Source organism: Drosophila gunungcola, unplaced genomic scaffold (assembly GCF_025200985.1).
Source record: "Drosophila gunungcola strain Sukarami unplaced genomic scaffold, Dgunungcola_SK_2 000081F, whole genome shotgun sequence".
NCBI classification, from domain to species: Eukaryota; Metazoa; Arthropoda; class Insecta; order Diptera; family Drosophilidae; genus Drosophila; species Drosophila gunungcola.
Genome location: NW_026453243.1, coordinates 8589 through 78328, shown reverse-complemented (window position 1 = coordinate 78328; position 69740 = coordinate 8589). Strand labels below are relative to the sequence as shown.

Genomic DNA, 69740 nt, shown 5'->3' with positions numbered 1-69740 from the left:
CAGAACAACTCAATGAGGCACATGCAAGTCAAAACATCGGACCCCGAGTCTGGACCTGGATCCCAGATCCCAGATCCCAAATGCCAGTCTGGGTTTGGACCCGAGCCCGCTGGCCATATGGTCGCCCGCTCTCATCAATTCCGACTCGGGGCCTTGGCCCGGCCTGTTTTTCTTTTATTTTTGAGCCAGGGATCTGAGTTCGGTCCACGTTGGCCGGGGCTCATTATAGATGCAGCGCCGATTTGTTTTGTTGTCCCCCCATTTGACTTTGAATTGATAGCATCAGGCAGCATCCAACATCCAACATTCAACTCCGGCCATCGGCCATCGGCGGCTGCTGCCCAGTTTTCCCCTTTCCTGCTGGATTTTCCTTTTCCCTATTTTTTTGTTTTTGGCCTGCCTTTAAGATATATATAAATGTATTTGAACAATTGAGTGTGCTGCGCATGCGCTTGCCCAGTGCAAATATTTTAGATTCGCATAAACTTTGCATAGTTTTTGCCCCAGCTCCCCGCGCCCATTTCTCTGCCCTTTGGTACGCCTGCACAGTGGGCATTTCTGACTTTGAAATATTTTTTATAAAATATTTCTTGTTTTTAGCTATTTACCAGATTTGGCATATGTAAGCTATTAATATTTATTGAATTTACTTTAATCAACCCTACTTTCATTTTAATACAAGCTTGTTTTTTTGATTTAAAAGTATTATAATTTTAGTTCGTATTTTTGAATCGATAATTTAAATAGGTCTACTTTTAAATTTGATTAAAATTGCGAAATATTTAAATAGTAAACAGCCAAATGAAAGTAGCATATATACGATAAGTTAAAAAATTTAAATCTCCATATAGCCTTACTAAATATACCATATTGCAAGCGAATTTTTTTGGACCATCTATTGTTTATTTCTTTCCATTGTCTCAGTCGTGTTAAAAATATTTTCTCATCAACGCTTTCTTTTTATAATAGTTTTCAGCATTATTTAATTGGACAATAAACTTTGATAACACGCCATCTAATGTCGAGCGAAGTAAATCAAGTATCTACGGGATCACAAATTCGCGCCCACTGTTTTTATGCCTACGTGTGCCTTGTGAGCTGTCCACGCACTCTTTGCAGTCACTGTGGCTGCAGTGGTTGCTTCTCCCATTCCCGATCCCAATCCCATTCCCGTGTCCGTGTCCGTTTTCGTTGTCTTCACTGTGGAGCGGTGCCTTGGGCTGTTTAGCTGCGCATTTTTATTTAACATATCATTTAAAATTCATGTAAAACACATGTAGCTGGGCTGCGGGCTGCTTTGCATACGGTGGGCATAAAGTACGAGCCGGCGGACAAAATGGACAAACGGACATATACAGGGGCAAAAAAAAATACTCATATGAAGTGCAATGAGATGTTATATATTTTTATATGATGTTTTCATAATCTTACAAATCTATATTTAAAAAAAGACGGACAGCTGCAAAAGGTAACTATTTCTATTATTATTAATTTAGCAATTGATATTAAATCTCTTCCGAATTTCTTCTTGGCGCATTTCAAATATAATAACAAACTATATTAATACCAAATTATGTACATAACAATTTTTGCATACTTACCTAGCGACTAACTGTGACGCATGTTTAATTATAATGAACAACTACCATTAACCATACACCAAATAAATTTCATTAGATGATCATGATATATATCTCAAAAGTCTTCAAACCCCTTCTTTGAGGTGTTTTTCTTACTTAAATGTACATTTAATTTAAATATGAAAAACACCTCAAACTTTGTTATATTTCCCTGGATATTTTTTCTCACTGTACGGACGGACAGACCGGAGGACAGTGCAACGGACACATCACACCCAAGCGCCAGGAGGGATTGGGATTAAAAACAGGGAAGGGTGGAGGGGATCCAGGCAGACCTCTGGCCAGCGAATTCATAAGCAAAAGCAAAGGCCTCTATCTGAAGTCGCATATCTGGATAGGCGAGGATATGGATATTGCCATGGGTTTCCTCCCAGGCCGCGATGAAGATGTCGCTTGTTGCATGCTGCATTTAATTTGTAAACAAAGTCTTTAGTTTATGACTTGAAGTTTTATTTTAGCATATCTAGGCTCCTCCCGCTAGCATTTTGTTGGAAATTTGTAAACAATTCGGAATTCCAGAACGCATCATTGCCAGCGCAAATTTGCATATGCGCTGGCACAGGGGAAGCACACTGAGATGTGGGTTCTGAAATCGAAAATCTGGGATCTGGTCTACCGGAGTGCGGACAGAAGCCATTGTTAAAGGCCTGGAGTTTGACCTTACCACCACCCCCATCCCCCCAACTTTAGTTAACCGTGGCAGCCGTAACAAATCAGCAATGACGTGGCCCGACACTAAATGCAATTTATAACACTTTTTTCCCCTGCTTTAGCCCCCGCGAATCTTTCTGCGAAGATTGTCAAACAACTTGACTTGAAGGCAACTTAACGAGCAGCCCCCCGATGAACGATGAACGATGAACGAAGAACGATGAACGACAACTTCATCATGAGGTCGACGTGGTCTCCTTAGCTTCCCAGCCCCTCATCTCGTCGGATTCTGGTGCTGTCATCAGCATCAACACACCATGGACTCGCGGTCTCATGGACGAACTACGAAGGACGTACCCCAAAAAAGCCATCAAAAGCGTTCAGCCAAGCGAACTTAAAAGAGATGGGAGGCTTTTACCCGAATAATTCTCCATGACCACGGGAATGCTCTATATTTAAATATCTCAAAACAAAAGCTATCAAACATCCAGTCCGTTAATCCAATAATAATAATATTGAAAATGGCTCAAAAGCTTGACTCCTTGCCAACAATACATTTACGACTTCTACAACTTCTACGACTATATTTTAGTTTAGTTTAATTTTATTTATATATAAATATCGTACTTCTTAAATTAATAATGAATTTTACTTTTAAGATTTTGGAATTTCTTTAAAAATTCAAATAGACACATAATTTTGTCTCCTTGTAAAATTTAATTAAATTAATCGAATTTAGATTTGATGCGGATTCAAACGACCACGCTCTTGAGAAAGAGGAATCTTCAAGTTTAAGGCTTAAGGTTTTACTTTTTCAAGACATTCATAAAAACTACACAAATAAATAATTCCAACCAGCATGGTAGAAACCCTGCGATTTAAAGACTTATTGCTTAACAAAATTAAGGTAATAAAACTACGGTAATTAATAATTAGGATAATAATTAGAAATATATTTCGCATTTCTTATTAGGACCACGTATCTCTCAATGCACTCCAACGATATCATCTGACTATAGCTTGATTAAAGGGTATATAGTTATGTTCCCCATCACAGAACCTCCCACGACAGCGAACTGCACTTGTCTGGGGCTTGGTTTTTATGAACGCTTGGGCTTTAAAATAAAACTACCGCGACTTTCTCCACTCCTTCCCATCACATCACATCACATCACCACCCACACCACACCCCTCAGAACTCTCTCCCAAGCACATGAATAATGCAAATGGCCAAGAATGCGAGAAGAGTTCAGATATCCACCCGAAAAAGGAAGATATAGCCTTCGCACACACATATGCAGTGAGAGAAATGTCACTATTGAATGTGCTGGACTAAAATAACTTTTTTTCTGAAAAAATCAATATTTGGTCATAAAATTAATTTTTGAAAATCGACTTGTCATGTATTAATAGTATAAGCATAGGGTGACAGCTGCACAAAACAGTCACTCTTATGGCCCTGCAAGAAATCATATACAGAACAATTTTTCAGAGATCATAGGGTTAAAAAATTGGAAATAAAATTTTTTTTTAAATATTTATTTCTTGTGATAACAATTTATTAATATACATTTATCTCAGTGTGGTCGCAGCTGGGCTTAATGTGCCATAACTCACCAACACCCATACACTGCTATAGTGACACTAACAGGGGCACACACACACACACTTATTTACACACACACAGGAACACCAACACATCGCATCTCATCTAATATGACCGCCCGTCACTCATTAAGCCGTCGCTGTCGTCCGCTCTTTATTGTTGTTTATATTCCTATATAGAAAATTTTCGTAGCCGACGGGTTTCAGGGCCCAGGAAATTGCGATTTTTCATTTCAGTGTTTTGCTTTTTTATTTTTCGGGAAAAATAGAAAATATGGGAATGTAGGCGATGTGAGCGCATCAAATTTTGTCAAATTTTTCGTTGCTGTTCTTGCATTATTTAGCAAAATAATTAACACGAACCATCCATCCATCCATCAGTCAGTCAGTCTGCTGATCCTTGCTTCGTCCTTTGTCCGATTCAGAGATGTCATATCTGGCTTTTTTATAGCTGTTGCACTATTTTAATTGTTTTCCAATTCTGTAATATTATTCTCTCATTTTTGTTATGTTTGCTGAAATTTACTTACAATACAATAATATTTTACCAGATTTTATTACAATTGTAAAGACTTTCAATTGACTTAAGTTATTTTTATAAAAAATATTTTAAGTCTATGTTAATGGTATAATTCATTTATGAATTAAAAATACATTTTTGTGTTTCCAAAAATTGGCCTGTTAATATTGAAAATATATTAATATAATATTAATTTACTGTTTATTTATTTCTCTATCCCCAATTACGGCAGCACTGTGTTTCGGCCCTGCCATCCTGGTCCTGTGCCCTGAGGCTTTTATTTATGGTCCTTCCTAAGCAGCCGCATTATATGCAACATTTTGTCGCCTTGTGATTATTTTCGGCTTTCCCCGGAAAAGAAAGGCGCATCAGACTGGGGGCGTGGCAACTGCACCTCATTTCGCTTGATTGCTTTGGGCTTGAGGCTTTTGCCAAGTTGATTTTTTATTTGTGCCTGTCGCTATTGAAGTCATCATCATCTTAAGGCTTTTCTTGTCTCCAGACGAGATGAGTTGAGTTCATCGGAGATGAGATGGGCAAAGACGAGTTGCGATGTAACATGTGCACGTAATATTTTAGTGTCCTTTTACTCAAGGCATCGCCCACAACCGCACTATCCCCCCTTCTTTTTGTTCCTTTGATATTTGCTTAATTTTTAATGGGTCTGCCTACAAGTAGGCAACCATATTTTTGTTTTACTACCTCAGCCACTTGGCTTAATTGAAAGGCGGGGTATTTTTAAGATCTCGGCACAGGGATAAACCATTTATTTTAGTGCACCAAGACAAGTCTTAATAATTAAAACGCCTACTTTTAGGCTGCATTCGTCAATTAGCTAAAAAAGAAAGTGTACCTACTTATGGGCTGCTTACTAAATCGAAACCGGTTTTTGCGCGGTTTGTTTCAATACAAGTACAATGTTAGCAGCTTTCAATATACATTCAAGTTTCTATAAAAAAATATGTTTTTAAAGAATAATCATAGATTTCAATTAAATCCTTTTTATATTTAAATCTGTTTACTTATTTGATTTAGCAGTTGTTAAACTCAGCTTGTTTTAATATTATTTACTTAACATCAAAATATATTATTGAGCATAACTTAGGAATCAATAGACTTTTCGAAAATTATCTCTTTAAAAAGAATAAGTAGTTTTAGCTTATCAAAAGCCACATCAAATTTCTGACTTAAAAATATAAATTGAATATTCAGTTAAATAAACTAAAAGGTTCGTTTCCTATTGAGTATGCACTACAGTATGTCTTCAAAATGGGTTTGCTCTACATCCATATCCAATTTTCTCATCAAATCACAAAAATTAATCATTCAAAAATTCACAAATTGATTACCATCCAAAATTATATAATTAAAACAAAATTATTCTAATAGCTGATGGCACAAAAAAACTCTTTCGTATATGGAGGTTACTTCAATGGTATTCCCCGTTGAAAACGAATGACTAACAGAGACTAACCCGCCTTCATAAATCATAACAATAAATACTTATCGAATTTTCAACTGTGTGAACATAAGTAGCGGAAAAAGGTGGAATATTTAAATAATACAATTTTTTTTGATTTGAATGAGAGAGATGGGTAAATAAGGCAGAAGAATGTTTTTTTTATGATATAAAACTGGAAGAAGTGAAATAATATAACATTTTAAAAAATATTTATTAAATAGAAATGGCTTTATGCTGAGTTGAGAGACTGGCTTATAAGATCTTTGTTGTTTTATGAAAAAACAATCAGCAAAAAATCCCCGCAAAAATCAATAGGCTTATTTGGTATTTACATAACGTATTAAGAGTGAATTTATAAAAGAACCACAGACAGAATTAGCCTCTAGAGGCGTTTTGCTTCGGTATTCCATAGCTGGCAAACATTACCCCATTGGTCTCACCCAATTGCGCAGATTCCGCCGGTGCGATCGTAAAATCATTTGACAAATTGAATGACATTTTGCGGCACAATCGCCGATGACAGCTGAAATGCCACTAATTATGCCAATCAGAGGGGATCTGGCATCGATCTCGAGATGCTCAAGTGTCGGGTAAACTTGATTTTGTAATTGCGAGCGAATTACGCGATCGCAAAAGTGGTTTTCAGCCCCATGATGATGCTCAAACTAGTTTTTTTGGGTCCAGTTTGCAACCCCACCGTAGTTTATGGAAGATGTCACGACGATGATGGCTTTATTATGCGGGCAAATCAAATGGATCTTCTGCAAGAAAGAAGTTTCTTTGTTCGAGCCACACAACAATTGTGGGCTAATTTCGCTTTCAATACACTTTTAATTAACGTGTCGTTTTGGTCGTAAAGCTCTGCTACCAACACCTCCACACTGTCCGATCTCAGCAGACGACTTCCTTCGATTGCCCTTCACTTTCACGGATTATGGCCGTAAAACAATGATTAAATTTAATTCCATTTCGTCTTGGACTCTGACACGTTTCGCACTTGGCTAGACGAGAAGGTCAGGGTCTGCGATCCGAATTTAGCCAACCTCTTTTTCTGCCGAGTAATCAAACAAGTACCCGAAACCTTCGAATCGATTGATCGTCGTCGTTTTTGACGAATTAACGCAGTAGATGGAAAAGTCCCCGCGATATTTGGTCAATCAATTAAGTGGCATCCCAAAAAAAAAAAAAACAAAAAACAAAAAAAACATCAGCACAACTGTGACTGATTTTGCACAAAAGGCGGTCAACCAATTCGGAGCGCCGTTCTACGCGCTTCTCAGTCTATTTACCTGGCGTATTTAGCCGTGAAACAGTTTGCTTTACGGCAAGTCTCTGGGAATTTACGGAACAAATAAGCCCAAGCCAATGCGTTTTACATTCATGCTGATCTAGCATTGAGATCTGAACACATATTTGCTGTGCCGCAGCTGATGCTAGAATTTGGCAAACAGTCGCCTATCTTGAGTTCAATGGTGGAATTATGAATGCTAATAGACAGGCGCTGTTATTACTTGTGATATGTATAACCATATATGTACAATAGTGCTACCATTCAAAACCAATCATAAAAAAAAAACTATAATTTAGCAAATGTTTTCCTAACATAACACTCCTTTGCTTCTTAATATTAAAATGGACTTTAATTATTAACATACCTAAACTAAAACTGCATGTGAAAGATTTTCACTGCGTAAACTGATTGCAAAACTTCTTTAAAAATCTTTAATAATACACCGACAAGCAAAAGAATAAACATTTTTCACACTGAAGTGCTGACAAACTCACCATAAAATAAGCTAACTATTTAATTAACATCATTTGTGTCAGAAAAAAAAAACGGTTTATCAGATTAATGGGGCTTTAACTTTTAAATTGGCAATGCCACCTTATGACTTACTGACCAGCTTCCAGATTAGGATTCATAACCTAACCTTAAGATCTCCATCGGTCGGGAATTGCTCAAGAGCAGCATCTGCAACATGCAAACATCGTTTTGTGGGGCTTCGCAAAATGTTAAACAGAAATGCAATTTGGCAAACGTTATTTAAGAGCTCACCGTGCTTGTCTTATTTAAGCGTCGTTTTTCTCATAACGATCGCCGGCGACTCGAACTCAAGACGTGGCCAAAATACCTGGCTAACAAGTGTGTCCAACATGCATGCATATTTACCCCCAAAGGGGGTTTTGAGGTGTAAAAGGGGTCTGTTGTTGTTGTTGTTTTTGTTGTTGTTGTTGTTGTGGCTGTGGGGCAAAACAATATGCCGCATTTGTCACCGGCGGTTCCGCAATTGTTTTATGGCCGCTGCCGAGGGCCGAGACCCCCGGCAAACATTTGCCATCCTCAAACATGCGAGCTGCACAAATATTTGAAAAGCACCGGGGGCTACCAGAGAAAAATCAACTATATCAGAGTGGAAACCTAAAGATTAAGGTTTTTGTACTGACCAAAAATGATGAGCCAAAGCGGGTCAAAATTTAAATATATTGTTAAAGAATCCTAGAAAGAAGTATACTCTTAAATATGCCTCACAAACATATATCTCTAGTTATCAAATCCCTTTCTTAAGACTTATTAATAATGACAAACACAAACAAAAAATTTTCCGAAAGGTGTAATATCTTTCAAAAAAATTTCAAATTAAATAAGGAATACAAAAAAAAAGTTCACAAAATGGCAAAACCAGAACTAAACTCAGGCAGTTTAATAACCAACCGATTGCCGATGACACATATTTACCAGATGTTTTTGTTCAAATAAAACACTCTTGAATCATTCAAAAAAAAAACACATTAAAATAATAATTGTTAAGTCAAAGTCCCTATTAATAATTTTATAATTCAAACTTTATATGTGAGAAAGAGTGTCGGAAGATGTTTTTTCTCTCAGTACATGTCCAAGAGCTGGCAAAAATAATTGAGGGCTAAGCTCCCATCTAAGATCCACACCTCTGTTAAGTCACCAACAAGTTTGACTCTTAAATGCATAATCAATATCAATAAATGTATATACAACTTGTTCAAACTTGATCTATTGTTTGGCAATCAAAGAGAAAGAACGAAAACAAATATATATATATATATATAAATATATATATAAACATACATTTAAGATTTAACCATAATTATAAATCTTTTGTGGCTCAACCTGATTTTTGGACAGACTCTGACATTTGTTTTACATAAAGGCCATAAATATATTTAAGGCTTATATTTTATTGTGTTCTTGTCTTTTAATTACACCACTCAAAGCATAAATATTCATAATTAAATCTAAGCGAGGTCAAAACAAAAACTGTAGTCCAGACATGGCAAGACATGAAGTCTGAATATTTTCAGGCCTAAAGTTAATGTTCCAAAACGAGTTTGGATGCCCGAAACCGAATCGTCAAAGAATCTCCGCCAATCCGAGTGATTCACACTAGACATGGCTGAAAAAAAAGCTGGCCGCATCTGAAACTTTGCATGCTCTAAAGATATAATTCCAGATTTTATACAGTCAATAGCTTGACGTCACCGGGAGTCTGTAAAAATAGGACTGATCAAAACATAAAGACACATAATTAACTGAATAAATTTGTAAGAATAAAAAGAGAAATGGATAATATGGTAATATGGAAAAAAAATACTGGGACATTTCTGATCTTTTGTTATTAATTTAAGCTTTCAAATAAATAATAATGAAAGAATTTTATGGGCAATCATATTTTTATCACAAAACCAATCAAAATTTCTTATCTGCATAAATCGGTAAAAATTTTTCAAGTTTTGTAGGTATAATCTAGACAAAACATTAATAAAATCAAATAAATAAGTTTGTAAATTTATCAGAAAACACATAGAATACATATATATAGTTATGTTTGTCATATATATTTTTGTATATTTTTTCTTCAATCTTGTATATATAGATGCACATATAAACATACATAAACCTTTATTAAACCATTTTAAAAGCTATTCACTTATTAACATAGGAATGCAAATTTGTGGTGTGAAGTAATTAAATTTACATTTCCTTGACACTGAAATGGTGCAAACAGATTACAATTATATAAAATAACCTTAAGATATCCATAAATATAATTTAAAATATTTGTTAATTTACTTTTTGATAATTTTTTATGAATTTTTTTTATTGTCATTAAAAGCGCCACCTTAGAACTCCATCAATTATTGAATACATTTTTATTTAGTCATTTATCATACAATTAAGATATAAGCTCCATTGACGACGAACCATCTATTTTCATATATTTGACAAAACAAATCAATAAACAAAAATCCGATTTGGCATAAACAAGTTTCGATAATTTTCCCCAGTTCAACGTTCGTTAATTATGCTAGATTTTTGGCTGAGAACATATGAACCAGCTTCATTATATACCCCTTTTTTCGGTTAATATAATATATAATCAAAATTATACCATACTCTTACACCATTTTTAATAATACGATTTTGCACCAACTCCCCTTCAACGTTCATAATGAAAATCAGTAAAATTTATTAAGTTAAGCTAATTTCACCAAATGGTAACCATAAAATCAGCCGAGCGTATAAATTAATCCATAAAGTGTAAGCTGAAACTTTATATAAAGGTTATTTTCATAATGCATTCAGCATGGTTGCCAAAATTGGCGAAACTAATCCGAAACTGGATATTTCTCAGTCTGCACACTGAATCACTTAAAATTAAAATAAACGATGCCTTTTTGGCTTTATTAATTAACTATTGCGGGGTATACAACGAGTCTATTCTTGTGTCATAAAAAAACCAAAACGAATTAATCTGATCAGCAACATCGATGCGAGTTTAAGCACCTATCGATTGATTTCCCCAAGCCCAATTAGCAGACTCATTGGCAGATCTAAGACTCTTGGCCAAAAGACGGGGAACTGGTTACCGAACCAAGCGGATTATGACACCCGGCTGAACTTGTCAGGCGCTAATCAGTATCTCCACTTAGCAAACTATCGGAAGGATGAAGTCGGACACGGAACAAAAAGGAATACTTAATCCCATAAAGACTTTAAAATTAAAGAAGCTGATAATAATAATTAATAATAAATTTTAAATCGCTTCCTCATTAAGAAAAGTGTCTGTTTTTATTTAATACATCGCTTTCACATTAATTTCATATATCCATTATAAATACAACATTAAACGGACAGACTTTGGATTTTATAGAACATTTGTGGTTGCTATTATAGGGTGGTCAGTTTCACCCAAATCCAATAAAATCTATCAAAATAAAACAACTGTGTGACAAATTTTCTCTCCGTGTATTAGCCAGACGATAGTTTAATTGACGGAAAGGCCAAGGCGTTCGGACCCGGAGAGGTTCTAATCAAGTTGATAAGATCGCCGGCTTTGTTATGTTACCTATTCAAATTTGCAACCCAAAAAAGAACAAATAAAAGAAAATACTGGCAGATGGTGGACTAAAAATTTTGGAGGAGCCAAATCAAGCGAAGATCAAAACAAAACTCCAATTAGCATAGGCCCATAATCTTTTGTGGGTATAAAAACTTGAAACGCCCCTCATCAGATCAACAGATACGGTCCAAACATGGTGAGTTTCGGTTCTAGGGGGAATCACCGCGGATATTTTCGCCGCTACCCAACACACTTTCTTATCCCAATCTTTTTTATTTTATTTGACTCTTGCAGAAGCTCTACGTCATCGCTTTGGCCCTTGTCGGCATGGTCGCCGCAGATGTCAGTCACCTGAAGTTGGGGCTGTCAGTTGACGGAGGCTATGGATTCTACGCCTCTTCCTCCTCGTCCTCCTCATCTTCAGCAGTCGTGCCCGGCGGTGACTCTAGCTCCTACCAGCCTTCTGAATACACTCCCGCTTATCAAACACAGGCCTCCACTGGGGCTGTTGCAGCTGAAGTGATTCCAGGTGGCGATTCGAGCTCTTACCAACCCGCTGAATACACTCCCGAGCACTTGAAGTCTGCTGAGGTTGTTCCTGGTGGCGATTCGAGCTCTTACCAACCCGCTGAATACACTCCCGAGCACTTGAAGTCTGCTGAGGTTGTTCCTGGTGGCGATTCGAGCTCTTACCAACCCGCTGAATACACTCCCGAGCACTTGAAGTCTGCTGAGGTTGTTCCTGGTGGCGATTCAAGCTCTTACCAACCCGCTGAATACACTCCCGAGCACTTGAAGTCTGCTGAGGTTGTTCCTGGTGGCGATTCGAGCTCTTACCAACCCGCTGAATACACTCCCGAGCACTTGAAGTCTGCTGAGGTTGTTCCTGGTGGCGATTCGAGCTCTTACCAACCCGCTGAATATACTCCCGCTTATCTGAAGCAAGCTTCTTCTGGAGCTGTTGCTGATGAGGTTGTTCCTGGTGGCGATTCGAGCTCTTACCAACCCGCTGAATACACTCCCGAGCACTTGAAGTCTGCTGAGGTTGTTCCTCGTGGCGATTCGAGCTCTTACCAACCCGCTGAATACACTCCCGAGCACTTGAAGTCTGCTGAGGTTGTTCCTGGTGGCGATTCGAGCTCTTACCAACCCGCTGAATACACTCCCGAGCACTTGAAGTCTGCTGAGGTTGTTCCTGGTGGCGATTCGAGGTCTTACCAACCCGCTGAATATACTCCCGCTTATCTGAAGCAGGCTTCTTCTGGAGCTCTTGCTGATGAGGTTGTTCCTGGTAGCGATTCGAGCTCTTACCAACCCGCTGAATACACTCCCGAGCACTTGAAGTCCACTGAGGTTGTTCCTGGTGGCGATTCGAGCTCTTACCAAACCGCTGAATATACTCCCGCTTATCTTAAGCATGCTTCTTCTGGAGCTGATGCTACCGAAGTTGTTCCTGGTGGCGATTCAAGCTCTTACCACCTTAAGACTTCTGTGCCAGCGGCTTTTGGAGCTGATACGTATGCACCAGTTCCTGCTGCTATTGGCGCTGATTCTTACACTCCAGAGAAGTTTATTCCTCAGGCCGATCGTGAGGCTCACTACAGGTATATTCAGCAACAACAAACTGTGGTGCCCGGGGGAGATTCCAGCTCTTATCAGCCCGCTGTTGTTCCTGGAGGAGATTCCAGCTCCTATCAGCAGTCCAGTTACGTTCATAGCCAGGCCAAGGCCGTCGTTCCTGGTTCGGATGTCAGTAGCTACCAGCCCGCCCACCTGATCCCTGCCTATGTCCAGGGACAGCCCCCCGTCGCAATTGGATCCAACACTATCACACCTGCCCATCTGTACGAGGAGCCCGCTTCGAATGGAATCGAAGAGTTCAATCCCGAGACCCATGTTCCCGCGGCCATCGGTGGCGACACAATCACTCCCGCCCATTTACAGGCAACCTACTCGAACGCTGGCCAGGAGACCCAGTACGACTCCAATGGCGGTTATGTTTACTAATTTAAGTTATTAAAAATAATAAAAATAAATAATTTTATAAAATGTTACGTATATTTATTTAAATTTTCAGTGACTGAAAACAGTCAGAAATTGGGCTTATCGATTGAGAAATCTAATAGGTAATAGATATGCAATTCATAAAGTTTTTATCATTGTAGTTTTTGATTTTGATCTGAACTAAGCAAAGCGGGAGAGATAAACGTTGTTTGTGTATTCTTATTTTAAAGTTTCGGAAACGACAACGATAACACATATGTCTTTTTCTTATAACTGTTTTGAAATACCTGTTTTGGGGATCAGCAATTTACGTTCACTGTTGCCTAATTATAGTTCTCGGAATACTCATGTTTTATTTAAGATTCTCCAACTTCATTTAATGAACCCTGACTTGCATCAACTTGTCGTCATGCTTGGTGTTCCAACCTTAATTTATTTCTACGCTGAGAGATGAACCAGCTTCTGAAATCAAGGCACAAAATAATTTAAACTATTCATTATATATTACACCCTTAACTTAGAATTAGTAGTAAGCACACTTTCTCTTAATTCAAATTCAAATCTTGATTAGTTATTAACATTTTTCAATTTTTGAATGAAGGGTGCTTAGAGAATCGTTGATTTTAGTTACATACTATCCATATTAAGCTTATTTGTATTTAAGCAAATATTAATTTTATATATGCAGTTAGTATTGTTTGTCATTCAAATATAAAAACATTTAATGAATAATTTATAATCAAACCCAAATAGGATTACCAATTAGTTTTACTGTTTTTAAAAATTTTAAACTTATTTTTAAATTTATTTTTGTTTTTCCAATTATAATCTAATTTTAACGTAATTAACTAATACATAATCATTAGAGATTAATCGTCCAATTAATCAATTTTTGTTGCTGTGCATTGGCGTTATTGCTCGCTGCATTTCAAGTTCACGGGCACTGGGCAGCCACAAGATGTGAATGCGAGTAAAAGTTGTTACTTATTATGTAAAGCCAGCTCGGGAACTCGTAACTCTGCGGCGGCTGTTCTCAAGGCCGTCTTCTGCCGGCTTCTCTGATGGGCTTTTTGTGTTGATGGCTTTTTAGAAAGTGCGAGTGGTGATCTGTGGATCTGTTTCCGAACCCGACATTCTGGGGGCCATCAATCTAGCAGAGTGTCTCGGACGAGGTCAGATCTGGAAATGGCTCTCCTTCTGGAGTCGGCCCATATTTGCGGTTAACCACCGAAAAGTGGCTAAAACGAGAAAAGCTTGCGTGGCGCTTTTAATGTGTTTAATTGAATGTTAATTAGTGGAGACCCATTTGGATGCTCGAATGGCGGGCGAGTCTTCAGTTTCTGGGCTCCCGATCCCAGACCAAGCGCCCGGAACCCCCCGCTAATAAGCCTGATGAGAGACACCTCGAAAGATGTGTCCCAAAGTAGTTCACCCACCAAAAACCCGTTGCGTCGATGCAAAAAATAAAATATTGTAAATGAGCCAAACCCGTTTGCATGTGCGATTTCGTTCGTTTTATGTTAAATTTAATTTTTATGTGATTTTCCGTTTGGTAGTTTTGCCTTATATTTTTATGCCCCCGCCCTGATTAGTGCTGCCAAATTACCCAATTTATTGCTAAACGCTATATAACAATGCAGGTGTAAGGGCTATTAAATTATAATTTATTATTGTTTGCCAATTGCCTAGTTAAAATAATTGTTTCATATATATATAGTGTGATAAGCTGTAAATAGCAGTTAAATAATTGACTTTGCAAATAATATCTGAAATTTTTTTGTTTGTTTCATATTTCAGAGTCAGCTACCTCTACACTTAACCATCATTAAAAAGGTTTTAAAATTCATTTAATTGATTTTTATATATTTATCTAATTTGAAATGTTACTTATATTTTTTCAAATCTGACTAAATGATTAGTAACGTAAAGTTGCAATAGGATTTAGAAGAAACAAATTAATTTTTGTTATAACTGTTGGGCAATAGTAGCATAAAGCTTTCTCAATTTTATTTTGAAAAGTATTAAACAATTTTTAAATAATTTCCTATTTTATTTCTAATTTATTTCTTTTTGACAATAAGTTTTGAGAAAATCTAGCCGTGAAATTGGCTCTGACGTTCAGGCACCTCTGGCTGTGTGTGCTGAATTTATGGATGACGACTTCTGCCGCCGCTTCTTGTTGGGCTGCTGGCCGTTGGTCTTCTTCTTCTTCGGCGGTTGCCGCTGCAGTTCAAGCCCGCTCCGCTTCAAACCGGGGCTTTTCTTCGGACCGGCCGGCCGCTATAAATTGAAAGCCCGCTCTAGGGACCGGCATCAGTCGCTGCCTCTCGCTCATCCAGCACAGTCGCTTCCAAAGTCGAAAACCCACAGACCCTCAAAATGGTCAGTAAAGGATTACCAGCTGTACCAACTAATTTCAAAATAAGCAAAAATATATTTTTTTATTATTTTTTATGGTGATTTTGTAATGTGTTAACGTGAAGTGTTTTTGGTTATCCTACTTGCAGAAATTCCTCATTGTGTTCGCCCTGTTTGCCTGCGCGGCCGCCGATGTGAGCCACCTGAGCAACGAGTACTTGCCGCCCGTCCAGCAGTCGTACGCCGCCCCCTCGGTGAGCTACTCCGCCCCTGCTGTCCAGCAGACCTACTCCGCCCCTGCCATCCAGCAGAGCTATGTCGCCCCCAGCAACGAGTACCTGCCCCCCGTGCAGACCTACTCCGCTCCTGTCGTCCAGAGGACCTACTCCGCCCCGGCCGTCCAGAGGACCTACTCTGCCCCCTCCGTGAGCTACTCCGCCCCTGCTCCCTCGGTCAGCTACTCTGCCCCCTCGGTTAGCTACTCTGCCCCCTCGGTGAGCTACTCCGCCCCTGCTGTCCAGCAGTCGTACGCCGCTCCCGCCGTCAGCTACTCCGCTCCTGCTGTCCAGCAGACCTATGCCGCCCCATCGGTGAGCTACTCCGCCCCCTCGGTGAGCTACTCCGCTCCTGCCGTCCAGCAGTCGTACTCTGCCCCCTCGGTGAGCTACTCTGCTCCCGCTGTCCAGAGCTACTCTGCTCCCTCCGTGGATGTGGGCACCCAGTACGCCTCCAACGGTGGCTATGTCTACAGGAAGTAAGGAGCTCAGGAAGGAGGTCTGCAACTGAACCCGTCGAAACAGTGTAAATAAATACATACTCTGCCCCAAATTCACCATCTTATCTTTTTTTTTCTATTGTATTGTAAACTTTGTTAACAACCGAAAGTAAAAATAATCCAATAATACGAAATAAAAATGTATTTTTACTGTGGTTTGGCATCCAGGGAGGAGCTTTTAAAACTGAACAAATACTAACAATAATTTTATTACATTAAAATTGACTTAGAATAAAATACATAATAAAATGAGGAAAGTTGCCTTAAGATCCCAATTTTAGGAAGCCCAATTATTTTGATAAATAAATTTTTAATAGCATGTTGTTTTTTAATTTAATCCTAATTTTGTTTAACAAAATCAAAATTTTTAAATAAAATAGGTTTTATAGCAAACACTAATCGCACCCAAAAAAAATCATTTAATAAGATTATTCCTAGAAATTAATATTAGCTTATTTTAGAAAGGTCTGTCCATAATTACTTGATTTTTAATTTTTTTTATACAAATATAAATATACGAATAGGAAATATGTAGTTTTGGTTCAAAACTATGCATAAGAATAAAGGAATGATCAACATAATATCTCCATCTGTTTGATAACCACACAATTTCATATACAGACTTCTAAGAACTAAGAATAGAAAAAGAATATTAAGCAAATTTACACAATTAACAAAATTCAGCTGGTGAAAACAAGATTTTACTGTACTAACTTATATAATCAAGTTAACAGCGCTTAACAAATACCAATTTTTTAATTACAAAACCTGAAATTATATTAATTTTTATTGCCGATTCCAAAACTTTGAAGACGAATCCAAAAGACACAAAAAAAAAGAAAATGCAAATTAATTAATGTTAATGGTTCAGTAATCGGACGTCAGAAGTAAGTGGTTTGAATAATTTATATAGACAACTGGTTTATTTGACATTTACAAAACCTTTGTCCTCAAACCTGGAACCTAGGAAAAGGAAACTCTTGGATAAATGCAAATATCGGAATTAAACTAAAATATATATTTTTCAAAAATATGCATAAACATTATGATCGAACTAAAGAACTTTTTAACAAGTTCAGAGTTTTCACAACACCGACCAAAGTATCTACGTTTTTAGGCTATTTAAAACCAGAACATAAAATTTATAATTAATTTATGAGTGTTCATAGTTTTCAGTCTTGCATTCAGATTATTCATAATGTTTTAATTTAGCGAGTACAAGTTGTAGACACACACTAACAAAACTGAAATATAATATTATTGAGCTGATAAATTTTAACATAAAGCTTTGACTAATCCATAGAGCTTTTTTTAAACAGCTTAGAGCTTCGATTGTAAGATGTGACTTTTTTCAAGCTTTTCTGCTAATTTAAAGGGTTTCTAAAAAGCTTTTTGATTAAACTGAGCTTATAATTTAGAAGTCCCTCCCTAAAGCTTTTCCTTCAATATGAACTTGTCAACACTGGAAAGCTTAAATCTGTTGTTGGGTCTTATCAACATTGATTTTGCTTCGTAGTTGTTAAAAATGTTATTATCTTTGATTATTCCTTTCTTTCTTTCTTTCTTTCTTTATTTCATTGAGCCACTGCTCATCGTCTCTTTTCTTTACCATATGCTAAATTTGGCATTCGATTTCGGCGTTGGTTTATTTATGTAAAATCCGACCGACAAATTAATTTTTATAGTTCAATTTTGGCACTTCCCCTCGCACCTTTGGTCAGCAGACCATTCGCGACTATTTATGGAACCTTTGTGATGATGATGCAAAGCAATTTCCGTTCGTCGAATGGGAAAGTGAAATGAGCCGTGCCGCGATTTATGTAATATGCTGTCTTATAAGTGCCGACTTCGAGGCCCGTGGCCACATAGTTTCCGTCGTCGTGGAAGCTCCCAGAGTAACGAAATCCGGACCACGAGACGATGCAGCAGCCATGGGCCGTTCTGGTCCTGCTTTTACCCTTAATTAGCTGTGATGTGAGACACCTGGATAAGGACTACATTCCGCCCAGTGCTCAACAGGATGCACCCACTGGATCTGATGACGCGACGGAGGTCCAGAAGGATCCGTCTGGGTTCTATCCCTCCACCGGATTACCAGTGCCGCCGGGGTACGCCATTCCCACGGGCGGCAACGTTCCACCACCGCCCGTCCAGCCGCCAAACTTCCCCCTGCCCATCTACCCGCCCTTCTTCGGCTTCGGCGGAGGTCCTGGCGAGGGGCAGGGTCCTGGAATCGGTCCGGTGCCCTCGGCCTATCCCAATGGAGGGCCCTTCCCGGGGGGAGCTCCGAATGCCGCTTTCCAGCTTCATCCCAATGCTGGAGGTCCTTTTGGTGCTCAGGGAGGGGGATTTCCTCAGGGACCCGGTTTTTCACCACAGGGAGCAGGATTCCCACCACAGGGAGCAGGTTTCCCACCACAGGGAGCAGGTTTCTCATCACAGGGAGTAGGTTTTCCACCACAGGGAGCAGGGTTTCCACCACAAGGAGCAGGCTTTCTACCACAAGGAGCAGGATTCCCACAACAGGGAGCAGGATTTCCTTCACAGGGACCAGGATTCCCACCACAGGGAGCTGGTTTCCCACCACAAGGAGCTCCATTTTCAACACAGACAGGACCATTTCCACCACAAGGACCTCCCTATTCCCCACAAGGAGGTCCCGGAAATGGCTTTCCACCACCAGGAGCTAACTTCCCACCACAAGGAGGACCCTTCCCAGAATTCCTCACTAATCAGGGATTGCCACTGACCAATCCCCAAGGACCTTTCCAAGGACCCAACCCGGGCGGATTTAATGTACCCATGGGATTCGGAGGACCTGTGCCCGGACAGAATCCATATCAGCAATTTGGACCCGGTTTCGGAGGACCTGCACCACCCGGCTACTCCGATGAGCCGGAAAAGGAGCAAAAACCTGAAGAAGTGGTGAAGCCTCCTACATTGGCTGATGATCCCAAGAGCACAGCGGATACCGTCTATGCAACAAATGGCGGATATGTCTACCAGCGGGCCAAGTAACCCAAAGGTTTTATGGCCCCTATTTCGGGACTATATTGAATAGTTAGAGCACCAACACATTCATTATAAATTATCATCAATTTTTTGTTTCATATTTTTCCATCTGTCTTTTTATTTATATATTTTTTTTGCGGCCATAAACGTGGCCGATCGGACAGACAAAACGTTTGTCTTTATGCTAATCAAATCAAATCGCCAAACTGACTGATAACCATAAACGAGACAATCTATAGCCCTGATTGATACACAAATATATATTTGTATATGTTTTATGCATACACCAGGGCTAGATATCTGTTTCATAAATTATGAAAAAGTCGGGACAAAGCGATTAAAGCCTGAAAAAAAAACATGACGAGTGGGTTTATCGTGGATTATAATTAAAGTATGCACACATTGTTTACGACCTATAGGTTGTATCCCTAAAAGTTTACTGAACTTTGGAAATTTGATGTGTTTTACGGATGAATTGTTTAACATTTGGCCACAATCACTATATAATCTAGATCAAAGAATATAATTGTGAACACCATATTATTTTGATTAAACAAAAAAGTATGTAATATAAGTTGTCTTCTCTTTTTTTTTTAATTGAACACAGATAAATACTATTACGAATCTATAACTTACAAATATATATTAACTTACAAATTGAAGGCTATATTTCAAAAGAATAATATTCAAGCCGTGTTATAATACACAATTATTGTAAACATAAAAATAAACAAGGCCGAAATCAGTTCTTGCTAAAAATTCAAATAATAAACTGATGCATATTACAACTTCAAAAGCTATTAATCACAAGTTTTTCAACTAAAGCAAAAATTATTAATTATGACTACAAAACACGTGTTGTGCGTTAATTATTAATTGGCGTTAAAGAAGAGCGAAAAAAAAAGCAAACTGACCTCCTAAAGGGTAAACATAATAGGCTTTAATTATATCTGTTATGACCGCAAAATTGACTTAGGCCAAACTTGTTTCTGACGTCAAAGAGTTTCCCTTAAAGAACATTTATGATAATAGATTTCTTGTTCATGCATAACATGGGAATTTTTCCATCGATTAAGTTCAGATCTATTCAAGTCCCATTTCAAAAGACATACAAAATTATAGCAAAAAAAAAAACGCCAGACTTTAGCTAGCCCGAATTGATTTCTATTCATCTTTATTTCATGTCTCCACTGAATTATTTATGGCTGTGTTGTTGCTTAAGATTCAATAAACACATTTAAATACTTTTATGCCAGTTTTTTATGGCTTTTGAAGAGTCTGCAAAAAGAAGAAAATTATCTTGGGTCTTTTGTTCGGGATGAAGGTGGGAGATCTTCGGTCATCTTTTATGACACGGTTCATCTTACATCAGATAGAGGATTTTTGGACATACGGTCGCCCACTTTTTTTTTTTAACGCTCTTTTATTAATTTTATTTACCAGCGCATATGTCTATTTTTTCTATTTTTTCTATAATTTTGATTATAGCCTTTGCATTATTACACATTTACATTATTACATCATTATCAATAACAACATACTTAAAATATAAAATTAATGGCAGCTGATTGCTTTTATAACACTTTATTTATCCAATATTCAGAAAGCTTAAAAATTTAAAAATTTCCCAAAAAATATTTATCCGTTTTTTACTTTTTTTATCGCCGTTTCATTAAAAGAAATTTATGGACATGGGATTTAGTAAACTGACTGTGCAAGAACTTTTTCTACAAATCACTTTATTAATTAGATTTAATGGGAGATACGAATAAAAGCATTACATATAAATCAAAACAATAATTTCTTTCGCGTATCCAACGATTTTAGTATAGATTATTTGCGTTTTTCAAGGGGATTATTCAGCTAGATCTCTGATCTCATACCTAATAGAGCATTTTGCAGCTTTTAACCAGTTGCCATTCACTGGTTTTATGCAAATCGCGAGCTGGGCTTTCTGTTCCCCCCGTTTGGTTTATCCAATTCGATTCGCCAGCTTGTTGCAATTTTGAATATTCATCGCGAACGAGCGTGAGCTATGGCTCCAAATTTAGAGGCTGTTCGCACAGCAATTAGTCATAATTAAGGCACACTGTGCCCGCGGTTGTCAAAGGCCCTCAACTTGACATTTTCTTTTGTGAGCCTGCTAAATAATGTTTTCAGTTTGTCACTACTTTGCTGGGCTATTTTATTTGGGGGCGCCAGATGTGGCCTCCGATGATCCGCATTATCTGGCTTTTCTATCTGTATACTCTTTGTGTGTCGCCTCATAATCTCTGCCACACGCCTACGAAATGCATGAATGGTATACAACATCTATATGAATATCGAGATAGTGGCCCCTGATTGATAACTTATGGCCCATTGAAAACTTTCGAAGGTTGGACACATGCCTGCCACCGAGTGAGATCCCAGTAGTTTGGAAATCGGCCGATTAAGATCTTGTCTTAAATGTTGGGAGCTGGGTGGCTAAGACAATGGATGAAATTGACAAAAAGTCTCAAGTGGTTTTTTGGGAATGTTTCGGTTTCACTTAGCAAACCTCTTTCATAGAAATATGTCATAATTTATTTGAATTTCTTTATTTTCTGTAAACTAGAATGATTTCAGTACATACATGCCATCCGTATTTCTTTAATAGCAATATTTTATGCAAAAAAAAAAATGTTTTTTAAATTAAATTTTTTAAACCGTTAAGATGCTAAAATTAAAATTTATTTATTTGTTTTTCATTTAAACTATTGTAAGTCAGTATGACTTATAAAGATGTGGCAATTTCTTCTATATTTATTTTGGTTATATCTGTATATAGTTAATAATAATAAATTAAAGTAGGAAAAATGTAACTTTCAACACTTAAAAAAACCCGAAGGCAATGCATGTTATATCACAAAACAAAAGTCAATGCACTCGACTCTTTAAGTTGAAGTATCCAAGGTGTAAATTGGCCAGATGGACATAATCCATGCCAACCAGCAATAAATAAATATTTAAACACTTTTTGCACACCCATTGATTTGTCAAACTTTGTGTTTGTCTTAGCTACATTGAAAAAAACTATGCAAAATAAAATAAAAATGTTTTATGAAATGACAAAACAACTAACTGGTTTAAAAACGAGTAAAAGAATAAAGAAAGAAAAAAAAAGAATTTTAAGTTGGATTTTTTTAAATTAAGGTTAACATACAAGTACTAAACTAGAACATTTATATCAGTATCTTTTCGATATTTTAATTAAATTTTTTTTTTAAATAACAATAGTTAGTTATGGGCTAGGGTTATTGCAGCTTTTATGGGACTTTCAATTTGAAATCTTATATGATCCCATGTGGAGCTTTGAAGGCTTACAGATCATAAGAAATAGAGTCCTCAGGAAAATTAAAAATGCACATTAAAATTTAATGTGTAACCTCAGGGGCCTCAGCTGTATTGGGCTGTTTGTTATCAAACGAAATGTGTTTTTTTTTACTCTGCCACGAGTTGTGGTTTTGGCCATCTAATAATCCGCACCGAAAATGAGATGTGTTTTGCATGATTTCATTGTTGGCCATCTGCATTAGCATTCCCATTGCCAGTCAACATGTAAAAATCTCGACATCTGGTGGATCGCACCAATTAAGGGGAAAGAGAGCTGGCCAACTATAAATGCAGATGGGGTCTCCAAGATGGTCATCAGTTAATCGGTTACGTTCGCTCGGTGCACCTCTAGCTCCCCGTGTTTTGTGATTCCCGAGTGAAGATGGTAAGTGGCCATCGCAATCAAGTCTCCCAGTATCTATTTTTTTCAAGTGATTACCACCCAGTGATACTGTCATGTTTGTCTCTTCTACGTGCAGAAATCCTTTGCCTTTGTCGTTCTGGCTGCATTCAGCTTGGTCGTGGTGGTCAGTGGACGTCCGGGTGGCCAGTACCTGCCACCTCTGCCCGTGAAGCAGGTGTCCGCCGCGCCCAGTTTCCAGCAGGTGGTGCAGCCACAGATCCAGCAGGCCCTCCAGTCGCAGTTCCACATTCAGCCCCAGATTCAGGCTCAGGTGGAGTCCATCCAGGCCTCCATTCCACTGGCCAGCTTCACCATCCAATCTGGCGGTCAGCAGCACTATCAGAGTGCTCCGGCTCCAGTTTCGATCCCTGCCCCTGCTCCAGTTAGCATTCCTGCCCCGGCGCCCGTGGAGATCTCGCAGCCAGCTCCGCAGGTGATCTATGAGCCACCCAAGCCCATTGTGGCCACCCAGACGGCGGTGAGCAACGCCTATTTGCCACCCACTCCTGTCCAGCAATTTGTGCCCGCTCCGGAACCAGTGGTTAAGACTATTGCACCACAAGCACAGCAGGAGACGATCACCACTACTTACGCGGCACCCGCTCCAGTTCCAGTTGCAATTCCAGTTGCTGCCGTTCATGAACAGCACCAGGTGGTGCATCAGACTTACTCCGCTCCAGCTCCTGCTCCTGCTCCTGCTCCGGTTCCAGTTCAGGAACCAGTCTACGCCCCTGCTCCAGTGGCTCAGCAGACTTATTCAGCCTCAGTTCCGGTTGTCCAGGAACAGACTTATTCGGCTCCAGCTCCTGCTCCCGTCGTTCAACAGACTTATGCAGCTCCAGCTCCCGCTGCAGTGGTTCAGCAGACTTACTCCGCTCCAGCTCCCGCTCCAAAGGTTCAGGAACCACAATTCTACAGTGCTCCAGCTCCCGCTCCAGTTGCTCAGCAAACCTACTCTTACCCAGCTCCAGTGGTGCAGCAAGCTCCTGTTATTCAGCAAGCTCCAGTAGTTCAGGAAGTCATTCAGCAAACTCCTGTTGTTCAGCAGACTTACTCCGCTCCCGCTCCAGTGGTGCAGGAAGTTATTCAGCAAGCTCCAGTCATTCAGCAAGCCCCAGTGATTCAGCAAGATCCAGTGATTCAGCAAGCTCCAGTGATTCAGCAAGCTCCAGTGATTCAGCAAGCTCCGGTCATTCATCAGACCTATAGTGCTCCGGCTCCTGTGATTCAGCAAGCTCCAGTGGTTCAGGAAGTGATTCAGAAAGCACCTGCAGTACAGGAAGTTATCCAGCAAGCTTCAGTGGTGCAGGAACAAACTCAGGTGGTTCAACAGACTTACACTGCACCAGCTCCTGCTCCAGTTGCTCAGCAGACATACTCTTACCCGGCTCCAGTGACCCAGCAAGCTCCTGTCATTCAGCAGGCTCCTGTTTATCAGCAAGCTCCTGTGGTGCAACAGTCTTACTCAGCTCCAGCTCCAGCTCCAGTGGTTCAGGAACAATTATACAGTGCTCCTGCTCCAGTGGCTCAGCAGACCTACTCCGCCCCCGCACCGGTTGTCCAGGAACAGACTTACTCCGCTCCAGCTCCAGCTCCGGCACCAGTGATTCAGCAGACCTACTCCGCTCCGGCTCCAGTTTCGATCCCTGAGCCTGTCCAGCAATATAGTGGTTACTCCTACCAGTCTCCTCAGCCAGTGCCAGCTCCAGTTCCCGTTCAGGTGTCGCTCCCTGCTCCTGCTCCTGCTCCTGCTCCTGCTCCCATTTCCATCCCTGCTCCAGTGCAGCTGCAGCAATCCTTTGTTCCAGCACCACCTGCCCCCATCCAAGTCCAGCAGCCATCCCAACCGATTGTACAGTATGCTCCTCAGGCGGTGAAACAGCAAGTGACCTACACCCAGCCCGCTCCTGCCCTTGCTTCAGTTCCAGTTCCAGCTCCCGCTCCAGTGCCCGTGGAGATCGGAACCAGTTACGCCGTCAACGGGGGATACCTGTACAAGTAGGATGCCCGTGAACGGACCCCGGCGGAGGTCCGAACTCGCATCGAGTTGTGGATCCAACGTCAATCGCCGATCGGTTCATCTGAACTTAGTTCTTACGTAGCCAATTTCTAGCACCTTTTTAAACGTTTTACAATTTTTTTAAGCCAATAAACTGTTTTTGTTATAAAAAAAAAAAATATGCCCTCATTTAAATGTTTTATTGACAGGGAAACTATAAATCATGCAAATGACAGCATAATAAATATCTCTGTGAAATAAGGCCAAAGCAACAACAACGAGGTTAAATTCAATTTTGGTGTTATTTCTTTTTATGTGGTAATATTTCCTACATTAAAATTGGGCCCTTTTTTATAAGGAAATAACAGCCCAAAAGAAGCAAGAAAGACTTTTTTGTCTACTGTCTCTTCGCATTTTTGTAAGGTATAAATACTTATGGATAAAATACTATAACTTATGGAAGAAAATCCTTTTAAAGATTTTAAGTATGTTTGTTTAAACCATTTAAATCATTGAAAACTGATATCTAACTGCTTTATAAAAAACAAAAGCATGTGATGAATAAATCACACATATTAAGAACAATTCTTGAAATTCCAGTACTTATCATGAAACTCCATCTTCTATGTGTGACTTGAAATATAGCAATTTCACAAAACGGTAAGTCAATCAATTATAAATCACCTTTAAGCGGCTTTTGTGTTATAATAAATTATAAGTAAGGTAGATACATAATCATCTAATAGCTAAATTAAATTCTTAAGCTGCTAATATTTATTGATGTTTCTGGGAAGAATAAATAAAAAGTGATTACTGGGTTCAGTAGACTTTAGAGAGTTTTATAAATAAATAAATTACTTTGAAATGGGAAAGGCCCAGCAGATATTGAGTTTAATGATACCTTTACAAAAAGTCCTGAACTGTAAGTCTTTTGTTATCAAAAGTTCAAAAGTTCAAAAGTTCAAAAGTTTGTGAGCAGTAATAATATATAAATAAATTGTATATAATGTACTTTTCTTAAGAGATTTCAAGGATGTCTGAAGCTTCGGGATATTCCCACTCAAGTTTTCCGACCTGTAAGCTATTGTTTTTATTATGATGATTAATGGAGTAACTGATCTTCTTCGAGGGCTTTTGTATGGGACTGCCTTTGCCTTCGCCTTCGCCTTAACCACGTTAACCTCGTTGATGGATGGCTGAGTAAGTGACGGAACCGACTTATGAATGGAGTTCAATAACGAGTTTCGTATGGGCCCCCGTGTTTGCCATTTCTCATGTATAGCATTTCTTCCCCCAGTCTTTTATCAACAACATCTCCGATTCGCGAATAGAATTGGACTTCAAAATTAGAATCGGATGGGGGATTTAGATTCAGAATTAAAATGAAGGGGGGAAGGGGAATGGCGAAAAGTCGGAATATTATTGGCGACTAATGAGCTCCGCGGACGAAATGCTTCATTATTATGGCTCTTTTATTTTCAACGCTGGTTTTTTCTATAGACGATATAGTTTGTGTGGTTTTGTTCTGGTTTTGTAGCGCCTTTTGACATTCGTGTATCAAGTTGGGCCAGACATTTTCGGCATTTCGACTATAAATAAATGGTTTGCCGGTGGACAAGGTACTAGTGTTCTCACAACTTCGGTCCCAGCAACATGGTAAGCCACTAGCTTCCTCCACGGATCCTGTTCAAAGGATAGATATCCCAAAACAAGAAATATCATATACATTTAAAATGTTCTTTGTACTTGTAGAAATTCTTCGCTATCCTCTCGCTTGCCCTTTTGGCCGTGGCCTCGGCCGATGTCAGCCATCTGACCAACACCTACCTGCCCCCCCACTCGGCGGCTGCCTCCACCAGCTACGAGTCGTATGAGGCTCCCGCTGCCGCTGTGGCCTCCACCTATGAGGCTCCCGCTGCCGCTGTGGCCTCCACCTACGAGAGCGAGTCCTATGCCGCCCCCGCTGCCTCCTTCACCAGCGAGTCCTATGCCGCTCCGGCTGCTGATGTCGATACCGCCTCCTATGCCGCCGAGTCCACCGCCGCCGAGGAGACCTACGAGCAGCCCGCTGCCAGCTACGTCGCTCCCGTGGTGACCAAGACCTACTCGGCTCCCGCTGTCTCCAGCTACTCCTCCGCCCCGGCTGCTGTGTCCAGCTACTCCGCCGCCCCGTCTGCCTCCACCTACAGCTACTCTGCCCCAGCTGTGTCCACCTACACCGCTCCCGCCGTGGTGAAGACCTACACCGCTCCCGCCGTGGTGACCAAGGCCTATACCGCCCCCGCTGTTGTGAAGACCTACTCCGCCCCTGCCGTGTCCAGCTACACCCAGGCCTACACCGCCCCCGCTGTGGTCAAGAGTTACTCCGCTCCCGCTGTGTCCAGCTACACCGCCCCCGCTGTGGTCAAGAGCTACTCCGCCCCTGCCGTGTCCAGCTACACCCAGTCCTACACCGCTCCCGCCGTGGTTAAGACCTACTCCGCCCCAGCTGTGTCCACCTACACCACTCCCGTGGTGACCAAGGCTTACTCCGCACCCGTGGTCACTAAGACCTACACTGCTCCCGCCGTGGTGAAGACCTACTCCGCCCCAGCTGTGTCCACCTACTCCGCCCCAGCTGTGTCCACCTACTCCGCCCCAGCTGTGTCCACCTACACCGCCAAGACCTACTCCGCCCCAGCTGTGTCCAGCTACTCAGCTCCCGCTGTGGTCAGCAGCCACTCCGGATCTGCATACGGATCCGGATTCGGATCCGGATCGGGATACGGATCCTCCGGCACCGTGTACGGCTCCAACGGCGGATACGTCTATTAAAGACTGCGAGCATCCCAAAAACGAAGCTAATCATATACGACAAAACCTTTTTTTTTCTTACAATAATAAATCGAAGTAATGTGCTAAAACAAATCAAATATCGTTTTATTTGAAATTAAAGAGACTAGTAAAAAAGTTTAGTTTACCTAAAGTGTTTAACATCTTAATAAATCTGTGATTTATTTAACAATATTTCTGAAAGGAAGATATTTTAAGGAAGTCTTGCTTGAGATCATTCAAAGTTGAGTGTAAAACCTGGAATTGGATGACCAATTATTAGACCAAGTTAATCAGAGATTATAGTCTTGGCTCTTAAACCTGTTCCAGTGCATGTTTCATTTAGTTTCCCCAATCCTACATAGTTGGCTGTCAAAGAAGTTAAATATTTTTTCTGGTTTGGCCAGTTCTAAGACACTCAGTCATAAATTTATGGGATTACCCGAGAGGCTTAATCACCTTTGCATACATCCGGGAATAAAAAATAAATTATATGATTCTTCAAAACAATTAAATATTTCTTACATTCCTACAGTTAACCAGATTTATATGGTTAGACGTGTATGTATATTTTACAGCATTGACCAATCGTCCTAACCTATAAAGAAACAGATTTAATTTAAATTTATATTAACAATTTCAGTTATTTGGAAGTATATTTTATTTAACTTGATTGATAAGTAACTTTAAAAAGTCTAAAAAAAAATAAAGTACTAATTGATTTTTAGAAATGCAAAGTTACCAAAATCGTAATTTTAAAAATTGTCGTTCATTATTTTGCACTCTATTTATTCTAAGTTAATTAAACTAACATTTTAAAACATGTTTTTAAATAATAGATAGTTGTTATACAGACGATGTCGGGTGAACTTTCGGTTTTTAAGTTAATAGCACTGCTTTCAATTATTGCACAGTTAAAATTTGGCTTTTATTGAACGCTAAACAAAAGCAAGTTTCTTTTCACCTTGCCACCTTAAAATCCTATAAAATGTCATCAAATCGCAACAACATAGCCAAATAAATTAGTCAAATGTCTTAATACAAATCCTATATATAATGCAATCAATTTATAACTCTTTTTGCCCCAGTGATCAAACCATGAAAATGTGCTAGCAAAATGTTATACAAACCTGAGAAACCATTGCGATAAAGACTTAAACGGAAGAAATCAAGAACTCATAAATATCGAATATCGAGCAAAATTATAAATAAATAAGACTAGTCAACATTTATTTGCCATTAAGAGAGCAGAGCTTATTAATTATACGGATCCAATGGAGATCGTGCAACTGGCAACGTGAATTTATGTTTTGTACCCTATACGGATATATATACAGATGCCCATATGGCGATATGTCCGAATTTGCATTTTGTGTTTGCCGTTTCCCTTGTGAATGCATTATATACAACCGATGTACACATATACAAGTGTGCATACATTTATAAATTGTATCGCTTGGTGCGAAATCGAAATCGGGTTAATGTCCAAAAAACGTGTTATGCCCAAAGCGGGTAAGGGAAAAAATAAACAATCGAATCTTGGGTGAAGAGCGCTCAAGAATGAGGCCATTATTCGGGAAAGAGAGAGCTCTTCCTGAAGGCTCAGCTCAAGAATTGGAATCGCAGCTCAGGATATAAAAGAATGCCGCAGGCGGACTCAGAATCTCATTAAGTCATCGCCGACGGAAGGAATCGGTTTTCATTTCATATTCGAATTCGGAATCGGTTCCATCACATTACATTAAGTCATGACGACCAAGGGTTTTATAATCTTCGCAATGACACTAATTGCATTAACTGGCGCCCAACCACTGACCCATGACCATGCGGTAACGGAAATGGAAATGGAAATGGATGCGATGGTGACCACTAAACGTACCAATTTGGTCATTCAGGGAATGGACGACGAGTCCATGAGGTATCATTTCGTCACCGAGCATCGACCCACTTCGCTGGGACAGAACTACTACCTGAAGCCCGGCCAAATAGTCGGGGCCGTCAATCTGGAATCGGACATCCTGGAGGTGCGACACGACCAGGATGAGGGGAAACCAGTGGCCAGCAAGCATAACATCCTGTTTGTGGCCTACGCCAAAGACCTGGAACACAAAACCAAGCGCTAATACACTGAAAGAAAAAAATAGTTGTTAATCAAAGTATTTCGTACTCAAATTAAATATTTTACGCCTTGATTTGCATCTATTGTAGTTTTTAGTTAATTTAAATATGGACATATTCTTTTTTTTTATAATTAGTTCGATTTAAAAAAAAAATACATTTTTTGAATATATTATGTCTGAAAAACACAAAACTTGCGATTGCATACATATGTATATCGAATCATTGTCACAGAAAAAATAAAACAATTGTTTGCACACATATTTTATATTAAAAGAAAACTTATACAACTCATTACTTAGAAAAAATGCAAAACGAAAAGATTATGCAAATATATTTAAATTTGATTCATGGTCGAATTTTGTTAAAAGTCACTGACAAACTGATCTGCGTGAAGATTACTTTACCCAATCGATTCTCAGTCAGAAATGAACTTTGAAAACAATTCCAATTTACTATTCATTTTATTCAAGTAGGCACCTCGAAAGCAAAAAATTAATTACTCTTTTATTCCTTTGATTTACTCTTAAAGAAACGGGTATGATAGCATTTAAAAAAAGCTAATTCAGATCTATAGAGAAATGATTTTAAAATTCAAATTTTTATCATAAATAAAGATTATAGAAAATAGTAATAACATCATTTATATTTTGGTCAATCGATTAACAATACACATAGCTTAAAAATGCATCTTCTCTGGCCAAAAGTTAAAGTATTCGTATACTATTTTATATTTGTTTACCTGAATCGTATTAAAATGGATTTTAGACAAAAGCAAACAGGTAGTAATTTATGTGCTTATGATAACAACTCTGCTTCTTAAACAGTTATGGCTATAAATTGTTCAACAAGAAATTCCCCTCCAATGACTCTGACAATTTTAAGCAAATTGCATTGACCATATAGACCTACAAGGGTATTTTTAACAGCTTATCCCCCTGTTTTTATTTTTTGCTTTAAACAATTTTTTGTTTGTTGTTAATTCCTCTTCTCTTTTAGCATTTTGTTTTTTTTTTCTGTTGTTTTTTTTTTTTTTTTTTTTAATTATATAAACGCACGCAAAAGACATAAACACTTGGGTACAAGCGAAAAGGTGTCTGACCATTAAGCCCGATATGTGTGGATTAAAATTAATGTGTGTGGTGAGTAATCGTTGCTTTAAAACGCGGGCTGTCAGTGCATGGGGGCTCTCGATTCGAATCCAATCCAACCCAAATCCAATATGCTAGTGTCTTTTTTTTTTTCAACTTGGATTGGATTAGCTTGGATTACCCGGCTCACGAACCCGCGATCTTCTCACCCGCGGCACAGCGCATCATTAATTACACCCGGCGACTTCCGAAATGGACAGGGCTAAAAATAAACAGTCAAATAAATAGAGTCTACGACATCCTCCAATCGCGCCATTCTTCATTGGCACTGTCCAACAAGGTTTCGAAATTTAAAAATAATTGCATTTTGTATTTTTAGAAAACAAAAAGTAAAAAATACAAAAAATAACTTGTTATTCCTAGATTTTAATGGTTTAAAAAATTGTATTTGGTAAATTTTGTAATAACAAGATAGCTGTCTAGGAATAAATAGGTATTTTTAGATTCTACAAATTTGTTTCAACATGTTTAAGTATTTTTTTTTTCTAAATATACTAGGAACTTAAATAAACTAAACAAAATGTAAGCATTTTTTATGTGTACCAGGTATCTGGCTATCGAGAAACTGAACTTTTTGCATTTTTCTTTTGAAAAGAGGTAATTGAGCGTGGGAAAAACTTTAATTTGTGCACTAACAAAGGATGGAAAATAAAAGTAAGTCGTTTTAAGTACTACTTCCGAAGTATTGTGATGTAGCCCAGTGTGCGTTGAACCAACATCAGCCACCGAAACTATGATCATCAACACCAGTAGAAGAAGAATAAAATAAACTTTTGCCGCCCCATTCCATTGCGTTCTAATAGTATCGCTTTATTTTTTTGCGCTTTTTTCTAGTTTTTTGTGTTTTTTTTTTTTTATTTTTTTGTGTGCGTCTTTCGGGGGATTGGAAGATTTGTACCCACCTGCACACCCATTGTTCGGGGTCTCCTATAAAAGTGTCGGCTCACGGCTGCTGCGGCATTAGTTCCACTTCCCACAACGCTGGAACAGCAGCTGGTAAAAGATTAAGAGAATCCAAGAGGAACCATTAAGATGGTAAGTTTACTTCCCGGGATTAAGTTTGCGACTCACATGGTTTCATTCCACGCAGCGCTCCTTTGCTATTGTGATTTTGGCCTTGGCCTCGGCGGGTTGCGCCAGCCCATTGAGCAATTCCTATCTGCCGCCCAAGGTGGGTGCCCAGAGTGGGTATAGTGCTGCTGCCTCCAGTTCCTCGGAATCTTATGCTGCTCCAGCGGCGACCTTTGTCCGAAAGGCAGCTCCTTCCAGGCAGTATCTGGCTCCAGCTGCATCCCAATCTCATGGTAGTTATAGCTCGGGAGGATCTTCGTACTCCGCTCCAGCTGCATCCCATGGATCGTACTCCGCTCTAGCTGCATCCCATGGCTCGTACTCATCCGCCGTGCCCTCCAGGAAGTATATAGCTCCTGCTGCCGTGTCCCATAGCAGTTACTCCGCTGCTCCCGCCGTTTCCCACAAGAGCCATGCTGCTCCGGCTGCAGTGTCCCATGGATCCTACTCCTCGGCTGGCGGCTCTCATGGCTCTTATTCCGCTCCAGCTGCTTCGTATAGCTCGTATTCCGCACCAGCTGCCTCCCACACTAGCTACTCGGCACCAGTTGCTGCTCCATCCAAGCAATATCTGGCTCCGGCTGCATCCCAAACCAGCTATAGCTCCGCCCCTGCCGTTTCCCATGGATCATCATCTTACTCCGCTCCAGCCGTTTCCCATGGATCATCCTACTCCGCTCCTGCCGTTTCCCATGGATCATCTTACTCCGCTCCAGCTGTTTCCCATGGATCTTCCTACTCCCATGGATCATCATATTCCGCTCCAGCTGCTTCAACTTCCCACGTTTCCTACTCGGCGCCTGTGGCTTCCAGGAAGAGCTATGCCGCTCCAGCTGTCTCCCATGCGAGTTACTCGGGATCGGGATCGGGATTGGGATATGGATCTGGATCTGGAGCCAGTCATGTGTCTCTTCAAGGATCTGGGCTCCGATCAGGACACGGATCTAGCTTCGGATCTGGGCATAAATCTGGTTCCCACGCTTCCAATGGAGGCTATGAATACCGCCTGAAGCATTAAAAGGATCTCTACAAAAGCGAACATATGATATATTGTAAAACTTTTTTTTTATCAAGCGAAATAAACTTTAAAATGCAATAACCACAAAACTTTGTTAAAAAAAATTAATATTTTTATAGCAGCAAATATGGCAGAGGCTATTACAGTTTTAGTTAGCATCTAAAGGAAGTTTCTGAGTTTCACGGAATTTAAGTTACACTTAATAAGCTTAAATGTGGCTAAGTTGATCAGTACCACGTTTAAACGTTTTTATTAATTTATATATATTTGTTTTATTTTGTTCTTGATTCTTCTTTTATCCTTAAGCTAACCATTATGTCAAAGACGTATAAAACTGTATTAATTATTAGGATGAGATTTTCAAAATTAATGTCCACAAGCAAGAAAGGTTTTTAAGAAATCAATTTTTTTTAAATACTTAACTTTTGACATATGGGAATGTTTTTAAGAAAAACAGTCAACATTTTAAGGTAAGCAAACTTTTGTTTTATACATAGCGACTAAGGCGTTATTGCATTTAAGACTTTCCGAAAAATCTTCAAAAATGTACTTAAAGGATCAGTCCGCTCCTTTAGAAGTCTAAAAAAGGAAGTGCCAAAAATTCCCAGTTAAAATATAAACACGACAATGTATGTTAATTAGTGTAAAGCGTTTGAAAAATTTTAGTATTCATAAATTGCACAAAATAATAGCTTAGCAGAGGCAAAAAAAAAAAAAGTTATAGGAATATACATGTCCGCTTGCTCCATTGTTGCTGGCCAGGATGCCTCCCGAAATGTTGGCCTAGTAGACATAGCCGCCATTGCTGCCGTACTTGGTGTCGATGCCATTTAGGCCGGAATAGCCCGAATATCCGGAGTAGCCGGTGTACCCAGTGTTCGCCGGCAAATAGGTGCGCGATGGAGTGGCATAAGTGGTGTACTGCGGCACCGCATAGCTCCTGTAGCTGGACGAGACCACCGGCGAGGCGTAGCTGGAGCCGACTCCGCCGGAGTAATATCCGGATCCGCTCGAGTACGACGGGTACGAGGAGTAGCCGGAGGAGTAGCCGCCGGAGTAGCCACCGCTCAAGGGGGGCAGATAGCTGCGCGACAAGTGCGACACATCGCCGGCACAGAAAGCCACGGAGGCGGCCAAGATTGCGAATACGGTTAAGGAGTTCTGAGGATTTGAAATTGGAAAATTTATTAAGAAAATTTAACATTGTTTTTGTTTCTAATTAAATTTAAGACATATCAATATTTTTTTTTAATTTAAACCTTTTAAACCAAAGTTCTACATTGATGATGGTGGTTTGAATCAGAATCTTGAGTTCTATATTATTGCAACTATCTTATACAGCTTTATTAGCTTAAACAGTTTTTAGATTTGGCTATTACTAATTTAATTGCAATTATTTTAGTTTGTTATGATAGTTAATTTTTATAAAATCGACAGATGTACCTAATTGTATACAGTCTTGTCTTCTTTTCATATTTAAGTAGATAAATGTTGTTAAATTTGTATAGGAATGCCAAAAGAGTTACAAAATTTAAATTATTATTATTTAAATTTTTGAAAATATCGTTCGTTTATATTATTAGACTTTTAGATTTTAATTAAATGAAATTAAAAAAAAATTCATTGAATTAATTTGCCAACTCGTCAGCACTTAAATTTTTTGGTCAGCAACTATTTTTTACCTTATACTTTTAAATTGCTAACAAGTATTTTAAACTACAATTTTAGTTTTAATTTATACTTTTTTAAGATGGTTTTTCGGTTTTTTCTTTTTATGTGTAGTTTTTACTTACCATTTTAAGAATTCTTGGGATAAGTTCTGGTTGGTCCTGGATAAGGATTGGGGTTCTTAGAGCTGTATGCACCGAGTGGAAGCCGACGATCAACTGTTGCTGATCCGTTGGCCGGGTCTAGTTTTTATACGCTTCTAAGCGCGAATCGCAGTGTGCACCCCAGATACTTTACAACTGATTTTAACGCCTTGGCGCGCTGTGGACACTTGGACATGTGGACATGTCGGCAGACAGGGCCCATTACTCAACGGGCAATGGGCAACCGGACAGAAGACTCCGACTCGGAGTCCCAGCTGCTCTGGGAAGTTCGTCATGTTCGGTTGTCATCGCCATCGCAGCTCGTTCGATATCCCACGACTCATCCGGCAGAGAAGCCCCGAAATTATCTGGCCGTGGAAAAACCACGTTCGCCGAGCTGTGCCTTATACAGTGTATACACTGGGAGAAATGCCATTTTAATTTTATTTAAATCCGACCAAATACCTAATAGCCAATGTCGAATTTCAACCAGTACTTTAGCTTGCTACGTTTGTCCTAAGCGTTATTGTTTTTCTTTCAACAGCCTATTGTTCGCATAATTTAATAAACCTTAAAAATTATACATATATATATATATATTAAATTTGTTTTTGATTTTTTGACTTGATTTCATTATTATCAATTAATTAATAACATTAAATAGTTATAATTGGTTAATTTTGCGTGACCCTTCTTTTTCAAATAACATATTGGAATTATTTATTTTTACATATTTTTTTATTTATTAAATGTTGTTATGGTTTTTGTAGGTTTTTTTTTTTTGTTTGTACTAGAACTTAAATTTATTTATTTTCTTATTGCTTCCGATTTATTAAAACAAGAAAATGTTTGAAGCCTTGTGGCCAATTTTGTGCACATTTTGTATAGGCCCAAAGAAAATTCGTTTTAGAAATCGCTCATTCACACTATCGCTCTTCTCTGAGTGTATTCCCAGGTTTGGGTTTGGGTTTGGCTTTGCGTTAGTTAGTTTTATTTTTACGAGTGCGGCACGCCCCCTACGGCGTGTGAAGTCGCACTCGCTCTTTTCCTTAATTATACAATTTGTGAGTGCTCTTCTGGTTTCGGTTTCTAAGCCAAGCAGCTAAGGCTATAAGCTGAGCCAAGCAATTCGGATTCGGGTTCGGGTTTTGGTTTTGGTTTTGGTTTTGTCTCTACATTTTTTTATGACATTTCGCGGTCGACGGCTAAAGCGCTTTGGTCTTGTTTATATGTCGTCGCTCATAAATCTTGCGGCATAACCGTTATTAATTGTTGCAATGGGTCATCGTCATCCAAACGGGCAGATGATATGTATTTCTATATCTGTTTCTGTTTCTGTTTCTGTCGCGGATCCCGCGGTTTCCCACTGCAGTAATTTTTGTCCGAGGTTTGGCAATTTCTAAACATCGCGCTGACATCATGACCAGCCAATTAATCACTCTGTATTTGGTGCAATCCTTTTGCGATATTCCAGCGTGTAGTGATTTGATATTTGATGGTCGACTTTTTCAAATTTAAATGGACAGTACGCGGACAATAAGGCGTTGCCACCCGGGTGCAGTATTGGGTTAACACTCTTAAAAATTAGTTCACTTAGTTACCGTACTTACAAATATATTAAAAAATATATATATTAAATAAATCGACCAAAAATTAAGACTTACACAAAAAATTTCTGCAATAAATAAAAAACTTCAAAGCCCCATTTTAAAAAACTGAGATTTGGAGGATATTAAAGAACGAACATTTACAAGTACACTACTTTAATATCGGATTTCTGTTAGATATATTATGGACTGAGAGTAGTTTTTCGAAAAAAAAAAAAATTAAAATTAACATACAATTAATTCCAACTTTTAAATAGATTAAAAGAGATTTCAATGCAAATTCACACTTCACAAGCTGTTCCACTTCGAGATCGGAATTCTTTAGGAAATGTATTGGACTGAAAAGTACAGGCTTTTGATCACTTTTCTGCAAAATCAGCATTCGAAATTAGAACAATATAATTTTAGTTGTTTAATTTCTTATTATTATTTAGACATTTTGAAGTATAAATCATCTTAAATAAAGCAGTACCAATCACCGATAAACATATGAGTACAATAATAAATACATAGAGTGATAACAAGACCGTCCAACACTAAGCAATTGCAATTTGGTGAAAAACTTTTACGGATGGGGGGGTTTCCCTTTATTTACGGCACAGCTCGTGCATTCGCATCATTGCCTGCGTAACTTCCCCCGCCGAATTGTGCGGCGGTATTGTCGTCGTCAAAGTCTTCCACCAGGATGTCTGGCACCTGCCCACTGCCCTGCCGTCCTCCGTCCAGCGGCTGTAGGCTGCTCTCCTGTTGTGCGGAGCAGGATGGATAGTTGGATGGATAGTTGGATGGATTGTTGGATGGATGGTTATCATTGGGATCGTGTAGCTTTTTCCATGCATTCACTCACTCTGGGGCTCTCGAGAAGCAATTCCTGAGCCATTGGATCGCTGGACGACTGCCGTCCTGGCCGGAGCAGCCGCTGGAGCGCATTCGGCACGAACGATGACGATACGCTGGTGGTGGTGAACGTGTCGTTGCTGCCCCGGCTGGAGCCTGTTCCCGTTCCCGTTCCCGATTCCGATCCCGGGGCGAATTGAACTCCGGCCTCGGCACGTTCTTGCTCCAAGAAGTGTTTGGTGCCGCCGAGCGTCGCCAGCGGATTCTGGAAATGCAGGTTAATGTTGAGATCCGTGTGGCCGCGCTGCCGGTACTGATAGTACATGTACCCCAGTCCGGCGACCAAACATCCAGCGGCCAACACGAGCAGCGCCATCAGCCAGTGGCTGCCGGTGGACTGCTGGAGCCGTTGCTCCAGCTCCAGGCTGTTGCCGTGGTCGGTGCCCACGATCACCTCGCTGCCGGATCCATGGGGACACCTTTCGCCCTCGGCCACCATGCTATTGCCGCACATGCACTCGTAGCCGTAGTCCGCCTGCAGGCACAGCCCATGGCAGTGGGCATGCTGGCAGGGATGCGAGTCCTTCGGCGGCTGGCGGGATCTGCCGGCCACCACAATGTCCTGGGCGTTCAGCACGTTCAGATTGATCTTCTTGCATGCCCTCGATCCGTACATGGCGCACTGCACCGCTTCGATGGAGCCCAGGTTGACGATATACGCATCGTTCTCGTACACACTCAAGCCCGACGGATGCATAAGAGCATTGGACTTTTGCAGCATTATCTCCGGTCTGCGTTGCATGGCCGACTTGAACCGATAGCTAATCCTCTCCAGGGTGCGCTTGTGCAGGTCCACAAAGTACAGCAGCTGCTGGTGGGGATCGGTTGTGAGCACGGTCATGTAGCTCTCACTCCTCTGCAGCAGCATATCCCGGCGACTGCCATCCAGCCGGGCCATGTGAATCTCCGAGCTGGTGTGGCCAAAGCCCTCCGTACGTATGGCTATGTAGAAGATCCTGGCCTGGTAACCATCCACAGCCAGGTGCTTCAGGTGCTTGGGGCTCCTCACGTGCACGATCCGGCCGCACATGCGCGCCTCGAAGCTGCAGGCCTGGATCTCCTGCCCGCCAGCACTCAGCACATACACATTGCCGGTGATCCAATCCAGGGAGACCTTTGTCGGTGTGGCCAGGCCCAAGGCCCGCACGATGTACCTCTTCTGCAGATCGTACTGATAGAGGACACCCTCTTCGTCGGAGGCAAAGTAGGCCATTTGCCGCTCCATATCCACATCGAAGCCGGCGATACGGGAATCGTTCGCCGACCAGGCAACGGACAACATTACGGGCTGTTCGCTCAGGTTGCGTACTTCATTGAAGCTGCTGAAGAGCAGTGTGGCGCCGGACCGGAGGCTCTTGCAACTGACCCTGTCCTGGCGCAGCATAAAGTCCGCATGGCACTGGCACTGATAGCCACCCAGCGTGTTCTCGCACAGCTGGGCACATGGCTGCTGCTCCTGGCACTCGTCGATGTCCGAACAACTGGACTGGTCCGCGTCCAGGCGGTAGCCATCGAAGCAGGAGCACACGCCACCGGCCGGTGTGGCCCGGCACTTGTGCTGGCACACCTTGCGACCACTCGTCGCTCGGCAGGCCGTCGTGCACTGGGGGCCCTCGTCGCGTCCGTTGGCACAGTCCGGAAAGTTGTTGCACACCCGCGACATGTCCACACACTCGCCGTCGTGGCAATCGTAGAGATCGGGCCGGCAGGACCGCCTCGAAGTGCCCCACGGCTGGGTGTGGCTCTGGTTGTGATTGGCCTTCTCCTGCTCGCAGCTCAGCTCGTCGCTGCCATCGGAGCAGTCCCTTTCGCCGTCGCAGCGGAACTCCCGCCGGATGCACTGCCCCCCGGAGCGGCACTTGAACTCATAGATGCTGCAAATCTCGCCACAGTCGGTCTCATCCTCGCCACGGGGACACTCGGCCGTGCCGTTGCATCTGACGGCCGATGGCAAGCAGATCTTCAGATTGCTCGAGCACTGGTACTGCTCCTCGCCGCAGGATATATTCGCCGTTGTGGATCCCGATCCCGTTCCCGATCCCGGTCCGCAGTTCAACTCGTCCGACTTGTCGCCACAGTCGTTGTGGCCGTCACAGACGAGACTCCGGTCCAGACACTGGCCCAACAGGCAGCGGTGCATGTCCGGCGGACAGCTCCGATGGCCACACTTGTCGTGCTCGTCGGACCCATCGCTGCAGTCGATCCGGCCGTCGCACTCCCAGCTGGCCGCGATGCAGGATCCGCTGCTGCACTGGAACATCCCCGGCTCGCATCCCGATGGCGCCTCGCACATGGCCTCGTCGGAGTTGTCGCCGCAGTCGTTGGTCCCATCGCACACCAGGCCCGAGTCCACGCACTTTCCATTGTCGCAGGCGTGCTGATGGACATGGCACTTCTTCGTCTTGTCTGGATGGAGTAAATTAAAGGGATAGCGGGTATGAAAAAGGAATTTCGGTTGGTTTGTGATCTCACCAAGTAATATTAATATTTATATAAAAAAAAAGTACTTTGAAAAGTATGTCAAAGTATCCAAAACTATATTTAAAATCTAAAACTCAGTTGGATTTATTTTTAAAAAGATGTAAATAGTAAAAGCTCCTGATACTTATGAATTAAAAGCAAAGTAAAAATTAAAACTTGGTGGTATCAGATAAATTCTATTTAAATAAATTTTTTAGTTGGCTCCTCTTAAATATATGTAATGATTTGAAAGCGAGCTTGTCGAGAATCCAATACCAATTCCCGATATTGAATTGAGGTTTGGAAAGTATCTATACCGTACTATTTCTCCGCTTGGAACAGTCGGAGTGGGGAGGCATTTACTCCGCATTCGCTTACCAAACAATTCGCAGTGCTGCTCATCCGAGTGGTCGTGGCAGTCCATGTGCTCGTCGCACCGTCGCTCCTTGGCCACGCATTGATCCCCGCTGTGGCAGGGGAACTGCCGGGGCGAGCACATGACCTTCGGCTTGCGGCGGTGCTCCTCGTCGCAGTCCATCTCGTCCGAGTTGTCGACGCAGTCGCGCCGTCCGTTGCATCGGTGGGCCATCGTCAGGCACTCGCCGCTGCGACACCGGAACTCGCAGTCCAGGGCCTCCAGGCAGGTGCGATTGCCCGCATCCCGGTACACAAAGCCGGGCGGACACAGGCAGACGGCATGGAAGGGACCCTCGCCCACGCAGATGTGCGAGCAGCCGCCATTCAGGTGCTGGCAGGGATGCGATTCCCGGCTGACCGGCGCACTGGCCGCCAGTGGAATGCGAGCTGGTGCGGCAATGGGCACAAAGGGCAGAATGGCACCCGGATCACCCTTGGCCTCAATGTCGATCCGCTTGCGTGGGCCCATGTTGCTCTTGTGCGTCCAGTAGACGCCCGGTGAGCCCAACTCGCTCCAGAACAGATCCTGCTGCACCAGAGCCAGGCTATACGGTCGCCTCAGTTTACCCCGGAAGGTTTGGCCCTGCGGCTGCTTATAATCCGAGTAGCTAATCCTGCCCAGGTCGCTGTCCGACCAGAAGAGCGTATGGGTATCGTAATCGGCCGCCAGCTTGATGTCATCATCGCCCAGATCGTCCTCAAAGACATGCACCTGCTCGCCCTTGCCGCTCAGCGGTATCCTGTCGATGTGTGTGTGCCGCCTGGCCTTGAGCACCACATACATATAGCCCTCCGCCGGCATGACACTCAGCCCAATGGGCCACTCCTGGCCCGGAAAGAAGCGGATGAGGGCACGATGGCGCGTCTGCAGCGAGAGCAGCTCGATGACGCCCCGCTCCACGTCCGCCCAGTACAGATTGCGACCGAGATGGTCGAAGGCCAGAGCACTCACATTGCCCAGATTGGAGCGCACCAGGACGCTGGTCTCCTGCTGCTCCGGCTGGTACTCCAGTATCAGTCGCTGGTCATTGTCCGCTATGATGAGGCTGCCGTTGATGCGATTGTACACCATTTCGTTGATGGCGCAGGGCAGTGTGTGCGACTTGCTCACCACGTGGCGGCCAAAGGCGGTGTGCTCGATCTCCAGCAGCACCTGTGCCAGGCCCACAAACAATCGCTGTCGCTTCTCGGTCAGGGTGCAGCGCTGCTGATCCGGCGCCAGTCGCATACCATCCGGACAGGCGCAACTATGGCCGCCAGCCTCCGGCTCGGCGAGGAGGCACAGGTGGGAGCACCTGGCCTTGGCACAGCCATGCTCGGTGTCCGGCTGCTTGGCCGGATGATAGATGTGCACGGCGTATATGGTGCGGTCTTTGGCCAGGACGCGGTGACCCTTGCCGGAGAACTTGTGGCACGCATGCAGACTCTTTGTGGCCCAGTCCGACCAATACAGCTGATCCTCGAATATGGCCAGGCCGTAGGGATGCTTCAGCATCCCGTCCAGCACCGTACGCCGGCCAGTGCCGTCGGGTCGCACCGTTTGCACGCTCCCCAGCTTGGCATCCACCCAGTAAATCCTCTGCTGGTGCATATCCAACGCAATGCCGTTAGGCCAGTGGATATTGTCGCTCACAATCGGGCGCGATCGAGTGCCGTCCATGGAGGCACGACCTATCATGGGTTTGGCACCCCAATCCGTCCAGAACATGAGACCACGCTGCGGCCAGAGGGCCAGGGATCGCGGCTGGTGCACATCCTGGGTGACCAGCACGGCACAGTTGAGGCCATCGTTCGAGCACACCGCAATGTGCCGCAGTATGTTGTCCGAAAAGTAGATGTTCTGCGTCAGCCAGTCCACGGCCAGGTCCTCGGGTGCGTCCAGGCCGGAGGTCAGCAGGATTTCCGCATGCGAGCCATCGCCGCTGGCCTTCACGATGCTCTCCGCCTCGTTCTGGATGTTTGTCCAGTAGATGTGGCTGCCGTCGTAGGCCACGCCAATCACCTTGCTCAGATTGCCGGCCAACTGGAAGACATGGTTGCGCACATGGTCCTCGCGCAAGTGCATTCCCACCACGGTCATCTGGGTGGTGTACAGCAGGAGCGGTTGCTGATCCGGCGAGCCGTGTACGATGGCGCGACAGGTGCGATTATCTCGGGCCAGCTGATAGCCTGCATCGCAGACGCATCGATATCCACCCGAAGTGTTCTCGCATCCCTGGCTGCACAGATCATCTCGCTCCTGGCATTCGTCGACATCCTCGCACCTGTCCTCGAACTTGGCCTGCCGGAATCCCGCCGGACAGTGGCACTCGGCTCCTCCGGATGGCATCATGTGGCACTTGGCGCCCGGCGCACACTTCTTCACCTCGCAGTCCGGCTTGGAGTGGCAGCTGTCCGACTCATCGCTTCCGTCGGAACAGTCGCTGTGCCCGTCGCACACTTCGCTAAGGAGCAGGCAGGATTCGCGGTTGCGGCACAGGAATTTGCCCATCTGGGGCTGACACAGGTTCGCTGAAAGAATAGATAGCTTGGTAATATCATTTTTTGGCAGATCCTCCGCAATGAATATTTTATTAATTTAGCAATAATTTTAATATGCCTATATGTGCTGATGTTGTGGCTGTAATACACATATCTGTACACTTTTAGTCACTCATTTATTAAGTACATTTTATACTCTTGCAGAGGGTATTACAATATTAAAGAGTATTATATTTACTTTGGGATGAATATTTTTCCAAATTATTGAAAATGGTTTTATGCAGTAAATCAATTTGTTTTGCTTCAATTCATTTTTACATTTTTCTAATGGTTATAGCATTTGATTTTTTATAATTTGTTAATATTTTTCAATATTTATTTAATTTAAGCTAAGATAAATACAAATTTCTCAATTAATTATGTACACATAAATATGATATAGGCATTCGGATATATGTACAAAACTATACGAGCAAAAATGTGTAAACGTGTAACTTATTTAATAAAAAAAAATGTTTTAACGCATAAATATATATATTTCTTCAACTTTGGACAATGTGAAGTACTTGCATTAATTTCTATCAATTTCATTTAACAATTTAATAATAGTTTCAGGACAGATATATATTATAAATATTTAAAAATTAAAAAAGTGTGACTCACCGCATCCTTTTTCGTCGCTACCATCGCCGCAGTCGTCGACGCCATCGCAGACCCACTGCTTCCGCCGCAGGCATCGTCCGTTGGCGCAGAGGTGACCCTCCGAGGAGGAGCAGGTGGCCGCCGCCTGCGTGCACCCGGCCACCTCGTCCGACTTGTCCACACAGTCCGGCCGTCCGTCGCACATGAAGTCATCCGGGATGCAGGTGCGGTCCTGCTGGCACATAAACTCATGATCGCTGCAGTTGCGCATGCGGTGGGTGTCGCCAAATCGAAATCCGGAGCGGGCCGGGCAGTTTAGCTCATCCTCGCCGCCGGGACAGTTGTAGATGCCGTTGCACATTAGTTCCGCTGCCAGGCAGGCTCCGTGTGGCTGGGCACACGGGAACCAATGTGGCAATCGGCACAGTAGGTAGTCTGTAAATCGGGATTGGAAATTTAAAATGTAAGGTTTAGTTTTACTCTGATTTGACTTAAAACTAAGATGATCTTGGGCTCCTTTCCCATTCGGTGAAAAGATTCGTACTGGATTAGCCCCCAAAACCTCCGCAGTCCAAGTTATTTAAATCGATTTGGTTTCTGATTGATTATATCAAAAAAAACTACAATTTATAGAGCCCTTGTTAGAGGACAAAGTTGTGTGGTTTTGGCACAAAAATCTGTTAAATAAAACGTATTTGAATTTTCTTAGGCTCAAAGGTTTCAAGGGGAAAATTATTATATGTATATATATCAAAAGTTAAACTACAATATAGATCATCAATGAAAGGGTATAAAAACGTCGTGTTCCTTTCCCTTTTGCCGCCAAAAACTAGACTACACATCTTAACTAAGCTCTTTTAAATGGACTTATAGATATTAAAAGTGAAAAACTACATTACATAACAATAATGTTTTAGTATAGAAAAGTCAGGTTCCTCTTTGGCGCCCAAACCCCGCCGCCACCAACTCAGCTGAATTTCAAATCGGAAAAACTATACCCCATGGCATAAAAGGAACTATACATGATCTTGGTTATCCCTTCCCCAGGGGTTACCATAAACATTAAAATTACATTATGGATTTGGCTGTAAAGAAACTATTATTGAACTTGGGGATCCCTTCCCATGTGGACCCAAAATCTCCCCGGATTGACATTAAACGCTCACCGCATTCCAATTCATCCGTGCCGTCCTTGCAGTCTCCGCGTCCGTCGCACATCTTCGCCTGTAAGATGCAGCCGCCGTCTCTGCACTGGAATTGACCCGCATCGCACCGCGTGTCCTCTGATCCCGGCGTGCCGGCAGCAGTTGCACCGCAAAGGACAAGAAGCCAGAGCAGCGCGATGGCCATGTGGCGCGCAACAGCTCGACAGGATGCAGGTCCATCGTTTGGATCGTTTCGGTGGTGATGGTGGTGGTGTTTGCCACTTCCGGGATCAATACTGGAGTCACTGGAAGGGCGAGCGCGTGTCGGCGAGGTTAGGGTGAATCCTTGCCAATCGGCGGTCATTTTCCGGCCCTCTGACCGAATCCGTGTCTCACTGGGGGGCAGCTGGTGCTCGACCAGGCACATTTAACACAAAAGCACACAGTTTTATCGACAATTAAACTAAAGACAGAAAACTGTGAACGAAAAAAGGAACAGGAAAAAGTACGGCTTGCAGCTTGAAAAGCTGAAAGCGAATTGAACGAATAAACCGTTCCGCGGATCGGTTCAGGTCATTCGGCGGGCACTGGAAAAGCACCGTTACAAGGATGTGACCAGAGGCACTTGGCAGAAATTCACCAATAAACTAGGACACCACCTCTTTATTTTTATTTTAAATCTATAATAAATATATATTAGAAAACCAATTGGCTTTACTGTTTACGGTTTACGGTTGACCAAAAAATCTAATAGGAATCAGGGTCTTATTAGGTTTTTTTGTCAACCATATTAAAAATATGCACACAACTCTGAAATACTATACAAATTCAGATTGGATCAAACAGTTTCATATTCTTCAACACGATTTTTGACACTAACGTCTATTTATTAATTTTTGGTTTTAAACAAAATTTAATATTTAATATTGAGCTTAAATATAAAAGTTACGAAAAATGCTACCGTTTAATTTTGTACATATACTAGATTTTACAGATTTTATTTTTTACTTATTAAAATTGATGAAAACTCAGTGTAAGGAAGCCTTAATTTTTTTGTAGCTTAAAAATTGCTAAACAGTGAGCATCGCCGCATCGCAGTCCGGCAACGCCACAGCCGGTTATTGTTTTGTTATTGCTATCTGTCATTTGCACCGAAATTGGGATTGTTATTGCTGTGCCGTGCAAAGTGCATGTAAATGCAATATCGGATCTGTGCAAGGTTCTTGCCCTTTCGCTGGGTGTTTGCTCGCGACCTGTTGTTCGTTTCCACCATCGCCGCCGTCACAATTCGCCCGGCCTTAGCCACAAGCAGTTCGTGTTTCGCCAGCCGGGAAAGGTGCTTCTCTTCCAGTGTCCCGCCGTCCAGTTCCAGTTCCTGTAGTTCCAGTAGTTCCATTTCCATGATGAGCGACCAAACGGGAGAGTCCTACCAAGCGGGCAGCAGTTCGGTGGCCTTTGTGACCACTCCGGATCGGGAAACGGCTAGGAAACTGGCACGCAGCATCATCGAACGAAAACTGGCCGCCTGCGTCAACATCGTGCCCCAGATCGAATCAATCTACATGTGGGAGGGCAAGGTCAATGAGGACAACGAGTTCCTGCTGATGGTCAAGACGCGCACCAGTCGCATCGACGAACTGAGCAAGTTCGTCCGCGAGAATCATCCGTATAGCGTCGCCGAGGTCATCTCGCTGCCCATACAGAATGGCAATCCACCGTATCTCGACTGGATTGCGCAGACGGTGCCGAAAAGCGCGGATAAAACCCAGGACTAGGCCAAATTTATAATGTGATATAATGCGATTAAATGTTCACTGAAAATTGGCAATGTTTTTTTTTTAAGCTTTCCAAGGGCGCCAGCTTCAGGCGTTGCCAGTAGGCTTCAATTTACACACTAATTTTTAAGCAGTCCGGCAGGCTCATATTCAACACGGGTCGCGCTGTTTTAAAAGTTAAATTCAATTTTATCATTAATTTCCACTGCAACATTATTGGATTACATCATAAAATGCTTTTAATACACAGCTCAAACTTTTTAAAGAAACTGTGGCACATTGAGCACATGGTTATTGGAAAATAAATATATGAAATGATATATTTCTTGAAATACTCACTAAAAGTGTTTGTTCGTTAAAGCCAAGTGATACACAATATATTACATATTTTGTTTCTGCAAAAATGTTTGTTATTGGCCATTCTTGTGTGTAATCATTACAACTAGTTCTGGCTACAAAACAGTCGGAATGGCATCACTGTCGCCCTCCAATTTCCAACCGGGTGGCAGCACTGGCGATCAGCTGTGAGCGGCAGCAACGCCAACGCGAATGAATCGTTTTTGCGGCAACGAGGAGGATTTAGGAAAAGTCCAAGGAGCAGCGCTATCCACTTGGCCAACACAGTAGAAGACAGGATGTCCGACGATGACGAGGCCGGCGTCCACCGGCTGGAGGGCACCACGGGCCAGGAGACGCGCGGCGGCCTGGTAATCCGGAAGCCCAAGGATGCCGCCCAAACGAAGGGCGGCGGCGGATTCAAGGTGCCGCAGGCATCGCTCCTCGGCCTGGACAAGCTGGCGGCCAAGCGGCGTGCCGAGAAGGAGCAATCGGAGCGGCTGATGTCCTTCCAGGACAGCGAGTATGACGACGCCGGCGGCGGCAGTTCCACGCCCCAAACCACCGGCGGATCCAGTGAGTTCGCCTTCAAGAAGCCGGACACCAAGAGCTTCGAGAAGCTGCGCGGCCAGCTGCGCGAGCACAAGGACGAGACGCCCTCGCACACGGGCGGCGTTTCCGAGAAGGCCCGCGAGCGTCTGCGCGAGCATATCCAGCGGGACAAGGAGCGTGGCCGCCTGGCCAGCTCGTCATCCTCCGCGGCGGAGGGCAGGGACCGGGATCGCGAACGCGATCGTGATCGGCGCAGGAAGCGTGACGGCGAGCGAGACAACGACTTTGAACGCGACCGCGACAGGCGCCGGCAAAGGGATAGAGGCAGGGAGCGGGATCGGGAGCGGGACCGGCACCGCAGCCGTGATCGTGATCGCGATCGGTCCGTGTCCGAGCGCAGTGTCCACACGCCGCGGGAGCCGGGCACCCCAGGCGGCGGCGGCAGCAGCGGCGTGTCCAACAGCTCCTGGGACGATGAGGATGGCGACGGCAGCCAGCGCAAGTCGGACTGGGACATGCCCACGCCGAAACGCCACAACAGCCAATCCCGTGACTGGTCGGTGCGCAGCGGTGGCGGCAGTCGACGGCATCAGGATCGCCGGCAGGATGACACGGCGCGTCCAACGCCGGCCCATCGGTACAATCAGTGGGCCCACGACCGCAAGCGCAGTGGAGCCACGCCCTGGGGCGAGGATCCCGAGTCGCTGGACCTGTGGGAGGAGGAGCAGCGGCGATTGGACCGCGAGTGGTACAACATCGACGAGGGCTACGACGATGAGAACAATCCGTTTGCCGGCGCCAGTTCCGAGTATTTCCGCAAGCGTGAGGAGCAGCTGGAGCAGAAGCGCACCAAGCGGATCAGCGCCCAGCAGCGGCAGAACAATCGGGATAACGAGCTGTGGGAGCGGAACCGCATGCTCACCTCGGGCGTGGTCATGTCGATCAGTGTGAACGATGACTTCGACGAGGAGGCGCTGGAGCGGGTGCATCTGCTGGTGCACCACATCATACCGCCATTCCTCGACGGCCGCATCGTGTTCACCAAGCAGCCGGAGCCGGTGGTGCCCGTCAAGGATCCCACCTCTGATATGGCGCTGCTGGCGCGGAAGGGCAGCGCCCTGGTGCGCACCTATCGGGAGCAGAAGGAGCGCCGCAAGGCGCAGAAGAAGCACTGGGAGCTGGGCGGCACCAAGCTGGGCAACATCATGGGTGTCCAGCGGCCGCAGGACGACGAGGATGCCCGTTTCGACAAGGACAACGATACGGCCGACTACCGCAAGGATCAGAAGTTCGCCGACCACATGCGCGACCAGGATACGGGCGGCAAGAGTGATTTCTCGCGCAAGAAGACCATTTCGGAGCAGCGCCGCTTCCTGCCCGTGTTCGCCTCGCGCCAGGAGCTGCTCAACGTGATCCGTGAGAACTCGGTGATCATCATCGTGGGCGAGACGGGCAGCGGCAAGACCACACAGCTCACCCAGTATCTGCACGAGGATGGATACAGCCAGCGGGGCATGATCGGGTGCACGCAGCCCCGTCGAGTGGCCGCCATGTCGGTGGCCAAGCGCGTCTCCGACGAGATGGACACCCAGCTGGGTAGGCACTTCCCAATTTCACCACATTGTGTTAGCATTGTATCTCAAGGGTTTAGCAAGCATTTTTCCATTGTCATTTGCAAATTTTTTTTACGAAACCAAAAACAATCATTTGAGAAACGTAAAGATATTTCTCTCTCTTTCCGAATAGGTTTTATCCAACGAAATCCTAATAACTTATACAAAAATATTCATTATTTCCCAAAGAGTTATAGAACCTTACAAATTTTAAATGTAATAATAACCAATTTTGTATAGGTCAACATTTAAATCAAATCTTTAAAAGAACTAAAAGAGATATTTTGTGAAACGTAAAGGATTTACCAAAAGTATTACTAATACTCAGTTAATCAAGTTATCTTGATCTTATAAGATTTAAGAAGTAATTCTCTGTTTGTTTAACTTTTGAATCGTGAATTCTTTTTTTAAACAAATATCTGTGCTTAAAGAAATATCTTTGCTTAGATAATATGATCCATTAACAAATCAGGGAATCATTTTGATTTAAAACTGTTTCTACCACACAAAATGAAATAGTTTAACCATATTATTTTTGAAATCAAATCTTGTAATAAACGGTGTATCATCTAATCTTGACTCTTTTGTCTTCCAGGCGAGGATGTGGGCTATGCCATCCGATTCGAGGACTGCACCTCGGAGCGCACGGTCATCAAGTACATGACGGACGGTATCCTGCTCCGCGAGAGTCTGCGCGATCCGGAACTGGACAGCTATGCGGCCATCATCATGGACGAGGCCCACGAGCGATCCCTCTCCACGGACGTACTTTTCGGACTGCTGCGAGAGGTGAGCTTATTGATCATTATTTTGAATCCATTCCTCTGGCGTTTCCACTCCCCAATTATCTGTTCAACCCAAAGACTCTTACTGTTGTGCTTATCGATTCGTATGAATCATTTTTGAGTTGCATAAACGACTTACATTTTTTACTTTGCATTCTTAAGAAAATATATTTAAATAAGGGTTGTTTAATATTCAGATTCCATTCCTTAATATTCTTGCCTAACCGAACGTGTCTTTTGTAAGATTGAAAAATAGATTTTCAACGTATAAATATATTGTTGTATTTTTTTAATTCTTCCCTATATTTCAACCATATCAGCGAGATATCTATTTTTTTTAAAAATATACAATTGCTTTCCTTTCAAATGCTTTAAACTACTGATCAACAGAAAAAAAAACCAATCCCTTCACTGCTACTCGCTGGCTTTTTATAATTAACTTTATTGTACCTTAAATACTTCCTAAATGTGCCATTTTGATTGCATACAAGCAGGAAGCAAAAAAGATTCAAATTCGTGTTAAAAATATTTTTCATTTTGTATGCAAAAGCTACATATTTGTTTATATTTTTATCTTTTTTAAAAATCACATCTGACTTTATTATTTTTGGCTTAACTTGACGTTCGCTTATCTTCATGGAGAAGGAAAACATTCCGCTAGGTTTGATAAAACCGAAAATGGGTCGGTCAAATTGAAACGATTCAATTAATTTTGAAGGTGATACATTTATCTAATTGATTACAAGAGGTGTAGGTACTATCGTAAGCAATGTCAAGGTGTGTGCAGAAGTATTATTTAATGACTTTGAAGCGATTTACTTAATAGCTCGTTAAAGTATCATTAAACTCTACCAAAATAAGTAAGGAAACTTACCTTACCTATTACTAATATGCTTCCATTAAAAGATTCCATTTTCCCAATTCAATAAGTTTTTCAAACTTGTTACATTTTGTTGTATCCGTTGGTAAACATTTAATAATATTATCAATATAAAGCATTTTACAAACGTTTTATATTCAAATTTCCTCACATTGTCGAAATGTATATAAGACTACTATAAATATTTTATAAATTGCTTACAAAAGACAAAACTTAAACAAAATAAGTAATAATGTATATATGTATATGTATAGCTTACGAACTACCGTTCATTTTATATATTTTTGTAATTTTGTAAATTTTTTTTTTTTGTAATTTTGTGGTTTGCATCCTCTTTTTTGTTTGATTACGTGTGTGAAGAGTCCGTAGTGCGTCCAGTTGCCTATGTACAAAAATATTTTCCGGCAATTAAAGTTGCCATTTTTGCTTAGATATTCTGTTTCTGTTTTTGTTTCTGGGTCGCCGTCTTTGGGTCATCGTTTGTCGGTCATGTAGAGCTAAATACATAACGAAACATTTCGAATGTTTTTGATTGTTTTTACAATGCTAAATTAATATGCCTGCTACGTAGAGTTTTCGCTTAATTTTTTTTTTTTTTTTGTTTTTTCCCACTTGTGGGTTTTTTCTTAATTACGCTTAAATAACAAAGAAAACAAAAATTGTTGCCTTGCATATGCTTGCCATTCAAAATGTATAAATATATAATAATGTATACGTATAATTTAATCACATGAAAACAAAAAATTAGGACGAAAAAAAAACAAACAAATATTTAATAAGTCTTTTCGAATTTCACAGTGTGTGTGTGTGTGTCTCTCTCTCTCGTTCTGTGTCATATACACAATTGTAAATACAAAAGTATTTGATAAATTGTAGCTCGAGTTGCAACAGCTATACAATCATGGGCGGGAGTGTAGTGTAGGGTGATTTAGTACAGACCATGTTTCTTGCTTTGCTCTGGCCTCGCTTTTAGTTTAGTTTAGTTCAGTTCAGTTCAGTGTATTTTATTTTGATTTTGATTTAATTTAATTGATTTTATTTTTTAATACTGCCAAAAGCCCTCGCCCTGATCTGAATTTTCTTGGCTCTCTTTGCACTTAATACGTATATTTGCATTTGGTTTTTTTTCCACTGCCCTTGGCGTTCTTAAGCCATAAATTATCTTATCATCCGAATTTACTTTAATACTTGTTTGCTGTGTAAAATCGGTCTGTGTTTGGTTGCCTCTGGAACGCCGGCAGCAAAGTAGTTACTTATTTCTTCTTTGATTTTTTTTTTTTTTTTTTTTTTTTTTTTTTTGTAATAAAAAACGAGAAATGGAAAATAAAGGGTTTTTGGTTTTTGTTCTCTTGTTACTTTGAGTGGGAATAGCATTTTTGCCGATTATTGAGCACCAGCAGCATACCCGCATTCATGCCCACGCTGCCCCACTTCACGCACTCCGACATCTGCAATATAGATTCACTTTTAAGACACAGAGTACAAACAGAAATACGTACGTCTCAGGTTGCGATTGAAGGCGGTTAGCCGGAATATAGAGCCGGAATAATATGTGCCGGAATAAGAAGAGAAGAGAGCAGCCCGGCAGGCAGCCCAGGAGGCCCGTTTCCGATCTTCATTTTCGCCAATCCCAAATGCCAATGCCAATGTCAATGTCAATGCCAATGCCAATGCCAATAATTTCGCTTTTCATTCGCATTCCGCCAGATAATCCAGTACAATTTGCCAGACATTGAGCCTTTGCTAAACACAAACTCAACGTATATTTGGCTTTGAATCCGGAAAATCTAACTGAAAGTGGTTGAAAAAGAAAATCAAGCAAAGTCTTGACGAAATCGAAAACCAAATCACACGGGGCCCCCGGACAATCAGTTTTGCACATTATTAAACATACAACATTAAATGGGCAGTTTGCAGTCTCACAGAAATAAATATGCATATGTAAATATATATACACAGAAAGTAATGCTTTTCAGTACTGAAGAAGATGATCGTTTTCTCGAACGAAATAATATGCGGGGAGTGTGGGTGGATGCATTTAAGTTTCTAAAGGTTAAATCGTATGGAAATTTCTCTGGGTTACCATCTTCTTATTCTTTTCTTTTCATTTTTTTTTTTTTTTAACTTGGCGAATATTGGATATGAGCAAAGCAAGCATGATTCAGTGGTTGGATGAAGTTGGTTTTAGATAGGGCCCTAGAAAAGTTAATGGTTCTTTTTTTCTGGTTCCCTCCTCAGTACGTTTTTAGTCCACTTTTTTTTTTTTTTTGTCGTGCATGCTTAGTTTTGAGTATATGGTTTGGTCAGTGTGTGTGTGTGTGTGTGAGTGTTGTTGTGTTTTTACATTGCTTTTTTGTTGTTGTTATTTTGCCCTTTTTTTTTTTTTTTTGCTTTTTGCGGCTGCAACTACAACAATCAATGCATGTGGGTGGGCGGAAGTTTGGGTTTGGATTTTGGACTGGGTTGGTAGGATCAGGTAGAGGGTTTGTGGGACTGGCAAATTTTGGTTTCTGTGTCGCGGCGCTTCATTTTGCTTATTTCATTTGCTCTTCGCCTTTCGGCATTCGGCTTCTTGGCTCCGCTTATCAATTTATCAATTGATCAGGTGCAGCAGCACGTGATTGGCACTCGTCGTTACCTGTCGCTTCCGCAGATCCTGCTGACGACTTCCATATCGACACCAGTACACGAAATGCTTGTTGTTGTTCCACAGACTCTGCTTGGCCTTGCGCGCCACCGACACCTGCAAGTATCGAAAATGGGTTAATATTTGATTCGTTAATTTTTCAATTTGTTTGACTCTCAGAAGTTTTAATAAAATATGTAGATATAAGTTAATTTTATTGGCTGCTACACTCTTTCGCTAACATTCCGAACTTCTGAGTTTCCATCAAGACCACTTTTTATTTGGTGGTTATATCACTCACCTGATTGCGAATGTCCTTTTCGTTGTGCGGCACTTTTTCCTTGTCGGCAAAATTATTGATGCGCAACTCCCATCCATGACTCCAAATATCCGCAAGCTGCATTTTGATTAGTTTGTATGTGCCATTCTCACGTATTTTCACAGAAAATATCTCAATGGTCTCGGGCTTGGGCTTATTGTCTGAAATCAGAGATCAAGAGAAAACAAAATTAGTCTGTGTTGCATTTCCATTAACATCAATTCAGGCAATTTGGAATGTTTCCCTGGCAATTTACCAGAACCCCACGAACAGGTGGACTCAATTGCATTGTACAATATATGTATGTATTTATGCATGTAGTAGATACATATATATGCCTGCATAGAATCAATTCAATTAATAATAATACCAATTGATTTTGATTTTTGATCATTGGTCGAAAGATTTTGCACAGACTTGCGCAGAAAAAAGCGTGGAAAAAAGGTGCGTTTTGCTAACGACATATACTATTTAATAATAAAATAAGATTTTATACTGGTGTTATATATCTTTTTTCGTCATACTTGGGCACCTTTTGGGAACTCCTCATTCGGGAATCGAGTGACATAATGGCAATCTCTGGCAACCAGGATGGTCATGAGTGACTCTTTTGTTTGCGCAATTCGTTATGGCATTTGTGAATTAATGACTGACATGCAATATTTAGCACTCCTTAGTATTTTACACTCAGCCGCTTCTGCTTCTTCCTGCTCTAATGGTATTTTTTCGGCTTAATATATGTTTGTTGTTCATTTGTTGCCATGTCCAACCAATTTGCAGGCATTTAAACTTGTTTAGAGCATTTTTTGTGGGTGATGGCTTGCCTGAATGAGTTGTTTGATTGTTGTGTGCCCATGTCGCTTGAGCCAGTGATTTTGTAAGCCAATTCCATTATCTCACTAGTAATAATAAATATAATTGTTTCCCCCTGGACTCTGGGCGAAAGCATTTCCAGTGAGCTCACTTTAACGATGAGCCAATTAGTAAATTAACATTGCTTTAAGTATATAATTTCTTTAAAATTATGTCCAGTCGTTTTGCTAATAAGGTTTTCTTTAATGTGTTTTTTTTTTTTTGTATCACTTGATACTTTGTCTTTCTCTCAATTAATCAAGATGTGTAAAAATTAAAACACAATCAGAAACTAAAGGTTTCTATTTGAATGATCACTGTATCCCCCAAGATGTGGATGTGGATCATTGAACGCTGTGTGGAGCAAAAAAGCTGTGTCACCTGTCTCGCCCAAGAGCCCCCACCTCATTCTTATGGATTAATAATGCATATTTGCTTTTCGGTAACGCTTTCTAATGCAAGATAATCAATCAAACTTAATACTGGCAGAGAAGTGGGTGTTTGTCGTACGTGTCATGTGGCCATTATAAATATCGTTGATAAGCACGCATGCGCAATGCCCAACGATTTCCACAGCCATTTCCCCCCCGACTCTTTGGGGAAAGATACATATATTATATGTATCGTACGTACATATAGCATGTATAATCGGACAAGTGCGAGTAATTTGCCTTTGGACTATAATCAGTGGCTGGCCAAGTGCCATGGAAACCGATTAGCGCCAGAGTGCAGCGTTTTATTGATTGGACTGAGCCCTATTTGCTGACCAGAAAAGCTTCTATTATCACAAATATTTACATATGTCTGTATATACTTGCACATTTGTACATACATACAAATCTGATTCAAGAAATGGCTCTGAGGAGGCCAAGGTAAATCAAAAGTGTGTCCCCCATTCGCAACGCATTTCGAACTATTTAGATACTCAGAACTATTAGGGCGAAATCAATCAAATATTCTCAATCTGTCATTGTCTTTCTTTTTTTTTTTTTAACAAAATCACTATTTTTGTCGGTTACCTTATGTAGGTGTTCAGTTTGAATTAGTTCTGATAACAAATTGTTCTTTTATTAAAATTATTAAACTAAAATTGTATTAAATGTTGCAATTTACATAAGTTTTTAAAATCTTTAGTTTAAAACAAATGTAGGACTTTAAAAAATAAATAATAACTATAATGAAATACACACTTTGTTAAAATTAATAATAGTAATTCAGCGATGCCTTAATAACGTTTATTTATTTGTACACACGTGGTAAATATTAATTTAATATTTTGTATAAAACTTAAAAAACAATTAAGGTTAGGTTTACACCTACTTAGTAAAATTATCGAATTTGGCGTCACCGAATCATAGAAAAGAATACACTGCTTCTAAGCCAGTGCTATTTTTGTGGCTTTGGCTGTATCCATATATATGCACTATATACACTTGCGTATAAGCATACATTTGTGTTGCTGCGGCACGTGTGGTGGGTTAATGCCCGGTACACGAGATGCAACAGTCGTGTGCGCGTGGTGAATTTGTGACCATGCAGCAAAGCTCACCACTTGCAGCCCAATTCAACACAGACACACTCACACAGTGAAGACCCGGCTGAGCAACCATAATATTATATTATGTGTTTATATTTTTTTATTCACCTTTTTTCCACCTTTCTTATTTGGTTTCTTTTGTTTTCGTTTTCGATTTCGTTTTTGAATTTCATTTCTTTTGTTTTCAACTTCGTGTTTGGGTTTTTTGGGCCTATAATTTTGGAATGTTCTAGCAGCTGTCGGCGAAGCATTGTGAATGGCCCCTCTGCCGGCGTCGACTGCGCTGCCAGTTGCGCATTTGATAAGCCCTTTCTTGATATTCTTGTTGAATTCTATTTGCAATTAGATAAAAGTATTCCTGTGTGCGTGTGTGTACTCCGTAGCCAGTGCGCATGTGTGTGCTGTTTGTTTATTGAATGACATTCTACAATTCCGACATGCACCCAAAAACCCAAACCCAAACAATAGATTAGCTTAACGACTCTCTGACGTCCGAACTTTTGTGATTATTAATCAACTGGAAAGTTGGGCAGGTATTCTGCACTAAATTTCCAGCTCCTTGATGACGTACCTACAGTGGAACTTCGACATGTCTTCAAGACATTTAAATTTCACTCCAAGTACGAAACAACTGATTAAACAATGCATAACTTAAAAGAAAGTAATACCTGAATTTAAAAATAGGGCAATAGTAAACAAAAACATACAGACCAAAAACTACAGATGTGTATACCGTTATAAAAATTTTTCAGATTTGCATCGGAATATAAAATAAAATCCTAGATAATACAATAAATTTTATAATGAGGAACAAATATTTTAAAGAAATTAAATAAAACCCAATGTAAACTTTTGGGGGATAACATTTTTCTACAACTTTAAGCAATTGCTTTGTATTTGTCCAAAGCGCATTAGTCAGCCATAATAAAAGATAACGAATCCCACCCAAACCACAAAAGTAATTCACAATTAAATATTAAATCCCAGTAACATTTGCTGCTTATAAAAAATGCATGTGATCAAGAAATCTGAACTAAAGCTATTTGCTTGTATTGCAACATTTGCACTTATAAATGGAATTAAAAAATTGCACAAAGTGACTTCAGATAGTATAGGTATATTTCATCAATACATGCAACAGATACATAAGTCTATCGTTTGCAGATTTCATCAAAATACGTTTTGTAAGCTTTGTTTGACGTTCAAGCGCCCATTTTTCTTAAAATTCGTTTTTTAACCAGACTTCCTGTGATTTGCGGCTGGAGAGCTCACTGTAGTGCACAGAAAGAAAAATGTATCTGATGTGATAAAGTTTAAAGGAAAGTAAAATTACACATTTTCCACATCCTCCAATAAATGAACTGTAATTGTTACAAAAAAAGGACTAATATTATGGTAAGAGCAACAGCCTTTGAAATTGCCAAGAGCTACTGTTTACTTTTTTTACCATATCATATTATTTACTAATCAAAAAGATACCAAATTCGTCCTGGGCATTTTGTTTGACAAACAGCTGTTGATTATTTTTTCTTGAACTAATATTCATTAGTTATAAAAAAGATATGTGACCTGCTTGCTTATATTTTTCTCGGTGTGTTTTTGCACTCACCTTGGGCCAACTTGCAGATTTAGATTTTCAATCGAGCAGTGCTGTCTTTTCTCGATTTAATATTTACTTTATGAAAAAGATACATGTGAAAATGAGAACAGATGGCTTTAGCACTCACCTTTGGCCACCTTGCAGAGGACGATGCCGTACCAGGAGGCCACTGGCGTCTCGTTCTCGTCCTGCGTCTCGAGGAAGCTGCTCCCGTTGCGCGGTATGACCAGCTGCTGGTGGGACTGGGACTTCGATTGGGCTTTCGGTGGTGGGTTGAGCGGTTGTTGGGTCAACGGACAGTCGATCTCCTCCAGGGCGTCGACGTCGCCATCATCGTCGCCATCGGCATCGCCGGATGCGGCGGCAGCTGCTGCGGCTGCTGCATTGGCCGCAGCTGCTTCTGCGGCGGCGATGCTCCGGATCTCAACCACAAATCCGCACTCGACGACGGCGCAAAAGATGCGCTGCTCCTCGGGCTTGAACCACTTGGATTCGCGCAGCTTTTGGACGGCCACGCTGCTGCCGAAGGTGACTCCGGCGATTCCACCACCGGCCACTTTCTGGTGGGCGTTGGGCGGCAGGAGCCGGTGGGCGGCCGGATTCTGCTGCTGCTGCAGTGGCGGTGGCCAATTGGAGGTGGGCGAACTGGGCGCTGATTGCGAGTAGCCGCCGGCAGGTGGCGCCACCGCCGCCGGTTGGTTATTGTGACCCTGAAGTGGCCACCATTTTAGCGAGCTAACAAAGCTGTTCGAACGGTTCATTGTGGGCGTGGCGCGTGGGCGGGCGTTAGCGCCCAAAACTTTCACTCGAAAAAAAAATGGAAATTCACTTTTCCGCGCGTTTTCCGGAAAAACGACTTTGTGTTTAATCTGTTTTTGGGTTTTCGATGTTCGCTTCAACTCGCTCTGTTTGTTATTTACGCTGCCTCGATTCTCTTCTTTTTCTGGCTTTTCTTTTACGGTTTCTTGTTTTCGGTTTTAGTTCAGTTTGTTTGATGTGTATTTTGCTGTTTCTCTGATACTGTTTCTGGCTTTTCGTGTTTTACGCTGCTGCCTTTCAGGTATTTCTCGCCTTATCCGCTCGTCGGTTCGCTTTTTTGTCGAATAAATTTGTTTTCGGGCCACTCGCCTTATTTATAAGCTCTGCCTCTGTCGACTCGCTGCCGACGCAACAAGAAAAAAAACACCGGGAGAGCTAGTCTTCACCCAACTCTCTCAAGAGAACCTTTTCACCATACCATACCATACCAAACAAAAAAATCAATTGTCGCTCTCTGCCACTGTTAGTTGTATCTCAGCATGAATGTTAAAATCGCTCATTTTCTCTCCCGCTGCTCTCGAATGTTGAATTTCTCTACAGCACAGTGTGCCAAATGTGGCTTTTATTAATTATTCAAAACAAAAATATCAATTTTGGTTAAATGATTTTATGAAGGTCTTAAACAATTTTTTTCCACAATCTTTTATAATATGGACAAAACTACACCTATATTTTGTATATATTTAATTTTAATTATAACATTTTTTATTTTTCAAAATGTGAACCCCCATTAGGAAACCTGAACGAACGATTGTTGTTATTCTAAAAAATAGTTCAAGTTATACGGTTTCAAAATGCTGACGTAACATATTTTATTTTTCGCTTGTACCAGCAACCACTGTTAATTGTATAAGCGAATTCACATTACAGTTCATTAAAAACATGAAATTCATGTTTAGAGTGCCACCATTAGTGTCTCTTTTCACACAAATTGTAAATTGTTCAAGCTAACAATCTTAAAACCGCAAAGCTTTGACAAATACACCTTAGGGCCAAATTTGTACTTTTTTAAAATTAAAGGAGGGGAAATAAATTATTGTTTTTATTGTTTAAAATCAGCAATTCCAAAAATTTTAAAAAAATTATTGAAGCACCAAGATTAATGGAAAGCCAAAAACAGTTCTCAAACTGCATGTTTTTTTAAGATCCTTTGTATAATAAAAACAACATTTATGCGGATAGTTATAAAATTTGGACACCCTAGAGACTTGGTCTAAAGATAAATTAACGGAGAGCGGCGTTATTTATAACGAAAGCCGGTTTTCGGAGAGGGAGAGAGAGAATACTATACTCGTTTGGAGCTCTTTTGGGGCTTTTGAACTGTGGTGAGTTTGGCATTCCACTTTATGCAGTCTTGCCACTCTTTTTGCCATGCATATTAATATTATTTATATACATTGTCTATTTCATGGCGATTAAGCTCATATTTTGGGATCCTTAATGGGATCGGCGGGGCTATCCTTCGTGCCGCAACTACGCCCTGCGATTTATGGTCCCCTGATTATAATCATTATTAGGGCATTTCGTCAACGTCGCAGTTTTTTTGTCACGAACCCCGATATTATTTAGCACTCATTGAACCGATTCGCCAAAACGTCACACAAACCAGCTGAGTTGATTGATGTGGGTGGGGGGGTTTATTGCTTATTGGTTAATGGTTTGTTTTCGACTCGCTTCCAACTATTGATTATTGGCAGATCCCTGGGACATGTGATCGTCCACAGGTAACGCTCGTCAATTGGCACCCAAAAACCACTGAGGGAATGTTCAGAAAATCATTTCTACTGAAACTTATCACTTATACCATAAAATATATGTATACATATATGTGTAAAATTATATTAAAATACAATAAGAAACGACTGGAATGTCTTTTTTGCCCCACCCTCCTCATACCTTCCCTTATCCTATTTTTTTAAGGCTAAAATTCCTAAGCCAATGGCTTAATATGTTAAAATTAACTTAAAATTAAAAAAAAAATCCAATAATGTCGGTTTTGCCCCACCCTTCCCTATAACTTTATTACCTTTATATTTCTTAGGTTAACTTTCCCAAGCCAAAAGGTCAAATAGACTTCTTTAACAGGACTATCAAAGAAGTTCTATTACGTTTAAATTACAGTTTCTACGGATCAAAATTAAAAAAAAAATAGAATTTAAACCTTAAAAAATGGTAATAGTTCCTTTAACAAAATTTCAAGCTTGATCGACACAGCTAACAAATTTTTCATGCAAAAAAAGACTAAGATATAAAAAAACCAGGAGAAATAAAATTATTGATACACAAGTTGCGAATTTTAAAGCACCTAAAAATAAAACCGTGCGCTTTGAAAATGGGAGCACGGATGATTATTGTATTTTTAGCAACGCTAGAATATATTGCTGTTGCAAATATTTAATAGTGATGTGCTTGCTTTTGCTTGGTTGTATTAAATTGCCTTTGACGACTTCCCATACAAAATTGGAAATTCAATACCAATTTCGTGGATTGAGTTTTATCCAATTTTAATTGGAAATTCTGTTATAGTTACCCTTTTAAATTGCAATTAAAAAAGCATACTGAATTTGTAAGGTAACTAGACCTTTACACTGACTTATACATATTTACCTTGCACTTTCTGCTGAAATAAAACACAACAAGAGTCAACAAACCATGCTCTGCTCATTAGTTAACGAGCTTTTTCTCTACTTGCAATCGTATTATCAGATGGCCAAAGACCTTGTGCCCACCCACTAACTATCGCGGCCCTAACCAGTGCAACTGTACTACACGGAGGAAAAAACCAGGCTACCTGACAAAGAAAGAAAAGAGCTTTTTCCAAATTTATAACATTCATCTTCATCAGCCATGCCCCGATTATATAAAAAATTAGAAATTAACATGAATTGATTAAATAAGTATGTAGATATCAAAAAATGATTAAAATCTGATCATTTTTGGACAAAACACAGGGTTGCTTTGTCTAAATTAGTCAATTGCTTTTTTGTAAGTAATGAAAAAGATAAACTAAATATCTGACTATTGAATTTAAAATATTATATTTAATATTTAAATTAAAGAATAATTTCATAATATTATATACAATGCATGTAAAATTGCATAAAAATATTTGCACAAAAAAAAAAATTATAAAATTATGAAGTTTATATTCCTAAAATGTAGGTAATATTCTTTTTTTTTTTGGGTGTTCTCTGAGTGTAGCTCTTCTTTACTGTTTAATGTGGAACAAACCTTAAGAAGCTGTCTGCATATAAAGTTATTATAGTTTTAGCTAACCATAAAAGGTATCATTTTTCTCAGTGTATTACTAGTAATTTCCAATAGCACTTCCAGTGAATCGATATCGCCAATGAGTCGGGGAAACTTGAAACTTTTCGTAGTGACGTAGTCGTCAAGTTTGATTTCTCGCACCTATTTTTTTTTTATTTTTTTTTTTTTTCATTTTTTTTGTGCTTTTCTTTAACAAGAGTGCGTGTGTTCGTTGGCTCACGTACGTCAGATTCGTATTCGTATTCGTATTCGGAATGGGAATTGACTTTTTTTTTTTTTCGTTCCGAGGGGACGGGGCAGAGCACTCGACTCGGCAGCCAAACTAATTTGACCCATTGCCGGTGCCAAAGCTTCTTTAAACTGGGCCAAGCACCCAGAATCGCCAGCTGAGGCAACAGAATTGGTAAATGTTTCGGGTCAGCTCTTTTCAAATAGCTTTTTACGGCGCGGGCTTGCCGGTTTTTCAATAATTTACTTTTCTTATTTGTAATTTATATGGTTAGATTGACATTCAACTGATAACAATTTATACTAATTAAGTCAATCCAACTATTTGGCTTTTGTATTAACACAGCTGTTTAAATTTGTTCTCATTACTAACCAAAACGATATCAAGATGTGAAATGCAATTTCATTTATTACCTTTACCAAACAAACTATTCTCAAAGATTTTCTGATAGTAGGTAATTTTATATCTGCTAAAAATATGAATGAAATCTATTCTATGTTTAGCACAGCTATCTTTATAATGTTTGCCAAAGAACTTATCGTTCGTTGTTATTTAATCTAGTTCATCATTATTGTGGAAGAAGTTTAAAAACTTTGCTTTCATAATAGTTTTTTTTCAAAAAATGTGAAAATTGTATACATTTTTTGATTAATTAATTAATATTAAATTAATTAGAAAACATATTTAAACAAATGATTTTCTAGTCAATGATGATCAAACTAGGATAACTATATTATGATTTAATCACTCAATTTCGATGTTTCGTTGTTTTTATTGTTGCTTTATTGTGTTGGCTTATTAAGGGCATTCTAAGTGCGACTTGGATTTGGATTTAGATTAGTTTTGTACTTCGTGCCTTTTTTTTCGTTTCAAGTTTTTCATTTACTCTTCTTACAGTCGGTGGTGTCTCGCTGCTGTCAGCTAAAAATAGATTTTGCAACTCGCTTTTTTTGTTGTTGATTGTTTGCTGTTGTTGTTGATTTTTCTCCATATCTATTTATAGTTTTAACCTTGGCTGTCGTCGGAAAACGTCGTGGAGAACCGAAGAGTGTGTCTGTCGGTTGAAAAAAAAAAAGGGGGGGTGGTCCGGTCCGTACACATTGTTATTGCCTATTGGCGGGATGTGCTGAGCGTCTAATAAGCGAAGCCGGTCCAGCACAACATAGTTATAGGTGTGTCAAAATAACAACATTATAATATCTATAGATACATAGGTCATAAGTCAAAACTTTCCATTAGTTTTATAGCTCAAATAAATATGTCAATGTTAGTATGTAGTCTAAAACAATAAATTATTTCTTTAAATATTATGTTTTTTTGAAAACTAAAAGTAAATGAGATTTGTGTAATGGTAAACACAACTTTATTTAAGTTTTAAAGAAAATTAAAGTATTACTTAGCAATGTAAAATTCATATATGGGTATTATAGCACCTAAAAGATTTTTAGACTACTATTTGTTTGACCACAGCTGTGTCCATCTCCCTCACAGACACCTGCAGTTTTTCTAATTGCAGTGCAATTTGCTTGTATTTATGTATGTACATATGTACCTTGCAGTCTTGTTCTGTTATTGTTGTTCTTAGAGAAAATTGCGCAATCAAATTGTACGTTGAGTGTGTGTGTGTAGGTCAGTGCCTCTTAAAAGAAGATACTATTTAGCCAAAAATAAAAAAAAAACAACCTCAATCAAAACCGTAAAAAATGCTTTTGTATTCGCAAACTATTTATGAACTAAAACACATAAGTAAATGCTTTAATACTCTTGAATAGTTCTATTGAATATTGATTAGTTAGTTTTTTTTTTCCTCTGATTTTAAATAATTCAATTCATTATTTAAAGTAAATGCACAAAATGTATAATTTCCTACCTCGAATTCTTTAGTCTAATTCCCTCCTATACTTCAAGTAAGATTTGATAAGATTGCAAATACTTAAATCGGAAATAATGTACACTTTCGTCATTCTGTGTCATGAACAACGACTATATTAAAGGGTATTTGTGCAACCTCACGTTTTCCTCCTTTGATTTGTTTATTCTTTATCATGTGCATATTTGCCGCTACTGCCTCTAATTTATTTTAAGTATTTGTGTGCAGGTTTTAAGACTTCGAGTACTTATTTTGAGTATTATGTGCCTATTCTAAGTGCGATTTGATAAGATAACAGTTACTCAAAATGGGGCTGATTCAGCAATCTAAGCTTTCTGTGCCCAAAGGCGAGTACACATATTTTTAAAATAGGATAGTTTGGCGCCAGTTTACATTTGTTTTGAAATTATTCATACAAAATTGCGCTTTTTTTTCTTGCGTTGGCATGTGTTCGCCGGAATAACCACCTGAGCCATTCGAACCACCTGTATTTGTTTACCTTTGTCTCACCTCGATGTCGGTGCAAATGCACGAGGCTTCCGTTTCGGGTTGCATAAATAATTAAAAATGAATGGAAATCGAATAAATAAAACTGTCATCTCCGCCTAGTTGGAGCTTAGCCCAGTGACAAATGGAATCCGCGTACGTGCGCCAATCTATCCATCTAGTTAGGAATCCAAACTCACATACTCGTAGTATCTACATATGTATCTAAATACATGCACACATATGTATTTGGCTCGACTGTGTATTTGCATGTGGAGTGAAGTATCTGTGGCAACGAAACTCGTTTCGTTTCTTTTCGTTTGGGAACTTGGGACTTAAAGGCTTCGTTTTGCGCATTTTACCGGCAAATGCCTTCACAATCTGGTAATATCCAGACTTTGCGCTTCTGTCAGCTCTGTTTCCGTTTCGCTCTACCCTGTTCTACAGTTTTCTACTCTATTATACTATATTCTACCCTATTTTATTATTATATTAGTTCGTTTTCTTTTGTTTGGACCACACAGACAAAAAATGTGTACAACTCCGTTTGTTCAAAACTAAACGATAAGATATTTAAAAAAGAAAGACCTTCTAAGATTGTTTTCATTGGACCTTTTTTAAAACACAGCGCACTGGGAAAGAACTTACTTTTTGATGCACCTCGATTTAGATTTGTTCGCCATTTTTTGCATTTTTATAAATATTTTTTTGCAAAACTTAAACGAAAAAAAATGTTCTGCTGTGAAAGCCAATCGTTTGAAAATTTTTATGACGAGATCAACGAGGTATGCATTTTCAAATGCCAAGCATTTTTTCCTGTGTGGATCTTGTGTTGGGTGGGAGGTTTTATGGGTGATTTAATGGTTGGATGAATGGATGGATAGATGGAAGAATGGATGGATGGAAGAATGGATGGATGGCTGGCGCGTTTTTAGAGGGCGACATACCAAAGTTCAAGCCTTTGACCCTCTGATAGATAAAAGTAAACAAACGATTCGGAGCGGGAAAAATACAAAAGAATTTCTGAAAGGAAAGAATGAAGATGGGGACGATGGTGAAGGTACGTATAAACACTTTCAATTGAGCCACTGTCTAGTCGTTCTGTCAACGTGAACAACACAACACAACACAACAACAGCATTCGCAATGTCCCAGGTCAAAGTTTGAAAGCTTATTTGATCAAAATACATACATAATTACTTGCAATAAGCTAAAATTCCTCTCAAGACGTTAACAGACAAACAATAAGTACATTCCAATACATGTAGGGTAAAAGAATATAACCATATATTGATCCCTAAACTAACAAAAGGATCTCCAGAATTCTAAAATAATGAACAAATTTCGATTCATAATATAAATTAGTTTGACTTTTAATCATTTTAAGTATATGATACCAATGGAGTGAATAGTACGTTTTACTTTAATTTAACTTTATAACGAATCGGAAGATCTGGGAAATTTTCATAATTTCCTTGTTTTTTTCAACCAGCAGAAAATGACTTAAAATTAAAATCAAACAAATCTATCCTAAAGCTGCCATAAAAGTGATCCTAAAAAGTATTAGTATTTTTAAGGATAAATAAACTTTGGCTGGCTGAAATATAAATATAAATTCTTAAGTGATTATTTTGTTTACTTTATTCAGATGAGTATTTCCTTTTTTTATATTTATTATTATTTTAAAATCAAAAGAACTGCACGTGATTTAGCCACCTCTGGATCTAAATCTACATCGGGAATTGGGACTCCAAATAAGATAAATCCCCCTCCCCCTTCCCACCCCTCTACCCATCTCTTGCCGAAAATTCGGCGGCGATTTTTTTTTTTGTCGACTATTTTTAGACATTTTTATAGTCATGCAAACGAGACACGAGCGCAAAAACAAAGTAAAATAAAAGACCATACAGACGGATTAATGAAAATATGCTAAAAAGAGTTGTCGCTCAATATGTGTTTTTGTTTTCGGTTATTTTAACAGCCGCCGGCAGGTCAGAGCCGCTTCCTTTTGAAATTCGAGGGGGGCTTTATTGGGGGGACCTTCGTACGGCGGAAGGGCCTACCAAACAGCTGTTCCAGGTCCAAAAAAACAACAATAACAAGCTGCTACACTTAAAAATATTTTTTTAAATTCAAAACTAAAACAGTCTGTATTTAAATAAATTTTTTTAAAAGAAAAAATAAATTCTGTAAAGAAATATTTTATAGTTCTGTTACAAGATTTCTAATTTGTTTGTTATTTTTTTTTTAAAGGATTGCAAACATTTTTATTTTTAAGAAAATAGTTACTGATACAGGAAACAATTGTCTTGGAATTTGAGAATTAAATTTGAATTTTCTTAAGTGTAGAATTTAATTTTATTTCGCCGGCTGCCTTTGGCTCTCGTTTTCTCTGGCTTATGTCTCTGTCTTTCTCTCGGGAACTCTCTTTCCTTCTCATCGCGATTCTCTTTTTCTCTTGCTGGTTACAGTGTATTCACCTTCGCCATCTGCAAATTAAAGAAAAGTTTGTTTTTTCTTAATTTATTTTTCGGTTTTTGCACATATGTACTTGCGGAGCTTGGTGCAAAAACAAAACAGCAAAAAAAAAAAAAAAATGTAAATCGGTTCGTGACTGTTTTGATATTTATTCATTGAAATTTGTTGACTTGCAAATTCTGTTGGCAGTTTTTGAATATTCGCCGTTTGTTTTCGTTTATCGAATTTTTGCTTCTTTTGTTTACATCGTGCGCTTCGCTCTGTTTATTTGTTGTGCTCGTAGTTTTTGCCAAAAAGCCATAAATTGCTCTCTACTACGTCACACACACATGTGCGATTTGTTGATGCCGCCACACCTCCAAAAGAACAAAAACAACTCAAACTCACCACACTGCAAATCTCATTTCTCTTTCTCTCTCTCTCTCATTTTTATTCCCCCTTTTCCGCCCCTTTTATCCAGTCCACTTTCCCAGTTTTTTTAAGTCTCGAAATCTGCTATTCCATAGTGCGTTTTGAAACGACTTTGGTAAAGCGAATTTTACGTTTAGACCTGACTAACAGTATACTAGAGCTTTCAAATGGTTAACACCATCAAAGTGCCTGAAAAATTAATTAAGTTTGCGAATAAAAGTTGTTTATACATACATATGACGAGGATTCATTATCCGAGTCTTTGACCGGACTTTCGGCGAAACGTTTTCTGGCGCGTGGCATGTTGATTGAATTTCACAACTCGACTCCCTCTTTAATTCATGTCGATCCCTTTTCCATTCCTTCTCACCCTCCAATACACACGCACAGTGTGGTGAGTTATGACGAGCACTATCTGTCTCACTCATGCCCACGGCCAGACTACGTTGACAGAACTATGTATCTGCCTCGCACGAAAGAAAGGGGAACCACAAAGAAATAAAACAAATGTGTACCAACAAATAATCGTTATAATTTGAATGTTTAAATTATTCTGCGACACGGCCTTCCTGACCTATCTCACGTCCTCGTGAGTTTACAATATAAAGGTTTTACAAAATAAAATATTATTATTATTTTCCTTTTAATACAAATTCAAATTCAAGCAGGTTTCGCAAAAATACATTTTTCTTCTTAATAAAAATTGAACAAATTATTTCTTACTCTTATACAACGTTTGCCATGAGATTCGGATTACCACCAACTTAAATTCAAACAATTAAAATTATTCAGCCTTTTCTTTCATAAGGCGACCATATTCTTCATTTCATTTACAAAAATCATGCCAACAACTAGCACACAGTCATTAACAAAATAAACTGGCCAGCCAATAAACAAGTTAATTTAGCCCACAGCTTATATCCAGACAAACCGGCCATCGCAAATAGCTCACAGTTTAATTTATAAGCCGGCCAAATAACTGACGTCCGATCATTACCAAAATTTCAATATTAATGCAGCAAATGGAGAACCACATAACTCGGGCGCTCACCTCTACAGAAAGTCATGAAACATGGAACCGATCCGGAAAGGTCTTTATTCTATTTCAAGATCACAGCCCTCGCCGGCTTGATCTGTGGCATCTTCATCACTGACTTCATCATTTAGTTCTGTGATTTCTTCATCATCACACTCATCATCCAACTCCGTGGTAATCCCCTTCTCAGGCATACGCCTCAAAAATTCGTGAGAATATTTATATGTTCTATTATTAGTTAGTGCCTTAAGTTTATACCGATCTCCTTCCAATATTTCGGTTACTAAAAACGGTCCTCTAAACTTAGGGTCTAATTTTGTCTGATGTCGCTCTTCGTTCTTAAGCAAAACGTGATCACCAACTTTATGTCTTACAATAGTAGCCTTATCTTTATCAAATCTAGCCTTATCATAATTGGCATTCTTTTCCATGTTTTGCTTAGCCATTTCTCTAACTTTATCAATATCAACATCGTTCTTATTTTCAACAACAGGTACGAGACCAAACGGCCTTGCTTCTTTGCCAATAAGTAGTTCTAAAGGGCTAACCTTAGTCACTCTATTGGGCGTACAATTAAGAGCCAGTTGAATTTCGCATAAAGCATCTTGCCATGACCCCTGACCTGTCTCAACCGCTGTTAGCATGGACTTTAGAGTACTCATAACTCGCTCTACTTGGCCATTGGCCCGACTAGCACCCGTGGCGATCAGATGCAAATCTATCTTTTGAACCGAACAGAAATCACGGAATGCTGTGCTTGAAAAACTACGTCCCTGATCTGCGATCAGACGAGAGGGTACGCCGAACAATGATATTTGTGATCTTAATGCCTTAATACAGCTCTCGGTGTCTAGCCTCGATGTATGAGATAAAAAGACAAACTTCGTGAAGGCGTCTATTGACACGATTATGTATTCCTTCTGTTCATTTTACCACTAAGCTTCCCTGTGATGTCGATGTGGACTGTATGCCACGGGATGTTAACCTTTGGTATGGGATGCAATTCCGCTTGTACCCTACCAGATGGGGGCTTTGACAATCTGCATGTAATACAGTTGTCGACAAATTTGCGAACGTATTTGGACATCTTGTCAAACCAATAGTATTCGTACATTTTCTCAAGGGTTTTTTCCCAACCAAGGTGCATAATTGACTCGTGCACATTGTTTACAGCTGACCACCTAAATGGCTTTGGGATGATAGGGAGACAACGAGTCTTTCCGTTTCTTTGAATTTTCCTATACAGCGTTCCTGCCCTTAACTCGAACGTTTTGGCCAAATCCTCAGAAAGATCATCGTTACGCAATTTAGAAACAATAGACGACGTTTCTACGTCTCGTTGCTGCTCAGCTAACAACCATTTGTCAGTAATCTCTGCTAAATTTATATGTTTCTCCACTGTACCTTTTGACTGGATGCGATCTTTTGATATGGGATTTCGAGACAGAAAATCTACATGAGCCATTCGTTCGCCTGGCC

The 69740-nt window shown here is 40.6% G+C and overlaps 10 protein-coding genes across 14 annotated transcripts; 7 read left to right on the top strand and 3 right to left on the bottom strand.

Annotated features, from left to right (window-relative positions):
• Positions 1 to 11446: 11446 nt before the first annotated feature.
• Positions 11447 to 13270, top strand: LOC128264844 (DNA-directed RNA polymerase II subunit RPB1). The gene is given in 3 exon segments (XM_053000557.1): positions 11447 to 11498; positions 11501 to 12702; positions 12739 to 13270. Coding segments are annotated over 3 exon segments (1776 nt in total). The 3' UTR covers positions 13261 to 13270.
• A 2281-nt stretch (positions 13271 to 15551) lies between these two features.
• Positions 15552 to 16527, top strand: LOC128264846 (cuticle protein 16.5). Its single transcript, XM_053000560.1, has 2 exons — positions 15552 to 15639; positions 15765 to 16527. Exons 1-2 carry the CDS (start codon positions 15637 to 15639, stop codon positions 16371 to 16373), a joined length of 612 nt encoding a protein of 203 aa, XP_052856520.1. The 5' UTR covers positions 15552 to 15636; the 3' UTR covers positions 16374 to 16527.
• Positions 16528 to 18011: 1484 nt separating this feature from the next.
• LOC128264845 (basic salivary proline-rich protein 2) lies at positions 18012 to 19788 on the top strand. Its single transcript, XM_053000558.1, has one exon. The coding sequence runs from the start codon at positions 18311 to 18313 to the stop codon at positions 19406 to 19408; it is 1098 nt and encodes a 365-aa protein (XP_052856518.1). The 5' UTR covers positions 18012 to 18310; the 3' UTR covers positions 19409 to 19788.
• A 3248-nt stretch (positions 19789 to 23036) lies between these two features.
• Positions 23037 to 33347, top strand: LOC128264841 (calphotin-like). The gene is made up of 6 exons (XM_053000553.1): positions 23037 to 23141; positions 23236 to 25157; positions 26808 to 26814; positions 26911 to 27970; positions 29716 to 29993; positions 32329 to 33347. Exons 1-6 carry the CDS (start codon positions 23139 to 23141, stop codon positions 33325 to 33327), a joined length of 4269 nt encoding a protein of 1422 aa, XP_052856513.1. The 5' UTR covers positions 23037 to 23138; the 3' UTR covers positions 33328 to 33347.
• Positions 29631 to 30167, top strand: LOC128264847 (uncharacterized). 2 transcript variants are annotated; one of them, XM_053000562.1, is made up of 2 exons: positions 29631 to 29798; positions 29865 to 30167. In XM_053000562.1, the coding sequence occupies exons 1-2, from the start codon at positions 29718 to 29720 to the stop codon at positions 30090 to 30092; spliced, it is 309 nt and encodes a 102-aa protein (XP_052856522.1). In that variant the 5' UTR covers positions 29631 to 29717; the 3' UTR covers positions 30093 to 30167. The 2 variants fall into 2 exon arrangements, with proteins under 2 accessions (XP_052856522.1, XP_052856521.1); XM_053000561.1 differs by having other exon boundaries at positions 29632 to 30167.
• Positions 33348 to 33957: 610 nt separating the features above from the next.
• On the bottom strand, positions 33958 to 35280 carry LOC128264842 (prisilkin-39). The gene is made up of 2 exons (XM_053000554.1): positions 35121 to 35280; positions 33958 to 34488 (listed from the first exon to the last, which is right to left on the bottom strand). Exons 1-2 carry the CDS (start codon positions 35121 to 35123, stop codon positions 34111 to 34113), a joined length of 381 nt encoding a protein of 126 aa, XP_052856514.1. The 5' UTR covers positions 35124 to 35280; the 3' UTR covers positions 33958 to 34110.
• Positions 35281 to 37147: 1867 nt separating this feature from the next.
• On the bottom strand, positions 37148 to 45373 carry LOC128264849 (putative vitellogenin receptor). The gene is made up of 5 exons (XM_053000564.1): positions 44809 to 45373; positions 43664 to 44077; positions 40481 to 43030; positions 37593 to 40048; positions 37148 to 37489 (listed from the first exon to the last, which is right to left on the bottom strand). The coding sequence occupies exons 1-5, from the start codon at positions 45212 to 45214 to the stop codon at positions 37337 to 37339; spliced, it is 5979 nt and encodes a 1992-aa protein (XP_052856524.1). The 5' UTR covers positions 45215 to 45373; the 3' UTR covers positions 37148 to 37336.
• A 502-nt stretch (positions 45374 to 45875) lies between these two features.
• LOC128264851 (protein CutA homolog) lies at positions 45876 to 46825 on the top strand. The gene has a single exon (XM_053000566.1). The coding sequence runs from the start codon at positions 45984 to 45986 to the stop codon at positions 46560 to 46562; it is 579 nt and encodes a 192-aa protein (XP_052856526.1). The 5' UTR covers positions 45876 to 45983; the 3' UTR covers positions 46563 to 46825.
• A 222-nt stretch (positions 46826 to 47047) lies between these two features.
• LOC128264850 (pre-mRNA-splicing factor ATP-dependent RNA helicase PRP16) lies at positions 47048 to 49988 on the top strand. The gene is made up of 2 exons (XM_053000565.1): positions 47048 to 49046; positions 49659 to 49988. The coding sequence occupies exons 1-2, from the start codon at positions 47198 to 47200 to the stop codon at positions 49967 to 49969; spliced, it is 2160 nt and encodes a 719-aa protein (XP_052856525.1). The 5' UTR covers positions 47048 to 47197; the 3' UTR covers positions 49970 to 49988.
• An 808-nt stretch (positions 49989 to 50796) lies between these two features.
• Positions 50797 to 58779, bottom strand: LOC128264843 (uncharacterized). 4 transcript variants are annotated; one of them, XR_008268775.1, is made up of 4 exons: positions 57790 to 58779; positions 53656 to 53834; positions 52228 to 53471; positions 50797 to 52176 (listed from the first exon to the last, which is right to left on the bottom strand). XR_008268775.1 is itself a non-coding variant. In XM_053000556.1 (4 exons), the coding sequence occupies exons 1-4, from the start codon at positions 58421 to 58423 to the stop codon at positions 52484 to 52486; spliced, it is 954 nt and encodes a 317-aa protein (XP_052856516.1). In that variant the 5' UTR covers positions 58424 to 58779; the 3' UTR covers positions 50797 to 52483. The 4 variants fall into 4 exon arrangements, 2 of the variants coding, with proteins under 2 accessions (XP_052856516.1, XP_052856515.1); XM_053000556.1 differs by having other exon boundaries at positions 50797 to 52519; positions 53367 to 53471; XM_053000555.1 differs by having other exon boundaries at positions 53367 to 53471.
• Between the last annotated feature and the right edge of the window lie 10961 nt (positions 58780 to 69740).

What these genes read in the sequence shown, in the direction of transcription:
- LOC128264845 (XM_053000558.1), top strand. Translation starts at nt 18,311, where the DNA reads ATGCAGCAGCCATGGGCCGTTCTGGTCCTGCTTTTACCCTTAATTAGC.
- LOC128264841 (XM_053000553.1), top strand. An exon ending in CAACGGCGGATACGTCTATT is followed by an intron (nt 27,971 to 29,715) that starts AAAGACTGCGAG and finishes CATTACATTAAG; the next exon opens with TCATGACGACCAAGGGTTTT. An exon ending in TGGAATCGGACATCCTGGAG is followed by an intron (nt 29,994 to 32,328) that starts GTGCGACACGAC and finishes CATTCCACGCAG; the next exon opens with CGCTCCTTTGCTATTGTGAT.
- LOC128264847 (XM_053000561.1), top strand. Translation starts at nt 29,718, where the DNA reads ATGACGACCAAGGGTTTTATAATCTTCGCAATGACACTAATTGCATTA.
- LOC128264849 (XM_053000564.1), bottom strand. Translation starts at nt 45,214, where the DNA reads ATGTGCCTGGTCGAGCACCAGCTGCCCCCCAGTGAGACACGGATTCGG. An exon ending in GCAGCACTGCGAATTGTTTG is followed by an intron (nt 40,049 to 40,480) that starts GTAAGCGAATGC and finishes TACTCCATCCAG; the next exon opens with ACAAGACGAAGAAGTGCCAT. An exon ending in TGCTTCTCGAGAGCCCCAGA is followed by an intron (nt 37,490 to 37,592) that starts GTGAGTGAATGC and finishes TCCGCACAACAG; the next exon opens with GAGAGCAGCCTACAGCCGCT.
- LOC128264851 (XM_053000566.1), top strand. Translation starts at nt 45,984, where the DNA reads ATGCAATATCGGATCTGTGCAAGGTTCTTGCCCTTTCGCTGGGTGTTT.
- LOC128264850 (XM_053000565.1), top strand. Translation starts at nt 47,198, where the DNA reads ATGTCCGACGATGACGAGGCCGGCGTCCACCGGCTGGAGGGCACCACG. An exon ending in CGAGATGGACACCCAGCTGG is followed by an intron (nt 49,047 to 49,658) that starts GTAGGCACTTCC and finishes TTTGTCTTCCAG; the next exon opens with GCGAGGATGTGGGCTATGCC.
- LOC128264843 (XM_053000555.1), bottom strand. Translation starts at nt 58,423, where the DNA reads ATGAACCGTTCGAACAGCTTTGTTAGCTCGCTAAAATGGTGGCCACTT. An exon ending in AAAAGGACATTCGCAATCAG is followed by an intron (nt 53,472 to 53,655) that starts GTGAGTGATATA and finishes CGATACTTGCAG; the next exon opens with GTGTCGGTGGCGCGCAAGGC. An exon ending in AGGATCTGCGGAAGCGACAG is followed by an intron (nt 52,177 to 53,366) that starts GTAACGACGAGT and finishes TCTATATTGCAG; the next exon opens with ATGTCGGAGTGCGTGAAGTG.